The sequence below is a fragment of the Colius striatus genome, chromosome 1, assembly GCF_028858725.1.
Source record: "Colius striatus isolate bColStr4 chromosome 1, bColStr4.1.hap1, whole genome shotgun sequence".
Lineage (NCBI taxonomy): Eukaryota > Metazoa > Chordata > Aves > Coliiformes > Coliidae > Colius > Colius striatus.
In genome coordinates this window covers 738,945-805,378 of record NC_084759.1, presented here as the reverse complement: position 1 = coordinate 805,378, position 66,434 = coordinate 738,945, and the positions used below count along the sequence as shown (strand labels likewise).

The following is a 66,434-nucleotide window of genomic DNA, read 5'->3' as shown; positions in this document are numbered from 1 at the left end:
GATGCTGTGCAGGTTGGGGGTGTGCAGGGTGGGGGTGTGCAGGGTGGGGGTCTGCAGGGTGATGCTGTGCAGGGTGATGCTGTGCAGGGTGGGGGTGTGCAGGGAGATGCTGTGCAGGGTGATGCTGTGCAGGCCGGGGCTGTGCAGGCTGGGGGGGAGGGCTGTGCAGGGTGATGCTGTGCAGGGTGATGCTGTGCAGGGTGATGCTGTGCAGGCCGGGGCTGTGCAGGCCGGGGGGTGATGCTGTACAAGCCAAGGCTGTGCAGGGTGGGGGTGTGCAGGGTGATGCTGTGCAGGGTGATGCTGTGCAGGCCGGGGCTGTGCAGGCTGGGGGGTGAGGGGTGTGCAGGGTGATGCTGTGCAGGGTGATGCTGTGCAGGGTGGGGCTGTGCAGGCTGGGGGGGAGGGCTGTGCAGGGTGATGCTGTGCAGGGTGATGCTGTGCAGGCCGGGGCTGTGCAGGCTGGGGGGGAGGGCTGTGCAGGGTGATGCTGTGCAGGGTGATGCTGTGCAGGGTGGGGGGGAGGGCTGTGCAGGGTGATGCTGTGCAGGGTGATGCTGTGCAGGGTGGGGGTGTGCAGGGAGATGCTGTGCAGGGTGATGCTGTGCAGGGTGGGGGTGTGCAGGGAGATGCTGTGCAGGGTGATGCTGTGCAGGGTGATGCTGTGCAGGTTGGGGGTGTGCAGGCTGGGGCTGTGCAGGGTGGGGGTGTGCAGGGTGGGGCTGTGCAGGGTGATGCTGTGCAGGGTGATGCTGTGCAGGGTGGGGGTGTGCAGGGAGATGCTGTGCAGGGTGATGCTGTGCAGGGTGGGGGTGTGCAGGGTGATGCTGTGCAGGGTGATGCTGTGCAGGGTGATGCTGTGCAGGGTGGGGGTGTGCAGGGAGATGCTGTGCAGGGTGATGCTGTGCAGGGTGATGCTGTGCAGGTTGGGGGTGTGCAGGCTGGGCTGTGCAGGCCGGGGGCTGGTGTGAGGGATGTGCAGGCTGGGCTGTGCAGGCCGGGGGCTGGTGTGAGGGGCCGCCGCGGCTCAGCCGTAGCCCCGCAGCTGCCGCCCGCACTGAGCCGCGTCCCGTCGTGTGTCGTTGCAGCTCCCGGCCTGGGCAGCGCGGTGCGGCAGCGCCTGGTGGAGCCCCAGCGCCTGGCGGAGCCCCAGCACGGCCCCGGCTCGCAGAGGTTGGTGGGGAGTTGCGCGGCGGGGCAGGGGGAGGGCCCGGCCGGCCCGTTCCGCGCGTCGCGGCGCCGCAGCCTCCCGTCCGGACGGGCCCGGGGCCGCTCCCGCGCCGCCGCTCCCGCTGGCCGCCCTGTCTGTCGCCGCCACGCCGCCTCCTCTCGTTCCCTGCAGACGGACGCGGTGCCCGATCTGCCCCCTCCCGAGGTCACCTCTGGAGCCCGCGCTCACAGCCTGCGGTACACTGCTCCTTCTCTTCCTCTCGCCTGCCGCGCCTCAGGCCGCTGCTCGCCGGCTGCTCGCTCCTCCTGCCCTGTGCCCTGTGCCCTGTGTCCTGTGCCCTGTGCCCTGCTCCCTGCTCCCTGTGTCCTGTGCCCTGTGTCCTGTGCCCTATGCCCTGCTCCCTGCTCCCTGTGTCCTGTGCCCTGTGTCCTGTGCCCTGTGCCCTGCTCCCTGCTCCCTGCTCCCTGCTCCCTGTGTCCTGTGCCCTGTGCCCTGTGTCCTGTGCCCTGTGCCCTGTGCCCCTTCCCTCTGGGCCTTCCCTTCAGGGTTCCCTGCGACCCCCCCATGTGCACAAACCACGGAGGGGCTGCAGCGTGGCACAGAGCAAGCCCTCAGCACTCAGCCTTCAGCCCTCAGGACTCAGCCTTCAGCCCTCAGGACTCAGCCTTCAGCCTTTCAGCCCTCAGCACTCAGCCCTCAACCTCTCAGCCCTTCAACCCTCAGCACTCAGCCTTCAGCTCTTCAGCCTTCAGCCCTCAGCCCTTCAGCCCTTCAACCCTCAGCCCTCAGCCTTCAGCTCTTCAGCCCTTCAGCCCTCAGCCTTCAGCCTTTCAGCCCTTCAGCTCTTCAGCCCTCAGCCCTTCAGCCCTTCAGCACTCAGCCCTCAGCCCTTCAACCTTCAGCCCTCAGCCCTTCAGCCCTTCAGCCTTCAACCCTCAGCACTCAGCCCTTCAGCCCTCAGCCCTCAGCCTTCAGCCCTTCAGCCCTCAGCCCCTCAGCCCTTCAGCCTTCAACCCTCAGCACTCAGCCTTCAGCACTCAGCACTCAGCCCTTCAGCTCTTCAGCCTTCAGCCTCTCAGGCCCTCAGCACTCAGCCTCTCAGCCTTTCAGCCCTCAGCCCTTCAGCCCTCAGCCCTCAGCCTTCAGCCCTTCAGCCTTCAGCCTTCAGCCCTTCAGCCCTCAGCCTTCAGCCCTTCAGCCTTCAGCCCTCAGCCTTCAGCCCTTCAGCCCTTCAGCTCTCAGCCTTCAGCCCTTCAGCCCTCAGCCTTCAGCCCTTCAGCCTTCAGCCCTCAGCCTTCAGCCCTTCAGCCCTTCAGCCCTCAGCCTTCAGCCCTTCAGCCTTCAGCCCTTCAGCCCTCAGCCCTCAGCCTTCAGCTCTTCAGCCTTTCAGCCTTTCAGCCCTTCAGCTCTTCAGCCCTCAGCTCTTCAGCACTCAGCCCTTCAGCCCTCAGCCTTCAGCCCTTCAGCCTTCAGCCCTTCAGCCCTCAGCCTTCAGCTCTTCAGCCTTTCAGCCCTTCAGCTCTTCAGCCCTCAGCTCTTCAGCACTCAGCCCTTCAGCCCTCAGCCCTCAGCACTCAGCCCTTCAGCCCTTCATCTTTCAGCCCTCAGCCCTTCAACCCTCAGCCCTCAGCCTTTCAGCCCCTCAGCCTTTCAGCCCTTAGCACTCAGCCCCTCAGCCCTTCAGCCCTCAGGCCTCAGCCCTTCAGCCCTTCAGCCCTGAATGATGAGGAGAGGGGTGAGTTGGAGCTTCTCACTGCTGGGTCACTGGTGTCAGCTCAGTCCCTGTGAGTAGTGACACCCAGAGAGCAACAGCTCTGTGGTGATGATGCACCCAGGGGACTTGTCATCCATATCCCTCAGTCCCTGACCAGCATCAGGCCAAGGGCTGGTCTGCCTGGGCACTGCAAGGGACCTCAGCACCCAGCCAGGGCAGCCCAGGGGGGTCAGGGATGTGCCCAGCTCCAGAGCCCCCTTTGAGGTGCTGGATTTAACCCCTCCCAGCTTGGGGTGGGGCTGAGGTTTGTGTAGTCTCTGGTTCAGGGGTGCTGAAGGGGCTGTGAAGGGCTGAGATGGGCCGTGGAAGGGCTGAGATGGGCTGTGAAGGGCTGAGATGGGCTGTGAAGGGCTGAGATGGGCTGTCCCATCCTCCCACCCTGCCAGGAGCTGCCTGTGGCTGAGGCCTTGCACCTCTCTGCTCTGTGCCCTCTCCTTGCTGGCATTCCAAACTGTCTCCTTGTCCCCCACATTGGGGAAGAGCTCTGAGAGTGGAGCAGGAGCAGAGCTGAGCTCTGAGAATGGAGCAGGAGAAGAGCTGAGCTGTGGGAGTGAAGCAGGAGCAGAGCTGAGCTGTGGGAGTGAAGCAGGAGCAGAGCTGAGTTCCAGGAGCGAAGCAGGAGCAGAGCTGAGCTGAGCTGAGGGAGTGATGCGGGAGCAGAAGACCTGAGCTCTGAGAATGGAGCAGGAGCTGGAGCAGAGCTGAGCTCTAGGAGCAGAGCAGGAGTAGAACCAGGAGCAGAGCTGTGGGAGTGAAGCAGGAGCAGAGCTGAGCTCTGAGAATGGAGGAGGAGCAGAGCAGGAGCTCCTGAAGCAGAGCTGAGCTCTGGGAGCAGAGCAGGAGCAGAGAGCAAAGGCAGGAGGTGGAGAGGGACAGTGTCCTTCCAGGTTGGTTTCTGCAGGCAGGAGGACAGCCCAGCTCAGCACATCTCCACCCTACACTGTGCCATGGCTGCTGTGGCTGTGGGTAGCTCAGGCAAAGCCTCTGCCCTGCCATCCCTTGTCCCTGTCCTGGATCCCCCTCCTTGCCACCCCCCTGTCCCCCAGCAGGCTGCCTGCAGGCCCAGAGCATCCCAGGGCAGGGAGGGATCCTGAGCCACCTGCTCCACAACAGGCACTGGGAGCACCATCACTCGGGGGGGTTTGGTCTGGGATGAGGAGAAGCAGCCTAATTAACGTGGAGGTTAATTGCTGCTGGTCTGAGTGGGGTCACAGCCCTTGTGCTTGGGCTGGGAATGCTCCTGGTAGCGTTTGCCCTCCACCTGCCTGGGGCCTCAGGGGCTGAGGCAGCACTTCCAAAAGAGCTGAGTAGCACAGGGACGGGGCTTCTGCAGCTGAGGGCTGCTGGGCAGGTTACAGCCTGAGTGCTCAGAGAGGCCCAGGGTCCCAGGGAGGAAAGGCAGAGGGGCCCAGGGGTCCCTGGGAGAGAAGAACCGAGGCCCCCTCGTTCCCCACAGGCAATTAGTGGCTTCTCAGAGCAAGCCTGGGGCAGGCAGGACCCTTCTCTCCCCATTCCCAGGGCAGGACAGTCGATGCAGTGTTGGAGTTCTGCAGAGGGGGAACCTTTCACCTAAGGATTTGCTTCAGCTGTGCAAGAGCAGAGACAGCTCCTAGATCCATGCTCATCCATCCCCTGTTCATTTCAGAACACAGAAGTGAGGAACTGGCTGCCCAAACCTGCCTGTATTTCGTTGCTTCTCATTTTTTCTCCTTTGGAACTGCATTGCTGGCAGATCCTGCTCAGCTGCATCTCCTTATCCCCTGCTCAGTTGCATCTCCTTATCCCCTGCTCAGCTGCATCTCCTTATCCCCTGCTCAGCTGCATCTCCTTACCCACTGCTCAGCTGCATCTCCTTATCCCCTGCTCAGTTGCATCTCCTTATCCACTGCTCAGCTGCATCTCCTTATCCCCTGCTCAGCTGCATCTCCTTACCCACTGCTCAGCTGCATCTCCTTATCCACTGCTCAGCTGCATGTCCTTACCCCCTCCAGGGAGGCTGCAGCACCAGGCAGTGCCTTGCTCTTTTCTCTTCTGCATGAGCAGTCTCAGAGGCCTTTCCCTGCATCCCTCCAGCTCTGCAGCCTCCCAGAGAGGGGAGCAGGACAGGTGGGGAAGGGAGGCTGAGAGTCACTGCCAAGGATGAAAGCAGAACCCCCAGAGTCCCTGTGTGCTTTGGTAGGAGAGTGTTCAGCCCCTGGAGCCCTGCAGCCTCTCCTGCTGCTGGCAACACGTGGCAGGAGGAATGATCCCTGGGGGGGTCCCAGGAGGGCCCCTCTCTGCAGGCAGCCCCAGGGCTCTGCTGGCCTGAGCTCCTCACTCTTTGCTTCTTCTTTTGCAATTGGCTTCAGAGGATCCAGTGCAAATAAGGTCAGAGCTGCTGTGGTTTGGGAGGCTGATGTGTGTCTCTTCATGTGGCTGCAGGGGAGAGGGGCTGCAGGGTGCTGCCTGCACAGAGGTTTCTGCTGCCACTGCCTGCTTCCAGTGGGGCTGGGCATGAGTCCCATGGAGATGGGAGCAGGACCAAAGCCCCCCCTTCCTCCTCAGCCCTTACCCAGGGGAGGTGGCAGCCCAGAGCATGTGTGGTGTGGGTAATGCAGGGAGCAGAGGCATCCACAGCTCCTGCAGAAGGGGGAGGGAAGGGACGACCAAGGGATTAGTGTTACACAGGCTCTTTGGGAGATCCAGGCTGAGCACAGTGGGATAACTGGGCAAATCTGGTTCTCCCTTAAGGGAAGGGTTGTCCAGCCCCTGTGCCAGGCTGCCCAGGGAGCTGGGGCAGTGCCCAGCCCTGGAGGGATCCCAAAGCCCTGGGGTGAGGTGCTGAGGGCTGTGGCTCAGTGCTGGCTGTGGCAGGGTGAGCTCAGGGCTGGGCTCCAGCAGCTTCAGGTGCTTCTCCAACCAAAACAAGTCTCTGATTGTGTGATCCTAAAGCCTTTGCTGCCCTGGTGCCAGGTGTATAACCTGACAGCCCTGCAGCTACAGTGCTGAGGGGGGCAGGCAGTGGTAGAGGCAGCGAGGCCGGTGTGGGGCTGCAGACTGAGCCCTGCGTCAGACACCCTGGAGCCACCCCAGAGCTTCCCCGTGGCCTGGCCTGTGCAGGCAGCAGGTTGTGCAGCCCCCAAGAGATGAGTTGGAGCTGCCTTCTGTCAGTCCATCATCCTCCTGCCCTCTCCCCTTTCCCCACCCCTCCCAGGCTTTCTTTACCCCAGGCTTTTTGCTCTGTGCTGCTCTGGTTTGCAAAGCCAGCCCCTTGCCACTGCCTCAGCCCCTTGCCACTGCCTCAGCCCCTTTGCCATTCCCTCAGCCCCTTGCCACTGCCTCAGCCCCTTGCCATTGCCTCAGCCCCTTGCCACTGCCTCAGCCCACCCTGTGCTGGGTTTGGTGTCTCAGGGCAGCACCAGGGGCGAGCACAGGGAGCAGCTCATGGGGGGGAAGGTGAGGGCTGCAGGTGACCCCCAAAGCAGCCCCACTGCAGGGTAAGTGACCCCCAAACCAACCCCACTGCAGGGGGAGGTGCCCCCCAAACCAGCCTCACTGCAGAGGGAGATGACCCCCAAAGCAGCCCCACTGCAGGGAGAGGTGACCCCCAAACCAGCCTCACTCCAGGGGGAGATGACCCCCAAAGCAGCCCCACTGCAGGGTAAGTGACCCCCAAAGCAGCCCCACTGCAGGGAGAGGTGACCCTCCAAACCAGCCTCACTCCAGGGGGAGATGACCCCCAAAGCAGCCCCACTGCAGGGAGAGGTGACCCCCAAAGCAGCCCCACTGCAGGGTAAGTGACCCCCAAAGCAGCCCCTGACACACAGGGACTGTCAGTGGCAGTGGGGTCCCAGCAGGCAGCCCCAGGGGCCTGTGCTGAAGCAGCCAGGGCAGTGTCCTGGGATCAGGTTCCTGCGGGGGAAGAGAGAGCCCAGAACCCTCCTGCTGGGCCAGGGGACGTTTCTGCATCTGCTGGGGTGGTTTTGTGCCCAGGCTGCTGCAGCCAGGGCTTTGCTTCGGCCTCTTGCAGATGCAGAAGCTGGGGAGGGCGAGCAGGGAGCCAGCTCCTCTTCCTCACCAAGCAGGTGGCTGCGCAGCCAGCTCCACATCCACAGCCTTTCCCTAGCTCTGCTCATATCTCAGGGTTGTTTTGCAAAGGATTTCTTCTCCCTGGCCCTCAGCCACGCAGCTGGGTGGTGCTGGCAGCCCGTGGGAGGCTGCCTTGGCTCTCCTGCAGGAGATTCCTCCCTGCAGTTGCAGGGCTGGGCCTGAAGCTGTGCAGGAGCCTCGTTGGGTGAGCTGAGCAGCCAGAGCTCTGCCCCTGCAGCGTGGGCATGTGAGAGCTTGGGCAGGAGCTGCTCCAGCCTCCCCACAGTGGCACAGCAGCCTGAGGGGCACAGCCTGCAACGAGGCCAGAGGGGAGCTGCCAGGAGCTGCTTGCCCAGAGCCCAGGGCTTTCCCTGCTGCCTTCCTGTGACTGCCCCCACACTGAGGGGTCAAGATGAGGGTCTCTGGTGGAGCCTTTTCACCTGGGACTTAACTCTGGAGGCAGCACTGAGTGGCATCTGCATGGGCAGCAGGATGGGCAGTTGAGAGGATGCAGCTTCAGCAGCAGCATCGCTCCCTCTCCTCCCTGCACCAGGGCTGAGCCCCAGCCAGCACCTCCCAGACCCACCAGTGCTGGGGCTGGCAGAGCCCTGCAGAGCTGCTTCAGCCCCAGCCCCTGCTCCTGCAGCTGCCCCTGGCTCAGGGGGCACAGGAACGTGTCCAGCTGGGGTTGGAAACCTCCTGAGCAGGAGCCTCCACACCCTCCCTGGGCAGCCTGGGCCAGGGCTCCCTCCCCTCAGCACCAAAGCACTTGCTCCTCCTGGGCCAGGGGCACTTGCTGTGTTCCAGCCTCTGCCCCTTCCCCCTTGTCCTGCCACTGGCCACCACACACCCAAGTGGCACCTCCTGAGCCTTTCAGCACCTTGCAGGAGCCTTTAGGTGCTTGTGAGTGTTGCTGAGGTGCCCCTGAGCTCAGGCTTCTGTTCCCCAGGCTGAGCAGCCCCAGGGCTGCAGCCTTTCCTCCTCACACACATGTTGCAGCCCCTCAGCACCTTGGCAGCCCTGCACTGGCCTCTCTGCAGCACTTCCCTGTCTCTCTGCAGCTGGGCAGCCCAGCCCTGGCCACAGCACTGCAGATGTGGCCTCCCCACTGCAGCTGGGGCAGAGCACAGGGGCAGCACAACCTCCTTGACCTGCTGCCCACACTCTCTTCATGCCCCCAGGCTGCCCATGGCCCAGTTACCCCAGTGCCCCCAGTTTGGCTGCTGGATCTCCCTGCTGGCTCAGGGGGGTTCACACCATCCAGGTCCCAGTTCCCCTCACCTCGAGGAGGGGGCTGGGGCTGGGGCTGGCTCTGTGACAGCCTCAGCAGTGCTGCAGAGGGCAGGGGGCTGAGGCTGGGTCCCTGCAGCCCCTGAGCCAGCCCAGGGCCGCTGGCTGGGGCGTCTCTTGCTGCACTCGCTGTCCCTGAGCATCCCCCTGGGCCATCCCCCCAGCAGCTGCCCCGGCCTTGCCTCTCTGTTACTGGTCATGGAGGAGGAACTGGGGGCTTTTCCCAGGCAGTGCTGGGCAGGATTGGTGCTGAGTGGCACTGGCCAGTGACCCACAGTGCTGTGGGGGGTCTCACAGACAGCTTGGGGGTGGCTGGGGCTGAGGAACTGCTGAGCACCTCCTGCCTCCTCTCAGCCCCTTCACTCCTCTCACTCTGCTTCTCCTCTCCCTTTGCTTCTCCTGCTCTCACCTCTTCCCTTCCCTTCCCTTCCCTTCCCTTCCCTTCCCTTCCCTTCCCTTCCCTTCCCTTCCCTTCCCTTCCCTTCCCTTCCCTTCCCTCCCCTCCCCTCCCCTCCCCTCCCCTCCCCTCTCCCTTTCCCCCCCTTCTCTCACCCCCTCCACCTCTCCTCTCCCTTGGCTTCTCACCCCCTTCACTTCTCTCTTTGCTTTTGCTCCTCTCACCCCGTTCCTCCCCTGCTCCTCACTCCTGGCTGTCGTTCACCGTCCCCACGCTGTGCTCCTGGGCAGGGGCAGGCCTGGCCCCTGCAGCCCCCGTGGGGCACTCTGGGGGCAGCGGGAGCAGCTCAGCTCTCAGGCAGCCTCGGGGGGCTCGGCAGGGCCCGAGGGGGCCCGGCTGCAGGGGCTCAGCTGTGGCTCCCCTTTGCTCCCTCCCCTCCTGCCTCCCACTCTCCAGAAGGGGATGTGGGGGTTTGCCTCGTGCTGGGGGCACAACAAGCTGTGCAGCAGCGTGGGGCTGGCGCGGGAGCTCGGGCATGGCTTGGGGGCACAGCCCCAGCTCGGCCGCTCCCGGCAGCAGCGCGAGGGGATGGGGTGGGGTGGGATGGGGTGGGATGGGATGGGATGGGATGGGGTGGGATGGGGTGGGATGGGATGGGATGGGGTGGGATGGGGTGGGATGGGATGGGGCCAGGTGGGAGCAGAGCATGTGCAGGGAACCCACTGAAACCGCCCCAAGGGCATCGGCTCCCCAGGCCCTGCGCTGCTCCCTCGGGGGTCCCTGGGGCAGGTTTGGGCTGGCAGGGAGCAGGATGGGGATGCTGGTCCTGAGCTCCCTCCTGCTTCCTCTTGTTCCTTCTTGCTCCCTTCTTGGCCCTCCTACTCCCTCCTGTTCCCTCCAGCTCCCTCCTGATCCCTCCTTTTCCCTTCTGCTCTCTCCTGCTCCCTCTTGTTCTCTACTGCTCCCTTCCACTCTCTCCTGCTCCCTTCCACTCCTTGCTCCCTCCTTCTCCCTTCTGTTCCCTCTTGCTCTCTCTTGCTCCCTCTTGTTCCCTTCCACTCCCTCCTGCTGCCTCCAGCTTCCTCCTGCTCCCTCCTTTTCCCTTCTGCTCTCTGTTGCTCCTTCTTGCTCCCTTATCCCTCCTGCTCCCTCCTGCTCCCTTCCACTCCCTCCAGCTCCCTTTCACTCCTTCTTGCTCCCTCCTTTTTCCCTTCTGCTCTCTCCTGCTCCCTCTTGTTCTCACCTGTTCCCTTCCACTCTCTCCTGCTCCCTTCCACTCCTTGCTCCCTCCTTCTCCCTTCTGTTCCCTCTTGCTCTCTCTTGCTCCCTCTTGTTCCCTTCCACTCCCTCCTGCTGCCTCCAGCTCCCTCTTGCTCCCTCCTGCTCCCTCCTTTTCCCTTCTGCTCTCTCCTGCTCCTTCTTGCTCCCTTTTCCCTTCTGCTCCCTCTTGCTCCCTCCTGCTCCCTTCCACTCTCTCCTGCTCCCTTTCACTCCTTCTTGCTCCCTCCTGTTCCCTCTTGCTCTCTCTTGCTCCCATTTGTTCCCTTCCACTCCCTCCTGCTCCCTCCTTTTCCCTTCTGCTCTCTGTTGCTCCTTCTTGCTCCCTTATCCTTCCTGCTCCCTCCTGCTCCCTTCCACTCCCTCTTGCTCCCTCCTGCTCCTTTCCACTCCTTGATCTGTTCCCTGCTGCTCCCTTCTCGCTCCCTCCAGCTCCCTCCTGTTCCCTCCTGCTCCCTCCTTTTCCCTTCTACTCTCTCCTGCTCCTTCTTGCTCCCTCCTTCTCCCTCCGTTTCCCTTCTGCTCCCTCCTGCTCCCTCCTGCTCCCTTCCACTCTCTCCTGCTCCCTTCCACTCTTTGCTCCCTCCTTCTCCCTTCTGTTCCCTCTTGCTCCCTCTTGTTCCCTTCCACTCCCTCCTGCTGCCTCTTGCCCTCTCCCGTTCCTGCTCCCTCCCGCTGCTTGGGGCTCCCGGGCAGGGGCTGGTGCATCCAGAGGGCTCCCTCTCCCTGCTGTGCCGCCGCTGCCTCGTGTCCCGGGTGCCCTCGGGCACTAACCGCCTCCCTCTGTCTGTCGCTCCCACCGCAGAGACCTGACCCGCTGCGACTCCGACGCGTCCATCCCGCACCTGAGCGACCACCAGCGCGTGCCCAGCGCCGTGCCCAAGCTGCTGGCGGCCCGGCCCGCCCTGCTGACCCGATCCATGGAGGAGGCCGTGCCCGGGCTCCCCGTCCCGGGGGCCGCCACCCCCAACGGCGGCAGCCGCCACCCCCGACGGCGCGGCCGCGGCCGAGAGGCCGCCCGAGAGCCCCGCGGCGGCCAAGAAGCCGGCGAACCACGGCGCGGAGAAGGGCTGCGGCCCGGGGGAGGCGAGCCAGGCCGCCAGGCACAGCCACTCGGATTCGTCCCGCTCGCACAGCCCCAGCTCCACCGAGCCCGACACCCCCTCCCCTACCTCTGACTGCCGCCCCGGCAGCTCCAGGAGCACCCGCATCCCGCAGCTGGCTCCCAAGAAGAGCCCCGGGGACGAGGACAGCAGCCTGACGGGAGACGAGGTTGACCTCGGCCAGAGCAAGAAGAAGTTCCCGCTAAAGATCTTCAAGAAGCCCAAGAAGTAGAGAAGGGGGAGGGAGGGGGAGGAGAGGGAAGGCAGCCGGGAGCGGAGCAGGGCCGGGGCGGCCATGCCTCAGCCCCGCCGCCCTCCCCCCGTCACCCACCGGCAGCGGGGGAAGAGCCTTTCGACTTATTTATTTCCCCATGTCTGAGAAGATAAACCCACCCCCACACACACACCCCACACACCCCCCTTCCCCACACACCCCCAAAAGCCGAGGCCGGGCTGCCGCCCCCTCCCCTCGCTGTGCATGGCTTCAGCTGCCCCCGCCTGCGCTCGGCCCCGCGGCTCCGGGCTTGGCCCTGGGCCTGGCCTTGGTTTCAATGTGCTTTTAGGAGGGTTTGGGGGGTTTTTAAGTTCGTTTTTGTATTGTTTTGGGGTTTTTTTTCCCCCCCCACACCCCGATTCTTGTGCCTCTCCCAACTTTGGCCATGGGGGAGGTGGCGGTGCCGGGAGCCGGCCGGGGAGCGCGGGGCTGGGCTGGGGCTGGGGCTGGGGCTGGGGCTGGGGGAGCTGCTCCTCCTCACCCCCCTGGGCCACTTTACCCCACTTTAGGCCCTGGCTGCCAGGGGAGATCCGTCCCTGCGGGCCGCTGGGCTCTGCCCTGGCCGGTACTTGTGTGCCGGGGCACGGGGCGGCTGCGGCAGCGCGGGGCCCCACACGGGGGGTTTGGGTCCGGGGAGCCCCCGTCGCCATCACCTTTGTCCCCTGGCTGTGCCCGGGGTTGGAGGCAGCTCCTCGGAACCCGGCGGGGTGAGGAGCAGCAGGGAGGGAAAGGCCCGGCCCCACGGGCTGTGGGGCAGAGCAGGGGCAGGCCTCGGCGTGCACGTGAGGCAGAGGCACAGCGTGGGGCACAGCCGGGCTCTGTGGGGCAGGGACAGGCTTTGTGGGGCACAGCCGGGCTCTGTGGGGCACAGCCGGGCTCTGTGGGGCAGGGACAGGCCCTGTGGGGCACAGCCGGGCTCTGTGGGGCACAGCTGGGCTCTGTGGGGCAGGGACAGGCCCTGTGGGGCACAGCCGGGCTCTGTGGGGCACAGCCGGGCTCTGTGGGGCACAGCCGGGCTCTGTGGGGCAGGGACAGGCCCTGTGGGGCACAGCTGCGCTCTATGGGGCAGGGACAGGCTCTGTGGGGCACAGCCGGGCTCTGTGGGGCACAGCTGGGCTCTGTGGGGCAGGGATAGGCTCTGTGGGGCACAGCCGGGCTCTGTGGGGCAGGGACAGGCTCTGTGGGGCACAGGCGGGCTCTGTGGGGCAGGGGCAGGCTCTGTGGGGCAGGGACAGGCTCTGTGGGGCACAGGCGGGCTCTGTGGGGCAGGGGCAGGCTCTGTGGGGCAGGGACAGGCTCTGTGGGGCACAGCCGGGCTCTGTGGGGCACAGCCGGGCCCTGTGGGGCAGGGACAGACTCTGTGGGGCACAGCTGGGCTCTGTGGGGCACAGCCGGGCTCTGTGGGGCAGGGACAGGCTCTGTGGGGCACAGCCGGGCTCTGTGGGGCACAGATAAGCTCTGTGGGGCAGGGACAGGCTCTGTGGGGCACAGCTGGGATCTGTGGGGCACAGATAAGCTCTGTGGGGCACAGCCGGGCTCTGTGGGGCAGGGACAGGCTCTGTGGGGCACAGCCGGGCTCTGTGGGGCAGGGACAGGCTCTGTGGGGCACAGCCGGGCTCTGTGGGGCACACCAGGCTCTGTAGGGCACAGGTGGGCTGTGTGGGGCACAGATAAGCTCTGTGGGGCACAGCCAGGCTCTGTAGGGCACAGGTGGGCTATGTGGGGCACAGATAAGCTCTGTGGGGCACAGGAACACTGTGTGGGGCACAGGCGAGCTTTGTGGGGTACAGCTGGTCTCTGTGGGGCACAGACAGGCTGTGTGGGGCATAGTCAGGCTGTGTGGGGCAGGGGCAGGCTTTGTAGGACACAAGATAAGCTCTGTGGGGCACAGCCAAGCTCTGTGGGACATACACAGAGGCTGTGTGGGGCACAGGAACACTGTGTGGGGCACAACCAGGCTCTGTGGGGCACAGACAGGCTGTGTGGGGCACAGGAACACTGTGTGGGGCACAACCAGGCTCTGTGGGGCATAGTCAGACTGTGTGGGGCACAGGAACACTGTGTGGGGCACAACCAGGCTCTGTGGGGCACGGGAAGGCTCTGTGGGGCACAGACAGGCTGTGTGGGGCAGGGGCAGGCTGCGTGGGGCACAGGAACACTGTGTGGGGCACAACCAGGCTCTGTGGGGCACAGACAGGCTGTGTGGGGCAGGGGCAAGCTGTGTGGGGCACAGACAGGCTCTGTGGGGCACAGCCAAGGCCGTGCCCCGGTGGCAGGAGCCTGAAGGTGCCGTCGCCCTGCCCTGGCTGCGTCACCCTGCAGCGGGGGCTCTGCCCTCGGGCTGGGTGGTGCTGGGGGGTCTGCACCCTCCCAGGGGGTGCAGGCGGGGCTGGGGGATGAAGGCGCTGTGGTCTCGCTGCTCCCTGTCCCCCCTCACGGGCTGTGGGTCCCATCCTGCTGCTCAGAGCCCCTCGTCTCACTGAGCCTCCCTCCACCCCAGGCTGAGCCGCGCTCACCCATTGCCCACATCACCCAGCACCAGGCAGAGCAGCCCCCAGACCCCTCCCAGCTACTTCCTTGGCTCCATGTGACCCCCCCAGAGCTCTGCCCTGGGCAGGGGTCCTTGCCCAGCCCCCTGAGGCCCCCATCCTGCCATTATCCCCCCCCATAGCTCTGCCCTGGGCAGGGTCCTTGCCCAGCCCCCCTGAGCCCCCCATCCTGCCATTATCCCCCCCCAGAGCTCTGCCCTGGGCAGGGGTCCTTGCCCAGCCCCCTGAGGCCCCCATCCTGCCATTATCCCCCCCCAGAGCTCTGCCCTGGGCAGGGGTCCTTGCCCAGCCCCCTGAGCCCCCCATCCTGCCATTATCCCCCCCCCCAGAGCTCTGCCCTGGGCAGGGGTCCTTGCCCAGCCCCCCGCGCCCCCATCCCGCCGTTCCCAGCCCACCCGGCTGCTGCGGAGCTGGGGCAGGGGAGCACTGTGTGGGATGCTGAGCCCTCCCCCAGCCGCTGCCCCTCCCCGGGCCGTCGCTTGCTGCCAGAGTATCGTGTCAGTGTACGTGGACAAGGGCTACAAGGGGGGTTTGTTTCCTAGGTGGTAGTTAGACAATGCCGCTGTTGCTTTCAGGGGAGTGAAGAGACTCCTCTCAATGCCTAAGTGCCTGCATTTCCCCGGGGGAGGGAGGACGAGGCTCGGGGACCCCGGGAGCGGGGCCGGGGTGGGGGCTGCTTGTGGTGGCAGAGAGCTGGGAGTGCTGCTGGAGAAGGGGTTGGGACCCCCGAAGGGCGCCTGGGGACGCAGCTGCCGACTCTTGATTCTGGTTTATTTTTGGGGGGGGAGGGGGGTCATTTCATAAAACTTTGGAGTCCAATAAAGCATGTAGTCTATTTTAGCAGCCAGCCTCTGCTGCCTTCCTCCTGACCAGCGTGGGGTCCCATCGCAGGGCTCTGGGCGCCTGGTCCCATTGAAGGGGCTGGATCAGGCCCTGCTGCTCAGCACCAAAACACAGCTGAGTGCTGGGGGCTGGCAGAGCCCTGCAGAGCTGCTGCAGCCCAGCCCCTGCTCCAGCAGGTTCCCCTGGCTCAGGGGGCACAGGAACGTGTCCAGCTGGGGTTGGGAACCTCAGAGAAGGAGCCTCCACACCCTCCCTGGGCAGCCTGGGCCAGGGCTCCCTCCCCTCAGCACCAAAGGACTTGCTCCTCCTGGGCCAGGGGCACTTGCTGTGTCCCAGCCTCTGCCCCTTCCCCCTTGTCCTGCCACTGGCCACCACACACCCAAGTGGCACCTCCTGAGCCTTTCAGCACCTTGCAGGAGCCTTTAGGTGCTTGTGAGTGTTGCTGAGGTGCCCCTGAGCTCAGGCTTCTGTTCCCCAGGCTGAGCAGCCCCAGGGCTGCAGCCTTTCCTCCTCACACACATGCTGCAGCCCCTCAGCACCTTGGCAGCCCTGCACTGGCCTCTCTGCAGCACTTGGGCAGTTGCTGCCCCCCAGCAGTGCCAGGTCCCTGTCCCAGAGCTGCTCTCCAGCAGCTCACCCCCAGCTTGTGCTGCTGCAGGGGCTGGTTCCTCCCCAGCTGCAGGACTCTGCCCTTGCCCTTGGGGAACCTCAGCACCTTCCTCTGTGCCCAACTCTCACAGCTGCCCACAGCTCCCTCACTGGCAGCTCAGCCTCTGGGCCATCAGCCAGTGCTCCCAGTGTGGTGCCAGCAGGGAACTTGCTGAGGGGACACCCAATAACAGACTCAGAGGTGCTGAGGGGACACAACCCCACGCCCTGGCTCCGTTTCTGCTCTTGGGGACAGCTTCATCCTTCCAAGTCACTGCAGAGCCAGCAGCAGCACGGGCTGAGCGCAGCTGCCGCGGTGCTGGGCTGGGAACGTGCAGGATGGACAGAGAGGGGTTAAAAACCCTTCCCTAGGGGACAGTGGCACAGTGCCAGGGTGCCTGGCAGCAGGGGCACATCCCCAGCCTGGGCAGCAGCACACGGTGACCTGGCTCTGGAAAACGGAGCTTTATTGCAGCAGCAGCACCACGAGGCATCTGCAGCCAGGGGCCACTGGGCCAGCCCAGGGCCATGGTGGCCCCAGAGGGGTGTGAGGGGTCCTGCCCGGGGCTGGGGGCTGCTGCAGGGCAGGAGGAGTGGGAGAGGTGCCAGGGTCAGGGCTGGCAGCGGGGCACAGCCCTGGGGCAGCCTCAGATCCGGCTGTGGCCGCAGGGCTCGGCGCCGCAGTCGCTGCCCGCCAGGCTGATGGTGAAGGGCACATCGATGGCAGCGGCCACGTCCTGTGCTGAGGGGGCTCCCCACGAGCCCTGGGGCTGGGTGGCTTTCTGGAAACGCTGCAGGGAGGGGTGAGCACCCTGAGCCCCCTGGGACAGAGGGCACTGAGGGGCAGGGGCTCAGAGCCCACCCCTACCCACTGCCCCACGGCTCCAGCCTCTCAGGGCAGCATCACCTGCACCCCACTGCTGTCAGGGCAGCACCACCTCCAGCCCCATCCACAGAGAATCACTGAGCCTGGAGAAGCCCCTGGAGCTGCTGGAGCCCAGCCCTGAGCTCACCCTGCCACAGCCAGCACTGAGCCACAGCCCTCAGCACCTCACCCCAGGGCTTTGGGATCCCTCCAGGGCTGGGCACTGCCCCAGCTCCCTGGGCAGCCTGGCACAGGGGCTCACACCCCTCTCAGGGAAACAGTTCTGCCTCAGCTCCAGCCTCAGCCTCCCCTGGGACAACTCCAGCCCCTTCCCTCTTGTCCTGGGGAGAAGATAGCAAACCCCAGCTCCCTGCAGGCTGCTGTGAGGGAGTGTCAGAGAGTGCTGCTGTGTCCCCTCAGGCTCCTCTTCTCCAGGCTCAGCACCCCCATTCCCTCAGCCCCTCCCCAGCCCCTTGTGCTCCAGCCCCTTCCCCAGCTCTGTGCCCGGCTCTGGCCACGCTGCAGCCCCTCAGTGTCCCTGTGGCAGTGAGTGAGGGGCCCAGCACTGACACAGCCCTGGAGCTGCAGCCCCTCAGTGTCCCTGTGGCAGTGGGTGAGGGGCCCAGCACTGACACAGCCCTGGAGCTGCAGCCCCTCAGTGTCCCTGTGGCAGTGGGTGAGGGTCCCAGCACTGACACAGCCCTGGAGCTGCAGCCCCTCAGTGTCCCTGTGGCAGTGAGTGAGGGGCCCAGCACTGACACAGCCCTGGAGCTGCAGCCTCCCCAGGGCCCAGCACAGGGGGACAATCCCTGCCCTGCTCCTGCTGCCCCCCAGGGCTGATCCCAGCCGGGCTGCCCTGGCTGCTGCCCCCTTGCCCGTCCCACCCTCACTCACGTCTCTCAGCGTCCCCGACTGGCGGCTCAGCGCCAGCGCAGCCCCGAGCGGGACGTGCAGGCAGACGAGCAGCCCCATGCAGATGCCCAGGCTGGTGCCCCAGGCCGGGTACCGGTAGGTGCCGTAGCTCAGGGGCTCTCGCCACATCTCCAGGCACGTGTAGATGAGCGTGAACTGAAGGGCAGAGCGGCGGCGTGAGGCTGCAGCGCCGGAGGGTCGCTCACACCCGCAGGGAACCCCCTGGGACCACCCAGGAGCTCAGAGCGGCGGCAGGAGCCCTCAGGGGGGGAGCAGAGAGGGGGGCTGGGGGCTCACCAGCAGCAGGCAGGGCGTGAGGAAGGCCCAGCACAGCCTGAAGCCGCCCAGCACGCGGCTGCACCAGCGCGGGCACCCGCACAGCGTGGCCACCACGTCCTGGCACAGCCGGTTCAGGCCTGTGGGGACCCGAGGGGAGGGTCAGCCGGACCCCTGCCCACAGCACGGCCCCAAGGCAGGCACACAGCCCTGCTGTGAGCACCCTGGGCAGTGCCCTGGGGCTGCCTGGGGCTGTGAGCACCCTGGGGCAGTGCCCTGGGGCTGTGAGCACCCTGATACAGTGCCCTGGGGCTGCCTGGGGCTGTGAGCACCCTGGGGCAGTGCCCTGGGGCTGCCTGGGGCTGTGAGCACCCTGGGGCAGTGCCCTGGGGCTGTGAGCACCCTGATACAGTGCCCTGGGGCTGTCTGGGGCTGTGAGCACCCTGGGGCAGTGCCCTGGGGCTGCCTGGGGCTGTGAGCACCCTGGGGCAGTGCCCTGGGGCTGTGAGCACCCTGATACAGTGCCCTGGGGCTGCCTGGGGCTGTGAGCACCCTGGGGCAGTGCCCTGGGGCTGCCTGGGGCTGTGAGCACCCTGGGGCAGTGCCCTGGGGCTGTGAGCACCCTGATACAGTGCCCTGGGGCTGCCTGGGGCTGTGAGCACCCTGGGGCAGTGCCCTGGGGCTGCCTGGGGCTGTGAGCACCCTGGGGCAGTGCCCTGGGGCTGTGAGCACCCTGATACAGTGCCCTGGGGCTGCCTGGGGCTGTGAGCACTCTGGAGCAGTGTCCCTGGGGCTGCCCATTGCTGTGAACACCTGGGGCAGTGCCCTGGGGCTGTCTGGGGCTGTGAGCACCCTGGGGCAGTGTCCTGGGGCTGTGAGCACCCTGGGGCAGTGCCCTGGGGCTGCCTGGGGCTGTGAGCACCCTGAGACAGTGTCCTGGGGCTGTAAGCACCCTGGGGCAGTGCCCTGGGGCTGCCTGGGGCTGTGAGCACCCTGGGGCAGTGTCCTGGGGCTGCCCAGTGCTGTGAACACCCTGGGGCAGTGCCCTGGGGCTGTGAGCACCCTGATACAGTGCCCTGGGGCTGCCTGGGGCTGTGAGCGCCCTGGGGCAGTGTCCTGGAGCTGCCTGGGGTTGTGAACACCCTGTGGCAGTGTCCCTGGGGCTGCCCATTGCTGTGAGCACCCTGGGGCAGTGCCCTGGGGCTGCCCATTGCTGTGAACACCCCGGGGCAGTGTCCTGGGGCTGTCTGGGGCTGTGAGCACCCTGGGGCAGTGTCCTGGGGCTGTGAGCACCCTGTGGCAGTGTCCCTGGGGCTGTGAACACCCTGTGGCAGTGTCCCCAGGGCTGCCTGGAGCTGTGAACACCCTGGGGCAGTGTCCCTGAGGCTGTGAACACCCTGGGGCAGTGTCCCTGGGGCTGTGAACACCCTGTGGCAGTGTCCCCAGGGCCACCCACTCCCCTCACCGTAGCAGAAGGCGATGCCGAGGCACATGAAGAGGGCGACGATGACCAGCCCAAAGCCGGTGCTGTAGGTGTCGATGAGGGTGACCCAGAAGATCCCTCCCTGCCAGGGGGTGAGGGACAGGCTGGGTGGGCACAGGACACAGCCCTCTGCCCTCCCTCCTGGGGGCTGGTGCAGTGATGGGGGGAGGAGGCTGCTCCCCATCCTGCTCCCCAGTCGCCTGGGGGGTGGGCACAGGGTGTTACCTGGGTGACCAGCAGCAGCCCCAGCAGGTAGAAGCAGATGCAGAGGGCACCCAGCAAGGCTGTCTTCTTCCTCCAGCCACACAGGGCCGGGAACTCATCCAGGATGGCTGTGGTGATGCCCTCCACGTTCCTGAACTGGGGGCGGGGGGATGTGAGAGTGGGAGGCCCTTGGGTGCAGCCCCCCATGCGTGGGGCTGGGCAGCCCCCACCCAGGCACCCCCTCACCCTCCTGCCCCATGCACCCCACGCACCCCAAGGGCAGGCACAGGGGCTGACACTCACCATGGTGTCCACTCCCAGCACCAAGAGCATCAGGAAGAAGAGGATGGACCAGAACGGGGAGCCTGGCAGCAGGGCCAGGGCCGCAGGGTACGCCACGAACACCAGCCCAGGGCCTGCACACGGAGGCCAGGCTGGGGCAGGGGGCTTGGCTGCAGCCCTGAGCCCCCAGCCTGGGGCAGGGCACAGCTCCTGGCACTCCATGGCACGAGTGGCCCCTCCCCAAGCCCGGACCTGAGCGGACGACGCTGCCCACGGGGACGCGTTTGCTGTGAGCCACGTGCCCCAGCGCCGAGAACGTGGCAAAGCCGGCGAGGAGGCTGCTGCAGCTGCTGCCAACGGCCATGAGCAGCGTGGCCCTGGCCACAGAACCACAGAGTCACCGTGTTAAAGGCTGGAAGGGACCTGCAGAGCTCAGCCAGTGCAGCCCCTGCCAGAGCAGCAGCACCTAGAGCAGCACACAGGGACTCATCCAGCTGGGTTGGGATGGCTGCAGAGAAGGAGCCTCCACAGCCCATCTGGGCAGCCCCTGCCAGGGCTCCCTCACCTCAGCAGGGAAGGAGTTTGTCCTTGTGTTGCTCTGGAACCTCTTCTGTTCCAGCTTGTTGCCCCTTGTCCTGTCACTGCCCATCCCTGAGCACAGCCTGGCTCCAGCCTCCTCACACCCACCTTGATGTGTCTGTACCATGACTGAGCTCAGCCCTCAGGCTGCTCCAAGCTGCAGAGCCCCAGCTCCCTCAGCCTCTCATCACAAGATGCTCCACTCCAGCATCTCTGTGTCCCTGCACTGAGCTCTCTCCAGCAGCTCCTGTCCTTCTGCAAATGAGGGGCCAGAACTGGACACAACATCCCAGCTGTGGGCTCACAGGGCAGAGCAGAGGGGGAGCAGAACCTCTCTGACCTCCTGCCCACAGCCCTTCTAACCCAGCCCAGGATGCCACTGGCCTCTTGCCCACGAGGACACGTTGCTGGCTCATCTCATCCTGCTGCCCACCAGCACCCCCAGCTCCCTTTCCCCTGTGCTCCTCTCAGCTCACTCCCCAGCCTGTGCTGGTCCATGGGGCTGTTCCTGACGGGGAGGGAGGGGGTGGCAGCCCCATGGGTGGCCACAGGGTCATCCCATCACCCACCTGCCCCTTGCAGGCTGCAGCCCCCTCAGCCCACCCCCCCTGAGCCCCCCCAGCCCCCGCCCCAGCCCCTCTCACCGCACCACGTTGTTGTCAAACTTTTTGCAGGAGGCCGTGGAGAGCAGCCCCCCAAAGCCAATGCCCAGGGAGAAGAAGACCTGTGAGGCTGCATCACTCCACACCTGGGGCAGGAGGGAGCAGGGGGAGCTGCAGGGCCAGGGGGATGCCAGCCATGGGGACCCCCAGCCCCAGCCCAGGGCTACCTGTGCGCTCTGCAGCCGGCCCCAGTCCGAGGTCAGGAAGAAGCGGACGCCGGGCAGGGACCCGTCCAGCGTGGCCCCCTCGGATGAGGAGGATGAGGAGCAGCAGGTAGGGGAAGGTGGCTGTGACGTACATCACCTGCACAGGGCATGGCTCAGCTCAGCCCTGCAGCCCCTGCAGCCCCCCATAGCCCCTGCAGCCCCCACAGCCCCCCACAGCCTCCCATAGCTCCTCAGAGACCACATAGCACCTGCAGCTCCTGCAGCCCCCACAGCCCCTGCAGCCCCCCATGGCCCCTCCACAGCCCCTGCAGCCCCCCACAGCCCCTGCAGCCCCCCATGGCCCCTCCACAGCCCCTGCAGCCCCCCACAGCCTCCCATAGCCCCTCAGAGACCACATAGCACCTGCAGCCCCTGCAGCCCCCGCAGTCCCTGCAGCACCTCGTGGCCCCTCCACAGCCCCTGCAGCCCCCCACAGCCCCTTGCAGCCCCCCACAGCCCCTTGCAGCCCCCCACAGCCCCTGCAGCCCCCCACAGCCTCCTATAGCCCCTCAGAGACCACATAGCACCTGCAGCCCCTGCAGCCCCCACAGTCCCTGCAGCACCTCATGGCACTTCCACAGCTCCTGCAGCCCCCCCACAGGCCATGCAGCTCCCACAGCCCCTGCAGCTGCCACACAGCCCCCTACAGCTCACACAGCCCCTGCAGCCCCCCATAGCCCTCACAGCCCCCCACAGCTGACACAATGCTTGCAGTCTCCACAGCCCCCACAGCCCCTGCAGCCCCCCACAACCCCACGTAGCTCCAGCAGCCCCTGTAGCCCCCACCACCCCCCACAGGCCCTTTCAGCTTCCTGCAGTCCCCCGGCTCCCACAGCCTCTGCAGCTCCTTGCAGCCCCCATAGCCCCATGTAGCCCTCCTAACCTCCTGCAGCTCCTTGCAGCCTCCATAGCCCCATGTAGTCTTCCTAGCTTCCTACAGCTTCTTGCAGCCCCCTGCAGCTTATTGCAGCTCCCCACGACCCCCTGCAGCTCCTTGCAGCCCCCATAGCCCCATGCAGCCTCCTTAGCCTCCTTCAGCTCCTTGCAGTCCCCTGCAGCCTCCTGCAGCTTCTTGCAGTCCCCCACAGCCCCCTGCAGCTCCTTGCAGCTCCTTGCAGTCCCCATGGCTCCATGCAGCCTCCTTAGCCCCTTGCAGCCCCCTGCAGCCCCCCCATAGCTCCCTGCAGCTCCTTGCAGCCCCCATAGCCCCATGTAGCCTTCCCAGCCTCCTGCAGCCCCCTGCAGCCCCCTGCAGTGCCCATAGCCCCATGCAGCCCCCTGCATCTTCCCACAGCCTCCTGCAGCCCCCCAGTGCCCCTCACCTTGCCTGAGCTGTGGATGCCCTTCAGCACACAGAGGAAGACGAGGGTCCAGGCCGCCAGCAGGCAGAGGGCGAGGGGCCACTGCACCCGGCCAGGGTCCCCGAGGCCGGAGCTGTGCGTCACCCCCAGCACCTGCTCGCTGCAGGGACGTGTGTGAGCGGGGCAGGGAAACTGAGGCACCTCCATCACCTGCACAGTGCCCTCACCCACCCCCCCAACCAAATGCAGCCCCCCCAGGGCAGCTGGAGCCAGGCCAAGGGCCACACAGCCCACAGCCACAGGAACCCCGGGCACTCACGTCCAGAAAAGCTCGCTGGCGCTGGCGCTGACCTGGCTGATGTTCCCTGCAGGGTCCTGCAACACATGGCCCTGGCACATCACTGCCACCAGCATCACCATCATCACCAGCACCAGGGCCCAGGGCAGGGATTGTCCCCTGTGCTGGGCTCTGGGGAGGCTGCAGCTGCAGGGCTGTGTCAGTGCTGGGCCCCTCACTCACTGCCACAGGGACACTGAGGGGCTGCAGCGTGGCCAGAGCCGGGCACAGAGCTGGGGAAGGGGCTGGAGCACAAGGGGCTGGGGAGGGGCTGAGGGAATGGGGGTGTTGAGCCTGGAGAAGAGGAGCCTGAGGGGACACAGCAGCACTCTCTGACACTCCCTCACAGCAGCCTGTGGCCAGGAGGCTCAGGCTCTGCTCCCCAGTAACAAGAGGGAAGGGGCTCAAGTTGCCCCAGGGGAGGTTGAGATTGGAGATTAGGGGGTCAGTCTCTGCTTCTGAGCTACAAAACATGAGGAAAGGGGCTGGAGCTGCCCCAGGGGAGGTTGAGGCTGGAGCTGAGGCAGAACTGTTTCCCTGAGAGGGGTGTCAGCCCTGTGCCAGGCTGCCCAGGGAGCTGGGGCAGTGCCCAGCCCTGCAGGGATCCCAAAGCCCTGGGGTGAGGTGCTGAGGGCTGTGGCTCAGTGCTGGCTGTGGCAAGGTGAGGGCTGAGCTGGGCTCCAGCAGCTTCAGGAGCTTTTCCAACCCAAGTGATTCAGTGATCCTGTCACCATCCCCCATGTCCCTGCTGCCCTGCCCCAGCCTGACCCCCCTGCTGCAGGCAGAGCTGCTCCCAGGAGGAACCTCCTGCCCAGTCCTCGCTGGTGTCTGTCTCTGCAGTGTCCCACCCCAGGACCAGCCCTGCAGCGCTGCCCAGCCGGTGCCCACCGACCTGGCAGAGGTCCTTGTTCCAGGGGGCATCACAGGACCAGGGCAGGGGGCTCTGGAAGGAGGAGCCCAGGTAGAAGAGAGCCCAGGCAACGATGAGGTTGTAGTAGAGGGACACGAGGCAGCACACGGTGAGCATCGCCACGCCGATGCCTGCGCCAGGAGACGGGCTGAGGGCAGAGCCCCCACGGGCCCCCAGCACCAGGGCCCAGGCAGGGGCAAGGACACATGCCCAGGGTTGCACGTGGACTCTGGCCAAGGCGGTGTCCAGGCTCCTGTGCCCACCCCTCAGCCCTCCCTGGAGCCCTGGTCCCACCTCTCAGCAGCGGGAAGCACTTCCAGACAGCGATGGGCCCTGCAGCCCCAAACTGCCCCAGGCTCAGCTCCATCAGGAACAGGGGCAGCCCCATGACCAGCAGCATGATGAAGTAGGGGATGAGGAACACACCTGTGAAGAGAGGGGAAGCTGGCCAGGGGGATGCTCAGGGCTGGGGATGCTCAGGGATGGGGTATGCTCAGAGCTGGGGATGCTCAGGGCTGGGGATGCTCAGGGATGGGGTATGCTCAGGACTGGGGATGCTCAGGACTGGGGATGCTCAGGGATGGGGTATGCTCAGAGCTGGGGATGCTCAGGACTGGGGATGCTCAGGACTGGGGATGCTCAGAGCTGGGGATGCTCAGGGCTGGGGATGCTCAGGACTGGGGATGCTCAGGACTGGGGATGCTCAGGGATGGGGTATGCTCAGAGCTGGGGATGCTCAGGACTGGGGATGCTCAGGGATGGGGTATGCTCAGAGCTGGGGATGCTCAGGGCTGGGGATGCTCAGGGATGGGGTATGCTCAGAGCTGGGGATGCTCAGGGCTGGGGATGCTCAGGGCTGGGGATGCTCAGGGATGGGGTATGCTCAGAGCTGGGGAGGCTCAGGGCTGGGGATGCTCAGGGCTGGGGATGCTCAGAGCTGGGGATGCTCAGGGCTGGGGATGCTCAGAGCTGGGGATGCTCAGGGCTGGGGAATGCTCAGGGCTGGGGGATGCTCAGAGCTGGGGGATGCTCAGAGCTGGGGGATGCTCAGGGCTGGGGATGCTCAGAGCTGGGGATGCTCAGGGCTGGGGAATGCTCAGGGCTGGGGGATGCTCAGGGCTGGGGGATGCTCAGGGCTCTGGATGCTCAGGGCTGGGGGATACTCAGGGCTCTGGATGCTCAAGGCTCTGGATGCTCAGGGCTGGGGATGCTCAGGGATGGGGTATACTCACAGCTGGGGATGCTCAGGGCTGTGGGATGCTCAGTGATGGGGGATGCTCAGGGCTGGGGGATGCTCAGGGCTGGGGATGCTCAGTGATGGGGGATGCTCAGGGCTGGGGGATGCTCAATGATGGGGGATGCTCAGGGCTGGGGGATGCTCAGGGCTGGGGGATGCTCAGGGCTGGGGGATGCTCAGAGCTCTGGATGCTCAGGGCTGGGGGATACTCAGGGCTCTGGATGCTCAAGGCTCTGGATGCTCAGGGCTGGGGATGCTCAGGGATGGGGTATACTCACAGCTGGGGATGCTCAGGGCTGTGGGATGCTCAGTGATGGGGGATGCTCAGGGCTGGGGGATGCTCAGGGCTGGGGGATGCTCAGTGATGGGGGATGCTCAGTGATGGGGGATGCTCAGGGCTCTGGATGCTCAGGGCTGGGGATGCTCAGGGCTGGGGGATGCTCAGGGCTGGGGGATGCTCAGGGCTGGGGATGCTCAGGGCCCATGCTCAGGGATGAGGATGCCCAGGGCTGGGGGATGTCATCCTGCTGGGACAAGGGGTCTGTGGGGCCTGTGAGGTGATGCACCCCTCAGGGCTCCCACACACAACCTGCCTCCTGCCCTTCCTGGCCCCAAGGAACGGCCTTACCTGGGCACACGTGGCTCTGTGTAGTGCTGGCAGCCCCTGCCTGCCCCAGCAGAGGGTCTGGGGAGTGTGATGGGTGGTGGGAGCACTGGGAGGCTGAGGGTGTCCCACATGCCCAGAGCCACCATAGGTGAGACCACAGTGGGTAGGGGTGGCTGCATCTGTGTCCTTGGAGCAGGTCACCCCTGTCCCCGTGCCCCAGGGCACACGCTGGCAGCCACAGCAGCTCCCACAGGAGCTTCCCTTGCCCCTCTGTCCCAGCCCAGCCCAGGTGGTACTGCAGGGCAGCCCCCCAGGAGGCAGGAGATGCCTCTGGGGAAGGATCCACAGCAGCACAGCCCTGTCACCTGGCAGCAAACCCTGGCCCTGGGGCCAAATTCCTCCCCAGGGTGGCGAGGTGCAAAGCTCAAGGCAGCCCAGCCCTGGCATGTCGTGCCAAGGCCCAGGGTGCTGCTGCTGTCACAGGGATGGTGCCACCCCACTGACACAGCCAGGGACATCTGTGGGGCTGGGGACAGTTGATGCATGGGGCAGAGGTTCAGGGGAGCATGAGGTGCCAGGCAGGGTGCCAGCCTCCTGCACCCCACACACTGCTGCTGCTGCCACACCAGCAAACTTCTGTCTGGCCACAGCCCAGCCACTCTTAGAATCACACAACTGGAGCTGTCAGGGCCCTGCAGAGCTGCTGCACCCCAGCCCCTGCTCCTGCAGCTGCCCCTGGCTCAGGGGGCACAGGAACGTGTCCAGCTGGGGTTGGGAACCTCAGAGAAGGAGCCTCCACACCCTCCCTGGGCAGCCTGGGCCAGGGCTCCCTCCCCTCAGCACCAAAGCACTTGCTCCTGAGCCTTTCAGCACCTTGCAGGAGCCTTTAGGTGCTTGTGAGTGTTGCTGAGGTGCCCCTGAGCTCAGGCTTCTGTTCCCCAGGCTGAGCAGCCCCAGGGCTGCAGCCTTTCCTCCTCACACACATGTTGCAGCCCCTCAGCACCTTGGCAGCCCTGCACTGGCCTCTCTGCAGCACTTCCCTGGCTCTCTGCAGCTGGGCAGCCCAGCCCTGGCCACAGCACTGCAGATGAGGCCTCCCCAGCTGGGGCAGAGCACAGGGGCAGGAGTAACTGGGCAGTTTGCAGGGAGCTGCAGCAACAGCAGCCCCATGCAGGGCTCTGGGGAGGTTCCTCCCGTCTCAGCGGCGCCGGCTCCGCTGCCGCCCTTTGCCCTGGCCCAGAAACACGGCGGGTTATTGCCCTTCCCTGGCCTCCTGCCCCGCTGCTGCGGGTGCTCCTGCGGGCTGGGACCCCTCCCCAGGGCTGGAACCCCTCCCCAGGGCTGGGACCCCTCCCCAGGGCCGGGATCCCTCCCCAGAGCCGCCCACAGCCCGTGTCCCCCCCAGCCCGGCCCCTCTGGGCTGCTGCCCCCCCAGTGGCCTGTGCTCTGCACAGAGATGCTCTGCACAGGGGCTCTGCACAGGGGCTCTGCACAGGGGCTCTGCACAGAGATGCTCTGCACAGGGGCTCTGCACAGGGGCTCTGCACAGAGATGCTCTGCACATGGGCTCTGCACAGGGGCTCTGCACAGAGATGCTCTGCACAGGGGCTCTGCACAGGGGCTCTGCCTGGAGCCAGTGCTTTTTGGCCCAAACCACCCGTGCCAGGGCAGCCCCAGCAGCAGAATCCCCAGCAGCCTCCCAGGGACCCGGTCTGAGCCCTCCAGGCATCACTCCCCGGCCACCCTCGGGGATGGGCGCTGGAGAGCACACACGGAGCCCCACCCAGCAGCAGCCCGTCCCTCCCCAGCCCCCTGCCTCCGTGCGGGGCTGCCGAGCCGGGCTGGCTGGGCAGGGACCCACCTCCTCCGTGGCGGTAGCACAGGTAGGGGAAGCGCCAGACGTGCCCCAGCCCCGCGCAGGAGCTCAGGCAGCGCAGCACCAGCTCAGACCTGAGTGCCCAGCTCTGCCGGGGCAGGCTGGGGGACAGCACCTCTGGCTGGGGCTGGGGGCCTGGCCAGAGCTGGCTGGGAGGGGCATTGGTCAGACCCTCTGTCTGGAAGATGTTGAGCTGTGAAAGGGAGCAAAGAGTCACGGGGGGAAATAAGCATCTGGTTCCCAAAGGGGTTTGGGGATGTCCCTGAAACCTGCCCGTGGTGGGCTGGGCTGTGATGTGAGAGGCTCAGCTGGCCCAGAGCTCCTCCCCAGGCTCAGGGGGAGACCCCAGCCCTAAAGCTCTGGGCACACTTGAGCCAGGACATGCTCTGGTACTGTGACTGGCACCCAGCACTGTGCCCAGCGCCTCCAGGGTGGTCAGGGGCTCACAGAGCTGGAGTGGTGCCTGAGGGGACACAGAGTGGTCTGCTCCCCCCAGCCATCACCCCTGAGGCAAATCTGCTGTCACCAGGCTCCCATTTGTCCCCTGGGCTAAGGAAAAGCTGAGCTGCAGCACAAGCAGGTAGAGAAGCCTGACAAGAGCTCTGTGAGGGACAAGAGCAAAGGGGCTGGAGCTGCCCCAGGGGAGGCTGAGGCTGGAGCTGAGGCAGAACTGTTTCCCTGAGAGGGGTGTCACCCCTGTGCCAGGCTGCCCAGGGAGCTGGGGCAGTGCCCAGCCCTGGAGGGATCCCAAAGCCCTGGGGTGAGGTGCTGAGGGCTGTGGCTCAGTGCTGGCTGTGGCAGGGTGAGCTCAGGGCTGGGCTCCAGCAGCTCCAGGGGCTTCTCCAGCCGCAGTGATTCTGTGATTCAAACCTGTCTGAGGAGTGTCAGGGAGGAGAGGCAGCACAGGGCTGAGGGACAGCAGTGCTTCAGCACAGCCAGGCTCTGCAGGGCACGGCCACGCTGCTCCCTCCCGCGGCTGCGGGACACGGGGGCTGCAGCTCAGCTCCCCTCAGCCCAGAGCACCCAGCACAGCCACTGTCCCCTGCCCTGTCCCATGCACTGCAGCAGGAGCAGGGGGCTGAGGGCTGGAAGGCAGCCCACAGCCCCCCAGGCCAGCCCACAGCCCCCCAGGTCAGCCCACAGCCCCCCGAGCCAGCCCACAGCCCCCCAGGTCAGCCCACAGCCCCCCCAGGTCAGCCCACAGCCCCCCGGGTCAGCCCACAGCCCCCCAGGTCAGCCCACAGCCCCCCCAGGTCAGCCCACAGCCCCCCAGGTCAGCCCACAGCCCCCCCAGGTCAGCCCACAGCCCCCCGGGCCAGCCCACAGCCCCCCCAGGTCAGCCCACAGCCCCCCAGGCCAGCCCACAGCCCCCCAGGCCAGCCCACAGCCCCCCAGGTCAGCCCACAGCCCCCCGGGCCAGCCCACAGGGGCTACACGTGGCCCCATCGGGGTGCCCTGGCAGCTGCCACCCCCCCCCCTTTCCCTGTCCCCGGCTCTTTGTCCCCCTGAAGGAACTTTGCCCCTGGCAGAAGGGCGAGCCGGGGGGATCCTTCAGCCTTTACACAGAGGCTCAGCCTCTGAAGAGCATCATCCCCCCTGCCCTCGGGAGCTGAGCCCCCCCAGCCCAGCCCGGGCGGGTGGGCGACCTGCCCCGTGCCTTGGGACCGCCGGGGCTGCGGGGGGACGATGCTGAGCACGGGGCGACCTGCCAGGGCAAGGGGTGCCCAGCCCACGGGGCATCGCCCCCCGAGCCGCGACCACGCCGGTGGGACCCAGGGACGGGGCTGCGGGGGTTCGCAGCAGGACGGGCTGCGGAGGGGCTGCGGAGGGACCTGCAGCCCCGGGACCCTCCCCCCAGCCCGGCTCGGAGCTCCCGCAGCCCGGCGGCGGCCGCGAGCCGTGGGGGTCCTACCGTGGGCTCGGTGGGCGCGGCGGGGGCCGGGGCTGGCGGCGGGGACGGGCGGCGGGGACGCGGCATCCCCGCTGAGCCGAGGCGGCACGGACCGGGCGGCGCAGCCACGGGCAGGCTCCGCTCCCAGCGCCGGGCACAGCTCCGCCCCGGGGCGCTGCGGCGGCACCGGCTGCTCCCCGGGACGTCCCGAGCCCCCCGCAAACGGCTCAGCCCCAGGGAGCGCCCGCAGCAGCGCGGGGCTGGCTGAGGGCATGGGGCACACCCGCAGCGGGGTGCGTGTTGCAGCGGCCGCTCTCACCCCAAACCTCCGCTGGGACGTGGCTCCTGCTCCGGCCCTGTCCCAGCACGGCCCCGGGGCTGCGGCACGGCCGGGACAGCGATGCCCTGCGGGGCTCTGAGAGGAGCAGAGAGCAGGGACAGCGATGCCCTGCAGGGCTCTGAGAGGAGCAGAGAGCAGGGACAGCGATGCCCCGCGGGGCTCTGAGAGGAGCAGAGAGCAGGGACAGCGATGCCCTGCAGGGCTCTGAGCAGGGAGCAGAGAGCAGGGACAGCGATGCCCTGCAGGGCTCTGAGCAGGGAGCAGAGAGCAGGGACAGCGATGCCCTGCAGGGCTCTGAGAGGAGCAGAGAGCAGGGACAGCGATGCCCTGCAGGGCTCTGAGAGGAGCAGAGAGCAGGGACAGCGATGCCCTGCAGGGCTCTGAGAGGAGCAGAGAGCAGGGACAGCGATGCCCTGCAGAGCTCTGAGAGGAGCAGAGAGCAGGGACAGCGATGCCCTGCAGGGCTCTGAGAGGAGCAGAGAGCAGGGACAGCGATGCCCTGCAGAGCTCTGAGAGGAGCAGAGAGCAGGGACAGCGATGCCCTGCAGGGCTCTGAGAGGAGCAGAGAGCAGGGATAGCGATGCCCTGCGGGGCTCTGAGAGGAGCAGAGAGCAGGGATAGCGATGCCCAGCGCCCTGCAGGGCTCTGAGAGGAGCAGAGAGCAGGGACAGCGATGCCCTGCAGGGCTCTGAGCAGGGAGCAGAGAGCAGGGACAGCGATGCCCTGCAGGGCTCTGAGCAGGGAGCAGAGAGCAGGGACAGCGATGCCCTGCGGGGCTCTGAGAGGAGCAGAGAGCAGGGACAGCGATGCCCAGCGCCCCGCAGGGCTCTGTGAGGAGCAGGGACAGCGATGCCCAGCGCCCTGCAGAGCTCTGAGAGGAGCATTGCTGAGGTGCCCCTGAGCTCAGGCTTCTGTTCCCCAGGCTGAGCAGCCCCAGGGCTGCAGCCTTTCCTCCTCACACACATGTTGCAGCCCCTCAGCACCTTGGCAGCCCTGCACTGGCCTCTCTGCAGCACTTGGGCAGCTGCTGCCCCCCAGCAGTGCCAGGTCCCTGTCCCAGAGCTCTCCAGCAGCTCACCCCCAGCCTGTGCTGGGACAGGGGCTGGTTCTCCCCAGCTGCAGGACTCTGCCCTTGCCCTTGGGGAACCTCAGGAGGGTTTAACAAAGGCAAATGAGTGACCCTTTGAACCAGGACTGTTCCCCTCTCCTGCAGCAGGGAAGGGAGGGTGTAGAAGGGACAGATTTCAAACAGAGGTTCAGCAGAATCAGCTCTTTTCAGCCAAGATCACTTTTGGAGGATGGGAGGGGGCTGTGAATTGCCCAGTGACCCACTAAGCCGATGGGACCCTCTGAAAGGCTCTCTGAGGTCTCTGCAGGGTGACTGCAATCCAATCCAGTGAGCAGCAGAGGGGAAGCTCATGGTGAGAGGAAACCAAAGGCAGAGGGATTCTGCTGGGTGGCTGCAGGGCCATCTCATGCCATCTGCCAGGGCTTGCCAGAGAAACAGTTGAGGTGAGGAGTGTCTGTGAATGATCAGCCTTTCCACAGAGCCCTCTGGGTCAAAGGAATTAACTGCAGCCCCCCTCCCAAAGAGGGAGATGGAAGAGGTGTTTTTAACTTGGGCCATTGGGTGGGTTTGCTTCTGTCCAGCCTTGCAAACAGTTGTCCCAGGGTGAGAGATCAGTAAGCAGAGCTGGGAAACGAGCACAGCCTGCTGTGATGCACAAAGCAGCCAGGAGGTGCAGGATTAGACTCTCCCACCTGTGTTTTCTCCTCACAGGCTGGTTCTCATAAGAACCCCCCGAGGCACAAGTTCCACTGTAGCCCAGGGTCCCCCAGAGCCACTCACAGACAGCCCAGCCTTCGTCCCTGGCAGGGGTAAGATGCCTCTGAGCAGCTCAGTCTGTGGCTCAAAGCCTCCACCTCCTTCTCTCCTGCTTTGGCCACAATGGGGCTTCCTCCAGCCCCACAGCCCTGTGCTTTCCTCAGGAGTGCTGCCAGCTGGGCAGCCAGCACCTCAGCACTGTGCAGAGCCTCAGGGTGCCTTCCCAGGGCCCTGCACCAGTACAAGCACACTGCACAAGCCAGCAGGACTGGGACAAGCTGGAGATGTTCCTCAGGAGAACCAGAGAGAGCCTCCTTTGCTGAGAAGAGCTGAAGCCCATGGGGATGGTGCTCCCTGGGTGATGGGGAGCACAAATGTCAGTCCCCTCCTCCAAAGGGAAGATGTGAACTGCAGACCTGCCCAGCTGGGAACAGTCAGATATGTACCCAGCAGCAGCAGTGGCTGCTTTGGAAGAGGGGCCTGAACCCTTGTTCTCTCCTGAAAGTGAGACTGGACCTCCCTTGCTGTGGAAGAGGGGTCAGCACCAGGACCCCACATGGTGTGTTGGCTCTGGAGGGAGATAAGATGCAGATCCCTGCAGCTCTCTGCTGGCCCAGCATCCCAGGGTCCCTGAGAGCACGTGGGGCAGGGGGCTCTCACACAGGCCCCCAGCTCCCTTCACACCAAGTGTGAGTTGGGGGAGAGGTGGGGGCCCCCCTTTCCTTGCTATCTCCATCCCCTTGATGCACAGCAGGATCAGATCCTTGTTCTGTGGCTTCACACCGTGTGAATACAAGGCCCTGAGCACCCCCTGAGTGCTGTCCCAGCTCAGGGCTTGTCCTCCAGCTGGGGAAAGCCCAAGAGTTTGTGGCTCTGATAGTCTGAATCATAGAACCATTTGGGTTGGAGAAGCCCCTGAAGCTGCTGCAGTCCCAGCCCTGAGCTCCCCCTGCCACAGCCAGCACTGAGCCACAGCCCTCAGCACCTCAGCCCAGGGCTTTGGGATCCCTCCAGGGCTGGGCACTGCCCCAGCTCCCTGGGCAGCCTGGCACAGGGGCTGACACCCCTCTCAGGGAAACAGTTCTGCCTCAGCTCCAGCCTCAACCTCCCCTGGGGCAGCTCCAGCCCCTTTGCTCTGGGCCTGTCACTCATAGTTGGAGAGCAGAGACCGACCCCAGGTCCCCACATCCTCCTGTCAGGGAGCTGCAGAGTGAATCAGGCTGTTTAGCCAGGGGAAATGTCACTGTTAGCACAGATGCTCCCCTCCAGCAGCCCTTGTCTGGGAGCTGGGTGGAGGTAAAGCATTGCACAGCCTCAGGAAGTTTGTTTCTGTTGCCACATTTCCTTCCAGCACTCACCTAAAGGGCTGTGCTCGTGCTGGTGGTTGTGATCTGGAGCAGGCTGGGTTTCCTCTGCTGCACTTTAACCCCAGACATGACAGTCACATCCTCAAGACACCAAACAACCCTTCCACCCACTGCTGGTTTGCCAAGAGAGGGAGGGAATAAACCTGAGGGCAAAGATCCATGGGCACAGTTCAGGCTTCAAAGGGCTCAACGTGCCACGTTGGTCCCTTCTGGAGGCCTTTTCCCCATCAAACTGGGGAGCAGCCCCAGATTTAGTCCCATTGCCTGATGAGTTCCAGAGAGGTGAGAGCTCTTTGTGCTGCCAGGCTGTGTGCAGACCTCCTGCCTGGCTCCCCAGGCTGAGTGGGATCAGGCTGACCCTTCCAGAGCTCCAAACACACCTTGGTGCTGAGGGATCAGTACCTGGAGCTTTTGCTCCGAGCCTGAATGGAGCCAACACCCTCATGTGCTCAGCAGCAACTGAATCTCAAGCTGCTTTGTGGCACCAAAGCTCCTGGGGTCTCAGTGTGAGGCTCCCAGGATGAGCCTCAGCCACAGGTACGTGGGGTGATGGTGCTCTCAGGGTGCTGTGCTCACCTCAGCTTCCCATTCCCCCCTTCAGAGGCTCTGGCTGCCCAGCACCATCCCCTGCAGGAGGCTGGGCTGAGGGGAAGAGGCAGTGCACTGGCTCTGTGCAGGAGAGGGAGATGCTGTCAGGGATAAACGTGAGGTATTGTCACCCTGCTCCAGGCTGGCAGCTGCTGGTGGGCAGAGGAACTGCTGGTCCTGTGGGTTGGGCTGTGCACATAAACCTCAGTGGTGCTGTGGGTGCTGCTGCTCACGAGCCCTGTGCCAGGACTGCCAGATGTTACATGGGATCACAGACTCATGGAGAGCTGGGGGCTGGCAGGGCCCTGCAGAGCTGCTGCACCCCAGCCCCTGCTCCAGCAGCTGCCCCTGGCTCAGGGGGCACAGGAACGTGTCCAGGGGGGGTTGGGAACCTCAGAGAAGGAGCCTCCACACCCTCCCTGGGCAGCCTGGGCCAGGGCTCCCTCCCCTCAGCACCAAAGCACTTGCTCCTCCTGGGCCAGGGGCACTTGCTGTGTGCCAGCCTCTGCCCCTTCCCCCTTGTCCTGCCACTGGCCACCACACACCCAAGTGGCACCTCCTGAGCCTTTCAGCACCTTGCAGGAGCCTTTAGGTGCTTGTGAGTGTTGCTGAGGTGCCCCTGAGCTCAGGCTTCTGTTCCCCAGGCTGAGCAGCCCCAGGGCTGCAGCCTTTCCTCCTCACACACACGTTGCAGCCCCTCAGCACCTTGGCAGCCCTGCACTGGCCTCTCTGCAGCACTTGGGCAGCTGCTGCCCCCCAGCAGTGCCAGCTCCCTGTCCCAGAGCTGCTCTCCAGCAGCTCACCCCCAGCCTGTGCTGCTGCAGGGGCTGGTTCCTCCCCAGCTGCAGGACTCTGCCCTTGCCCTTGGGGACCCTCAGCACCTTCCTCTGTGCCCAACTCTCAGCCTGCCCACAGCTCCCTCACTGGCAGCTCAGCCTGTGCCAGGAGCAAGTGCTGCAGAAGGTGTTTGCCATGGCTCAGCCTCCCGAAGAGCAGCATGGGGGTGTCCCCTTGTCAGCACTGCCCGTCCTGATGGTGTTAGGGCTGAATGCAAGGCCTGTGAGCTCCCAAATCGTCTCCATGGTGCCATGTGCACCTTTCATGGCACCTTTGGCTGGGGCACTCCCTGCTCCTGGCCTCCCCGAGCCCTCCAGGGCTGTGTGTGTGTCACCATCACATCACAGGGAGCTCGGTGGCCTCCCCGAGCCCTCCAGGGCTGTGTGTCCCCGTCCCGTCCCGTCCCGGGCAGCTCCGCTGCCTCCTCCCGGCCGCCCACATCCCTCACGGGAGCGTTGTCCCGGGTGCCGTGGGCTGGCTGCCGCACAGGCCACCGCGCCCCTACGGGCTTCTGCGCCAGGGGAGTGGCGTCCCGCGTCGGCCAGGGGCCATCAGAGAGCCGTGAGACCCGCCTCGCCGTGCCGCTCGAAGCGCAGTCTCTGGGCGTTGCGGTTACAGTCGCCGCCATCGTCGTCGCGTCGCTCACGGCACGACGAGCGCGTTTTGTCCCTCCGCGCGCTCCGTACGCCGCGCCTTGGTGCCGGCGCCGACCGCCCGTTCCCGCCCCGCCGCCATCTTGGAAGCGGGCAAGCGGCCCGCTCGGCGCCGGCGGCGCGCGGGGACGGGCGTTCCCCGAGGGGACGCGGGGGAGACGTGGCGGTGGGAGAAGGGACGAGCCTTCCCTAACGGCGGACGGCAGCGCCGGAGGGAGTGGCGGTGGGGGGAAAAGAGGGCAGAGAAGCGCCGGTGGCCGGAGGCAAAATGGCGGGCGCGGGCTCAGGCGGAGGGGCGGCGCGGTACGGCGGCGCGGAGGGGTCAGCGCGCTTGGCGGGAGCGGGAGGCGCTCAGACCGCGCGTTGCGCGCCCAGGAGCCGTTGGCACAGCCGGGACGCCGAGCGCCGCCATGCACGTCGTCAAGAGGGGTGAGGGGGGTCCTCGGCGCCGGCCCGGGCGCGGCGGGCTCGGCTCTTGCCTCGGGACGGGGCTCCCTCTCCTCTGGCTGCGCTCCCCTCATGGCGCCGCGCGGGAGGGGACGGGGTCCCTTTGCTGCAGGAGGGGACCCGCTCGTGGCGGTGGATGGGAGGGGACGGGGTCCCTTTGCTTTGGGGGAGAGCCTCTTATGGCATCGGGTATGAGGGAACGGGACCCCCCTTTGCTTTGGGAGGGGGAACCCTCTCATGGCAGCTGGTATGAGGGAGCAAAACCCCCTTATGGCAGCTGATATGAGGGGACACCCCCCTTCTGCTTTGGGGGGTCCTCTCATGGCACCTGGGTTGAGGGGATAAAACCCCTTATGGCAGCTGATATGAGGGGACAAACCTCTTCTGCTTTGGGGAACTCTCTCATGGCAGCTGGTGTGAGGGAACAGAACCCCCTTATGGCAGCTGATGTGAGGGGATAAAACCCCCTTTTGCTTTGGGGGGTCCTCTCATGGCACCTGGGTTGAGGGGATAAAACCCCTTATGGCAGCTGGTGTGAGGGAACAGAACCCCCTTCTGCTTTGGGGAACCCTCTCATGGCAGCTGATGTGAGGGGATAAAACCCCTTATGGCACCTGCTATGAGGGGGTAAAACCCCCCTCTGCTTTGGGGAATCCTCTCATGGCACCTGGGTTGAGGGGATAAAACCCCTTATGGCAGCTGATATGAGGGGACAAACCCCTTCTGCTTTGGGGTTCGTCTCATGGCAGCTGGTGTGAGGGAAAAGAACCCCCTTATGGCAGCTGGTGTGAGGAGACAAAACCCTTCTGCTTTGGGGGTCCTCTCATGGCAACTGGTGTGAGGGGATGGGACCCCCTTATGGCACCTGATATGAGGGGACAAACCCCCCTCTGCCTTGGGGTTCATCTCATGGCACCTTGTGTGAGGGAACAGAACCCTCTTATGGCACCTGATATGAGGGGATAAAACCCCTTCTGCTTTGGGGTTCCTCTCATGGCAGCTGGTGTGAGGGGATGGGACCCCCTTTCCTTTGGGGGACCCTCTCGTGGGGTGTGAGGGGAGGAGATCCCCCTCAGTTCGCTTTGGGGGACCCCTGCAGACACTGTGACAATGAACTCAGGGCTTGGTCCCCTCAGCCTGGACGGAAGGAGAGCGCTTGGCTCTCAGAGGAGGGCTCACCAGCCTTGGTGTGGCAGCAAGGGCTGTCCCTCAGGTGTCGTGGGCTGGGAATTTCTTGCCCCTGTCACCAGCACTTGGTGTGAGCTCCCTGGTTGCCTTTGCTGTGCTGCCACCTGCACCTTGGAGTGAGGGACCCCATCGACCCTCTGCAGTGGGGCCATTGTCCTTGGTGCCTCCCACCCCGAGCCCTGCCACAGAGGGCTGGCTCCTGGCCTGAGGCAGGGGCCAGGGGGATGCTGTGCTGCCCTGCTGCTCTCAGCTGAGGGGAGCTGCAGGGACAGGCTCCTGTTCCCCGACAGATGGGCGCCAGGAGCGTGTCATGTTCGACAAGATCACGTCGCGCATCCAGAAGCTCTGCTACGGCCTCAACGCCGACTTCGTCGACCCCGTGAGTCCGGCCTTTGCCCTGCTCCCTGCCCCCTGCCCCCTGCTAAAGGCAAGCAGGCACTGCCCAGTTATTCCAGGCAGGGAGTCTGGCCTTTGTCCTGCTGCCCTGCTCTCTCCCCCCTGCTAAAGGCGAGCAGGCACTGCCCAGTTGCTCCCCTTGGCCAAAGCCAAGCGTGGTGGCCTGTGCAGGAGCTCTTGGCAGGTGTGTTCATGATGAGCTGCTTCTAATTGGTTTGTGTTCTGGGGGGTTCTTTTTTGCCTCACAGGGACTCTGAGGCTTTGGTGGGGGAAAACAACCCGTTCACCAGCTGTAAATTGCTTTTACCTCGACCTTTGTTGGAGCTTCTTGTGGTTAGAAAAGAGTTGTTGCTGCAGTTCAGATGGTTTTGGTTGGGTTGGTTGCTCTCAGTTTCAATCTGCAAAGCTGGAATCCCACAGAGAGAGGAATTCTGACCTTCTCTAAACTAACCACAGTGTGCTTGCTGTCCCCTGGGACTGTAACTCCCCAGCTTTGTCTGTGCTGATCCCTCTCATGTGAGATTCTCCTTCCAAGGGCCGTGCAGAGGGTGGCTCCCCCGTGGGTGCACCGACCTCTGTGAGGTTTTGATGCAGATGTGCAGACCCAGGGTGTTGGTTTGGAGTTGCCAAGCTGGGCTCTTCCTGTCCCAAACACCCAATGATCTGTTTTCAGGTCTTGACTTGCCCCTGGACGACGCTGGGTGGTCGTTCTGTACCAAAAGCAGTGTCCTTCAGCCATAGGTGGAGAGCAGGAGCATCAGGGACTTGCTTACTGAAACACAGAGTGTACTGACCTCATCTCTGTGTTGTAGGGAGCTGCTGGTGAGGGCAGAAGCAAGATTCCCTGTCCTCCAGACTCTCAATACCCCTGTCTTGATAAGGAAGCAAATCTTACACGAGGCACTATTCAGCAGTGCTGTGTCACCTCTCTCTGCCCTGAGCTGGGTTTCTCCTTCTGGGCCTGGATAGACTCAGAATCATTTCAGCTGGGAGAGACCTTCAGGATCATCAAGTCCAGCCTTTGTCCTTTGATCTTCTTGTGCCAGATGCTGTACAAGGCAGCATTAAAGCTCCCTAACCTGGTGTGCTTGCCTTCAGTAAGGTTTGAACACCACAGCTCCTGGTCTTGTGATGCTGTTGGCACTTGGAATCACAGAGTCACAGCATGGTGGGGGCTGGAAGGGACCTTTAGAGCTCATCCAGCCCAACCCTTGCAGAAGCAGCTCCCACCTAGGTCAGGTCACACAGGACAGTTACCAAACCTGTCCCCTCCTGTGTGGGATGTGCTCTCACAGTGATCAGCATTAGATGCCTCACAGGATAGTTTCAGCTGGAATAGACCTTTCAGCCCATGGGGTGCAGCCTCTGTCCCAGCCCCATCACCCACCAGCCCATTGCCCTCAGTGCAACACCCACCCAGCTCTGAAACCCCTCCAGGGACAGTGACTCCAGCAGCTCCCTGGGCAGCCCCATCCAATGCCTGACAGCCCTGGCAGCAAAGCAATTCCTCCTCACATCCAGCCTGAACCTCCCCTGGGGCAACTTGAGGCTGGTTCCTCTTGTTCTGTTGCTTGTCACTAGGGGAACAGACCCACCCCCACCTGGCTGCAGCTGCCTTTCAGGTAGTTGTAGAGAGTGAGAGGGTCTCCCCTGAGCCTTCTTTTCTCCAGGCTCAACAGCCCCAGATCTCTCAGCCCTTCCTCAGCTGAGACATGCTTCAGATCCTTTCCCAGCTTAGCAGCCCCTCTGGGTCCTCTGCAGCACCTCAGAGTCCTTGTAGAGAGGGGCCCAGAGCTGGACACAATGCTGGAGGTGCAGCCTCACCCAAGCTGAGTCCAGGGCAATGATCAGCTCCCTGCTCCTGCTGATCCAACACTGTTCTGATCCAGGCCAGGATGCCCCTGGCCTTCTTGCCCACCTGGGCACGCTGCTGGCTCCTGTTCAGCCACCACCCCCTGGTCCCTCTGTGCCTGGCAGCCTCCTGCAGCCCTGCTGGGGGTTGTTGTGGCCCAAGGGCAGGACCCAGCAGTTGGCCTTGTTGGAACCCATGGCACTGGCCTTGTCCCAGCCATCCAGCCTGTCTGGATCTCTCTGTAGAGCCTCCCTACCCTCAGATCCACACTTCCACCCAGCTGGGTGTCATCTGCAAACTTCTCAGGGTGCCCTGGATCCTCCCACCCAGATGATGACAGAGACATTGAGCAGGAGTGGCCCTGGGGGACTGCACCACCAGCTGGGTTTCACCCCGTTGGCCTGACCCTCTCACCAGTTCTCCCCCAGTGCCAGGGAGCTAACCTCCAGCCCTCTCTCCTCAGGCCCAGATCACCATGAAGGTGATCCAGGGGCTGTACAGCGGCGTCACGACGGTGGAGCTGGACACGCTGGCGGCTGAGACGGCCGCCACCCTCACCACCAAACACCCCGACTACGCCATCCTGGCCGCCAGGATCGCCGTGTCCAACCTGCACAAGGAGACCAAGAAGGTGTTCAGTGGTAAGGGCAGCACCTAGAGAGGGGCTGGGAGTTGCAGGGGATGTGGATAGGGGCTTGTCTTCAGCAGGAGTGAGCGAGTGCCCAGGCTGGGGCAGGGAGGTGAAAGCCACCAGCTTGAACGTGTCACAGAGGAAGCAAAGCTGCCCCTGTTGTGTCAAGTGTCTGTACAGATGGATTGAGGGAAGATGGAGTTGGTTAAGGCAGGTGGCACCCACTTGCTTTCCCATCCATTGTGCCTTACAGTGGGGTTGATTTAGTGCAAGTGCTCAGGTGCATTGTGAGGTTAACAGGTTAGTACCAGGGCTGGGCAGGGGGAGCTGTGTGTGTCTGCTGAGCTGGAGGGGGTGAGTTTAGAGGAAGGATGATCCTGCCTCTTAAATCCTTAGAAAACAGAATTATCAGGGGACTCAACACAGGTTCATCAAGGGGAAATCCTGTCTGACCAACCTGATGCCATCTGAGAGTAGAACTGGCTGGGGAGATGAGGGGAGAGCAGCAGATGGCATCTGCCTTGGCTTCAGCAAGGCTTTGGGCACTGTCTCCCACAACACCCTCATCAGAGAGCTCAGGCAGTGTGGCTGGATGAGTGGAGGTGAGGTGGATGGAGAGCTGCTGAGTGACAGAGCCCAGAGGGTGGGATCAATGGCACAGAGTGGAGCTGGAGGCCTGTGGCCAGGGGAGTTGCACAGGGATGGGTTCTGGGGCCAGTCTGGTTCAACATCTTCATCATTGACCTGGGTGAGGGCACAGAGGGACCCTCAGCAAGTGCCCTGCTGGCACCACACTGGGAGCACTGGCTGATTGCCCAGAGGCTGAGCTGCCAGTGAGGGAGCTGTGGGCAGGCTGAGAGTTGGGCACAGAGGAAGGTGCTGAGGTTCCCCAAGGGCAAGGGCAGAGTCCTGCAGCTGGGGAGGAACCAGCCCCTGCAGCAGCACAGGCTGGGGGTGAGCTGCTGGAGAGCAGCTCTGGGACAGGGAGCTGGCACTGCTGGGGGGCAGCAGCTGCCCAAGTGCTGCAGAGAGGCCAGTGCAGGGCTGCCAAGGTGCTGAGGGGCTGCAGCATGTGTGTGAGGAGGAAAGGCTGCAGCTCTGGGGCTGCTCAGCCTGGGGAACAGAAGCCTGAGCTCAGGGGCACCTCAGCAACACTCACAAGCACCTAAAGGCTCCTGCAAGGTGCTGAAAGGCTCAGGAGCAAGTGCTTTGGTGCTGAGGGGAGGGAGCCCTGGCCCAGGCTGCCCAGGGAGGGTGTGGAGGCTCCTTCTCTGAGGTTCCCAACCCCCCCTGGACATGTTCCTGTGCCCCCTGAGCCAGGGGCAGCTGCTGGAGCAGGGGCTGGAGAGTTCCCTTCCAACCCCCAGCACTGTGATTCTGTGGGGTGATCCATAGCCCTGTGGATGTCCTTTTCCCCTGCCTCTGTGTTGCAGATGTGATGGATGATCTCTACAACTACATCAACCCTCACAACGGGAAGCACTCGCCAATGATCTCCAAAGAAACTCTGGACATAGTTTTGGCCAACAAGGATGTATGTAGCTGACTTTTTCCCTTCCAGGTTGTGAGAATTCCTTGAACTAGCTCAGAGAGTGAATGTGTCTCACTTCCAAATGAGCCATGTGTGCTGGGAGGCCAAGAGCCAATGCAGAGTGGTGCAGCCAGGAGCTGCTGGGGAGTTTCAAGCAAGGGTGTGGGACTGTCCTTCATGTAAAGATGCCTCTGTAGTAGAACCTGTTGTCATGGGTGTGCTCATGATCAGCACAGCTGAGGGTCTGAGGGAAAGCCTTGGTGTCACAATCTTCTTGTAGCAGCAAGAAGAGCTTTGTGTGTGCAGAAGGAAGAGGGGAGGGAGGTTTGGTCTCTTGGTTTCCAGGCCTGTGTCCTGCTGGGGAAGCCACATCCCTGTTTTGATTGAGTCTTGTGTTTCTCAGTGCCTGGTTAGGCCTCAGTGACTTGCAGCCAGTGGCTGGGCATTGTGCTTGACAGGGAAGGTTCACTTGTTGCAGGGTGGGTCTGTAAATGTAACTTTTCCTCTGTCTGATTTGCCCCCAGCGCCTGAATTCTGCCATTATCTACGACAGAGACTTCTCCTACAACTACTTTGGGTTTAAGGTAAAGAGCACATTGATGGTGATAACAGTGATGGCTGCTGCTTTGTTCTTGTCTGGAGCTGAGGCTTCTGGGAAGGGTGGGAGCACCCACAGGGTCAGGATGGGCACCGGAGTGGGTGGGACACGAGTGGGTTTGCAGAAAGCAAAGAGCATCTCCACAAAGCAGTTGCCTGACTGGGAGAGCTGGGCAGAGAGGAAGGTGCTGAGGGTCCCCAAGGGCAGAGTCCTGCAGCTGGGGAGGAACCAGCTCCTGTCCCAGCACAGGCTGGGGGTGAGCTGCTGGAGAGCAGCTCTGGGACAGGGAGCTGGCACTGCTGGGGGGCAGCAACTGCCCATGAGCAGCAGCGTGGGCTGGTGGGCAAGAAGCCAATGGCAGCCTGGGGGCATGAAGAGAGTGTGGGCAGCAGGGCCAGGGAGGTTGTGCTGCCCCTGTGCTCTGCCCCAGCTGCAGTGGGGAGGCCACATCTGCAGTGCTGTGTCCAGCTCTGGGCTGCCCAGCTCCAGAGGGACAGGGAACTGCTGCAGAGAGGCCAGTGCAGGGACACCAAGATGATCAGGGCACTGGAGCATCTTCCTTGTGAGGAAAGGCTGCGGGACCTGGGGCTGTTCAGTCTGGAGAAGAGGAGACTGAGCTCAGGGGCAGCTCATTAACAGTGACAAACATCTCACTGGTGGGTGTCAGGAGCTTGGGGCAGCACTTGTTGTATCCAGCAACAGGACAAGGGGTGATGGAATGAAGCTGGAACACAAACAGTTCCATTGAAACACAAGGACAAACTGTTTCCCCGTTGATCTGATGGAGCCCTGGCCCAGGCTGCCCAGAGAGGGTGTGGAGGCTCCTTCCTGGGAGGTTTCCAACCCCCTGGACACGTTCCTGTGTGACCTGATCTAGGTGGGAGCTGCCTTGGCAGGGGATTGGATTAGATGATCTCCCAAGGCCCCTTCCAACCAATGCTGGGATTCCATGAACTGAGTGAATCATGTACTCAGATTTGTCTTCCATGCTACTGGAACATCTCCCCCCCAGCCAGGCCAGTGCTGTGCCCTCCCCTGTGCTCCTGCTCCCCCCTTACACACTGTTCTCTGTGAGTTGTTTCAGGGTGTGAGGCAGTAGCTGTTCAGAGCATTTGGCTGTTCCCTGGTGCTGGGAGCTTCAGGTGGTTCATGTGAGCCTGACAGACTATCACTCTGTGTGTTTGGCACCCAGCACTGCAGCGTGGGATGCAGCTGCTCTGGGAAGTGTTCCTGTGCTATAGCTGACAGTGCTTTCAGGAGGGCTGGGGTTGTGGAGAACAAGCACTGCCACATCTGCCAGCCTGAGGTAGCATCAAACCCCCTGGCTGCAGGTCCCACCATCACTGTGTCTGTGAGAGGAGTGTTGATCTGCCTGAGGGCAGGAAGGGGCTGCAGGGGGCCCTGGGCAGGCTGGAGCCATGGGCTGAGGGCAATGGCATGAGGATGAACAAGGGCAAGGGCCAAATCCTGCCCTTGGGCCACCTCAAGCCCAGGCAGCTCCAGGCTGGGGCAGAGGGGCTGGGAAGCTGCTGCAGGGAAAGGGCCTGGGGGGGTTGGTGCCAGGGGCTGAGCAGGAGGCAGCAGCGTGCCCAGGGGGGCAAGAAGCAAAGGGCAGCCTGGCTGGGATCAGCCCTGGGGTGGCAGCAGCGTGAAGGGATTGATGATGGCCTGTGCTCAGTGCTGGGGAGGCCTCACTTCAAAGCCTGTGCTCAGTTCTGGGCCCCTCAGTGCAAGACACACAGAGGCAGCAGCAGAGCTGGGGAAGGGGCTGGAGCACAAGGGGCTGGGGAGGGGCTGAGGGAATGGGGGTGTTGAGGCTGGAGAAGAGGAGCCTGAGGGGACACAGCAGCACTCTCTGACACTCCCTGACAGCAGCCTGCTGGGGGTTGGTCTCTACTCCCCAGGACAAGAGGGAAGGGGCTGGAGTTGCCCCAGGGGAGGTTGAGGCTGGAAATGAGGCAGAACTGTTTCCCTGAGAGGGGTGTCAGCCCTGTGCCAGGCTGCCCAGGGAGCTGGGGCAGTGCCCAGCCCTGGAGGGATCCCAAAGCCCTGGGGTGAGGTGCTGAGGGCTGTGGCTCAGTGCTGGCTGTGGCAGGGTGAGCTCAGGGCTGGGCTCCAGCAGCTCCAGGGGCTTACAGGAGACTTGTGAGCTTTTTGTTTCCAATCGTTAGTTAGGTCCCAGGGACAGGGATGGTGCTTCCACTGAAGCCTGGGTCAGACAGCAGTGTGGAGTAAGCAGGGTTTCTCATCAGGAGATGGTACTTGCCTGCCTGCTAAACTGCATTCTCTCTCTCTCTTTCTCTCTCTCTCTCTTTTAAAGACTCTGGAACGTTCCTACTTGCTGAAAATCAACTCCAAAGGTAAGAACTGTCTGTATCAACATCAAGTGTTACTGCAAAGCCCTGGCTGTGGCTCAGAGCAGGGGCTGAGCAGGTCAGCAGGCTGCCTCAGAGCTTCCCATGCAGCCTCCCAGGCAGTGCAGTGTGCACAGAAGTGTCTGCAGCAGCAGTTCTCTGGGCATGTGCCACTTCTCCTCCATGTCCTGTGTGCCTCTGTGCCTGAGCAGCGGTTGGTCGCTGTCCCAAGTGTGGGTGGCTGTTGCTAACAGTGGCAATGTGCTTCACCCATGTTTTAAGGACCTTAATGCTCTAAAAGCAGCCTGGTTGGGATCTAGGAGGTGAAGCAGGTCCTGTCCAGCTGGTAACTGTAATCACAGAGTCACAAGGGCTGGAAGGGACCTGGGAAGCTCACCCAGTGCAACCCCCTGCCAGAGCAGCAGCACCTAGAGCAGCACACAGGGACTCATCCAGTTTGGTGTCCCCAGAGGAGCCTCCACAGCCCATCTGGGCAGCACTTTTTCATTGCTGTAACCTGAAAGAGCTGCTGTGCTCGTTTAGATCCCTGGCTGTTCCTGCAGGCTCTCAGCATGAAAATCCTGGGACACCAGGAGGGTGAGAGGTTGACTTCAATGCAGGAAACCCTGGGGGCAGCTGCACTGGGTTTTGGGCAGCTGGCTGGATTTTAACTGTTGATACAGGTGTGTAGTGTTCCTTCTGTTTTCAAGGGAAGGCTGAGGGGGGAGCTCATGAACACTCACACACACTTCAAGGGTGGGAGTGAGGAGGCTGGAGCCAGGCTGTGCTTGGGGATGGCCAGTGACAGGACAAGGGAGCTGGCAGGGTGCAGCAGCCACGGGGCATCAGCAAAGGGAATGAGGGACTCCACAGTTAAGGGACCTCAAAAAGCAGCTGCCAGAAGCTTCACCACAAAAAGCTGCTGTTTCTGCAGCAGTGCCACAGGGGCTGCCTGTCCCTCTGCTGAGAGGCTGAGGGAGCTGGGGCTCTGCAGCTTGGAGCAACCTGAGGGCTGAGCTCAGTCATGCTACAGGCACATCAAGGTGGGTGTGAGGAGGCTGGAGCCAGGCTGTGCTCAGGGATGGGCAGTGACAGGACAAGGGGCACAAGCTGGAACAGAAGAGGTTCCAAAGCAACACAAGGACAAACTCCTTCCCTGCTGAGGTGAGGGAGCCCTGGCAGGGGCTGCCCAGATGGGCTGTGGAGGCTCCTTCTCTGCAGCCATCCCAACCCAGCTGGATGAGTCCCTGTGTGCTGCTCTAGGTGCTGCTGCTCTGGCAGGGGCTGCACTGGCTGAGCTCTGCAGGTCCCTTCCAGCCCTTAACAGCTTGTGTCTGTGTGAGTTACCCTGTGGCATGACTCAACCCATCTCCCCCCTGTGCTCACACCGTGTCCCCTCCCTTGCCCTTGGTGTGTAGTGGCCGAGCGCCCCCAGCACATGCTCATGAGGGTGTCTGTGGGGATCCACAAGGGCGACATCGAGGCGGCCATCGAGACGTACAACCTGCTGTCGGAGCGCTGGTTCACTCACGCCTCGCCCACGCTCTTCAACGCCGGCACCTGCCGCCCACAGCTCTCCAGGTACCTGTGGCTGGGCTCTCGGGGTGCTGAGGGCAGGGGCTGTGTGTCTGCTCTTGCTTTGGCAGCTCCTCAGGGTCTGATGTGGTGTCTTTAACGTGGGCTCTGGGCAGAAATCGCAGTCATGCAACACAGCTACGTGATGGGCTGGGGCGGGATCCCTGCTCCCCAGTGATGAGTGGCAGGACAAGAGGGAAGGGGCTGGAGCTGAGGCAGAACTGTTTCCCTGAGAGGGGTGTCAGCCCTGTGCCAGGCTGCCCAGGGAGCTGGGGCAGTGCCCAGCCCTGGAGGGATCCCAAAGCCCTGGGCTGAGGTGCTGAGGCTGTGGCTCAGTGCTGGCTGTGGCAGGGGGAGCTCAGGGCTGGGCTCCAGCAGCTTCAGGGGCTTCTCCAGCCCAAATGATTCTGTGATTCAGACTATCAGAGCCACAAACTCTCTGCCCAGCCCTGGAGGGATCCCAAAGCCCTGGGGCTGAGGTGCTGAGGGCTGTGGCTCAGTGGTGGCCATGTTGGACTCCAGCAGCTTTCCCAACCCAAAGCACTCTGTGATTCCATGCTTGGAACCTCCTGGGACAAGGTCCCACAGCCCCCAGTCAGAGCCCAGTCACACACACAGCTCCTTCATCTCATGAGCCCCTCAGCAGCATTGTGCCCACTGCCTGCAGCTGGTGGCCTCTGGTTGGCTCAGGGCAGGGGTGGGATGCAGGGGGTGAGGGATGGGCACTGCCCCAGCACAGGGGGCTCAGGGGTGGGATGCAGGGGGTGAGGGATGGGCACATCGCCAGCACAAGTGACAGGACAAGAGGAAACAGCCTTAAGTTTCCCCAGGGGAGGTTGCTGTGGCTCAGGGATGGATAGAGCTGTGGCTCAGGGGTGGATAGAGCTGTGGCTCAGGGATGGATAGAGCTGTGGCTCAGGGATGGATAGAGCTGTGGCTCAGGGGTAGAGCTGTGGCTCAGGGATGGATAGAGCTGTGGCTCAGGGGTGGATAGAGCTGTGGCTCAGGGGTAGAGCTGTGGCTCAGGGATGGATAGAGCTGTGGCTCAGGGGTGGATAGAGCTGTGGCTCAGGGGTAGAGCTGTGGCTCAGGGATGGATAGAGCTGTGGCTCAGGGATGGATAGAGCTGTGGCTCAGGGGTAGAGCTGTGGCTCAGGGATGGATAGAGCTGTGGCTCAGGGGTGGATAGAGCTGTGGCTCAGGGGTAGAGCTGTGGCTCAGGGATGGATAGAGCTGTGGCTCAGGGATGGATAGAGCTGTGGCTCAGGGGTGGATAGAGCTGTGGCTCAGGGGTAGAGCTGTGGCTCAGGGGTAGAGCTGTGGCTCAGGGGTAGATAGAGCTGTGGCTCAGGGATGGATAGAGCTGTGGCTCAGGGGTGGATAGAGCTGTGGCTCAGGGATGGATAGAGCTGTGGCTCAGGGGTAGATAGAGCTGTGGCTCAGGGGTGGATAGAGCTGTGGCTCAGGGGTGGATAGAGCTGTGGCTCAGGGGTAGAGCTGTGGCTCAGGATGCCTGCTGGGAGTGTCCTTTATTCCTTTGCTTTTGCTTCAGTTACTTGCTTTGTGTAGCACGTTGGAGCTTCAGCTTTCAGTCTTGTTCCTCTGCACAGTCACAGACTCTCAAGGGCTGGAAGGGACCTGGGAAGCTCACCCAGTGCAACCCCCTGCCAGAGCAGCAGCACCTAGAGCAGGGCACACAGGAACTCACCCAGCTGGGTTGGGATGTCTGTAGAGAAGGAGCCTCCACAGCCCATCTGCCAGGGCTCCCTCACCTCACACTGAAGTTGTTCCTCATTGTTCCTTTGGAGCCAGTTTCTGTGTGTTAGTGTGTTCTAACCTTGGCCTGCTGCCACTGTTTCCCTCAGTTGTTTCCTGCTGTGCATGAAGGACGACAGCATTGAAGGCATCTATGACACCCTCAAGCAGTGTGCCCTCATCTCCAAGTCTGCTGGGGGCATCGGCCTCGCCGTCAGCTGCATCCGCGCCACGGGCAGCTACATTGCTGGGGTGAGTGAGCTGCTGCCAGCACAGAGCAGCCTCTGGAGCCCTTGTTGCCAAATCCCTGCTGCTTCTACCAAGTCAGTTTGAACACAAGCAGCCAGCCTGGCTCAGTGGTCCCTCCCCTTGCAGGCAGAAAGGCTGGTTTTGCTGGGTGTCTGGTGTTCCTCACAGAGGTCTTTCCAAGGAGAGGATCTTATTCCACCAGCAGTCCCAGCTTATGTCTGCATGGGCAGCCCAGGAGTGTGCTCCCTCAGCAGTTACCCCTCTCCTTTTTGTGTCTGACTGCCCCAGGTCACCTGTGGCTCTGTAAGCTCTGCAAGCCTCCAGGCTACCCAGGGCAGAGGAAGGAAGGCAGCAGATGCACTGTCTCAGCTCTGGGACCAGGGTCTGACCTGCTGCTCCCCTGCTTAAAATAAAGGCAGGGGAAGGGGCTACAGAGTAACTGCTTGTGGTCAGTACAGAGCTTTCAGCACACAGCCTTCAGCCTCAGTGTTGCAGGCTGCTGGAAGGCAGGCAGGAGGTGCAGCCCCATCTCCTGAGGAGGCTGCTGTTGAGTGTGGATGGTTTTCCTGTGCCTCTGCAGACAAACGGGAACTCCAACGGGCTCGTCCCGATGCTGAGGGTCTACAACAACACTGCCCGCTACGTGGACCAGGGTGGAAACAAGGTACTGGCTGTCAGCTGGAGGGGAAGCCACAGTGCCAGGGTGTGGGGGCTGGGAAGGGCCTGGAGAGATCATCCAGTGCACCCCCCCTGCTCCAGCAGGGTCACAGGGAGAGGTAACGGGCCTGGGGTCACAGGGAGAGGTTCCACCTCTGAAGGATTGGCCCAGTGACATCAGTGAGCTCGAGGAATTCGTTGTAGGTGACAAGGGCTCAGAACAGGGCGCTTCCCCCACACTGCTTGTTGCTACCCTGCTGCTGCCCTGGCCCTCTGCACTGCATCTTGCAGGAGTCCTGTGTGTGCTGAGTGACGTGCAGAGCCTCTGGCACTGCTTATTAGGCACTCCTTGAATGCCCTCTAGTGACTGTGGAAGCCCTCATTGCTCCTTCACACCCACCCAGTCCGTGGAGGCAGGACAAAATCAGTCCATCTGAGACCTGCCAAGCTCCTGCTTGCACAGAGATGGCTTTTTGGTACTCAGTGATTTGTTGCTGGGGATCTGTTGCCCAGTTCCAAGAGGCAGATTGCAGTTCCCTTGAGGAGACTATAACTCAGCTCTGGTTAGTGTAGGGTGCTGTGCACACTCAGGAGCGCTGCAGGAGGCCTTCAAGGGCAATTTGTTCTGACTTTGGCTTATCTTTTATGTATCAGAGACCTGGGGCTTTTGCCATCTACCTGGAGCCGTGGCATTTGGACATCTTTGAGTTCCTTGACTTAAAGAAGAACACAGGCAAGGAGGAGCAGAGAGCCAGAGACCTTTTCTTTGCCCTCTGGATTCCTGACCTCTTCATGAAGCGAGTTGAAACCAACCAGGTAAGAGGCTGAGCTGGTGCAGAAGAGGTCTGCTGATGGAGAAAGGGAGTGACCAGCCCTGGGATGGAGCTGGTGAGGGGTCACAGAGCTGCTCTCCAGCAGCACAGGGGCTCCCTGAGTGAGCTGCTGCCCCTTCTTTGAGAGCTGTGCAGGTAGAGAATGGAGAACTGCAGTGGGATACCTCAGTGCTTAATGTTGCAGCCCATGACTGTTGTGCTAAACTTTCCCCCTGGAGCTTCCTTCAGAGCATCAGGATCTCTGCAGTGAGCTGACCTTTGTATGGCTGCTTGGATTTGCTTCGAAACAGGTTCTGTCTTGGGAACCAGTCTCATTTGGGGACTGAGATCATGCAGCTTGGCCATCAGTATTGACATGGTGACACAGTTTGGAAGGCACAGCTGGCCCCTGGTGTTTGGGGAGGTGGCACCTTGCTGTGTACAGCAGGCTCTGCTGGGGAGGCTGGATGCTTTTCCTTGCCAGCCTGCCTCAAAATGCTCCCTGAATCTTCTCTTTCCTTCCTACAGGACTGGTCCTTAATGTGTCCAAACGAGTGTCCTGGCCTAGATGATGTTTGGGGAGAGGACTTTGAGAAGCTATATGAGAGGTATGGAGAGTGAACAGACCTTTAAAGTGCTCCCAGAACTGGCCTCGGGGTGTCTGGGAGCCAGGCACAGCTTTGTGGTGTTGGCTTCCAAGTGGTCAGTGACTTCTGCTCTCAGGCTGATGAAAGGACAAAGATGAGCAATGTCAGGTTACTGTTTGTTTGCTTCAAGCTGTGGCCTGCTCAGGATGGGGCTGTGCATGAACAATCAGCCAAGAAGGCCAAGGGCAGCCTGGCTGGGCTCAGCACTGGGGTGGCAGCAGGAGCAGGGCAGGGATTGTGCCCCTGCAGCTCCAGGGCTGTGTCAGTGCTGGGCCCCTCACTCACTGCCACAGGGACACTGAGGGGCTGCAGCTCCAGGGCTGTGTCAGTGCTGGGCCCCTCACTCACTGCCACAGGGACACTGAGGGGCTGCAGCTCCAGGGCTGTGTCAGTGCTGGGTCCCTCACTCACTGCCACAGGGACACTGAGGGGCTGCAGCGTGGCCAGAGCCGGGCACAGAGCTGGGGAAGGGGCTGGAGCACAAGGGGCTGGGGAGGGGCTGAGGGAATGGGGGTGTTGAGCCTGGAGAAGAGGAGCCTGAGGGGACACAGCAGCACTCTCTGACACTCCCTCACAGCAGCCTGCAGGGAGCTGGGTGTGAGCTCAATCTCTGCTCCTGAGCTACAAGTGACAGGACAAGAGGGAATGGCTTTAAGCTGCCCCAGGGGAGGTTGAGAATCCCCTTGAGATGGGGTTTGAAGGGCCCTGCAGAGCTGCTGCAGCCCCAGCCCCTGCTCCAGCAGCTTCCCCTGGCTCAGGAGGCACAGGAACACAGCCTGGGCCAGGGCTCCCTCACCCTTACAGATTAGATTGAAGATTGGAAGCAACTTCTTTAGGGAGAGGGGTGTCAGCCCTGTGCCAGGCTGCCCAGGGAGCTGGGGCAGTGCCCAGCCCTGCAGGGATCCCAAAGCCCTGGGGTGAGGTGCTGAGGGCTCAGTGGTGGCTGTGGCAGGGTGAGCTCAGGGCTGGGCTCCAGCAGCTCCAGGGGCTTTGCCAGCCTCAGCAGCTCTGGGATTCTGATCCTATGATGGCTGTAGCTTGTTAAAGGGAGGTTCTGCAGTGGTCCCTGCTTAAAGCAGTCGATGGCTTTGTTTGGAGCTCCCTGTGGGACGTTCTGGGGAGAGCTTTCCACTCCCTTTGAGCAAGGACAGTTTTGGCAGCCTGTGTCCAGCCTCTCTGTGCTAGCTCAGGGCTCACACTGTGGGGCAGTGAATGGGGCCTGGGCTGCCTGGGAGCCTGCTGCTTGGCACAGGTGATTGTCCCCCCTGCTGCCCGTGGGGAGCCCGGGAATCGCTCAGCACCTCGTGCCCTGTTGCAGTTACGAGCGGCAGGGCCGTGCCCGCCGGGTGGTGAAGGCCCAGCAGCTCTGGTACGCCATCATCGAGTCCCAGACCGAGACTGGCACCCCCTACATGCTCTACAAAGACTCCTGCAACAGGAAGAGCAACCAGCAGAACCTGGGGACCATCAAATGCAGCAACCTGTGCACGGAGATCGTGGAGTACACCAGCAAGGATGAGGTGGGTGCAGGCTGCCAGTGCTCCCTGGCAGCGTCTGGGACGGGCCTGGCTGCTGCTTGGGAAGGGGAACAGGGAGCTGAGAGGATTCTGGGCATGTTGAGAGCACTTGCAGCTCATCTGCTGACCCTGTGTGTGGGTTTCCCCTCCCTCCCAACTGCCATGGAGGATGCAGTGTAAGACAAGATCCCCATCGAAGGGGAGCTCTGAGAGCTTTGGCTGGCTGGAAGCTGATGTCAGCCCCTCCTCAGCTCAGGGTTTAGTGAACCCATGTCCCTCGTACAGCCACAGTTGCACTTCAGTAACAGATCCACCTGAGCCCCCTGTGTGCTCTCCCTGACTCCCCTGTGTGCCGCTTCTCCCTGAGCCCCCTGTGTGCTTCTCCCTGAGCCCCCTGTGTGCTGCTTCTCCCTGAGCCCCCTGTGTGCTCTCCCTGACTCCCCTGTGTGCTGCTTCTCCCTCAGCCCCCCGTGTGCTGCTTCTCCCTGAGCCCCCTGTGTGCTGCTTCTCCCTGAGCCCCCTGTGTGCTGCTTCCCCCTGAGCCCCCTGTGTGCTGCTTCTCCCTGAGCCCCCTGTGTGCTCTCCCTGAGCCCCCCATGTGCTGCTTCCCCCTGAGCCCCTTGTGTGCTGCTTCCCCCTGAGCCCCTTGTGTGCTGCTGCCCCTGAGCCCCCTGTGTGCTCTCCCTGAGCCCCCTGTGTGCTCTCCCTGAGCCCCCTGTGTTCCTCCAGCACACCCTGGCAAGGCAGAAATGGTTAGGCCTGGCTGGTGTGGGGCTGCCTTGCAGTCAGCAGTGCTGAGCAGGTCAGGGAGAGGAGCTCTCATGCTGCTACTGATGTCTGTAAAGCTTTTTGGGTTGTTGTTCCCTGTTTTACAACCTGTGAGGGAGGAGGGAAATGAGAAGTGCCCGTGTGCAGCCCTGGAGGGGGCTTGTTTCTTTCTTCTCCTGTGCAGTTTGCATTCAGTGGGTGTGTTTTGCCCCTTTTGACTGTGTGCTCCCCACTGCAGGTTGCAGTCTGTAATCTGGCCTCCATAGCCCTCAACATGTACGTCACTGCAGAGCACACCTACGACTTCCAGAAGCTGGCTGCAGTCACCAAAGTCATCGTCAGGAACCTCAACAAGATCATTGATATCAACTACTACCCTGTGCCAGAGGTGAGGGCTGGGCTGGGCTGGGCTGAGTTGAGTTGAGCTGGGCTGAGTTGACTTGAGTTGAGTTGAGTTGAGCTGGGCTGAGTTGAGTTGAGCTGGGCTGAGTTGAGTTGAGTTGAGCTGGGCTGAGTTGAGTTGAGCTGAGCTGGGCTGGGCTGAGCTGAGCTGGGCTGTGCTGAGCTGAGCTGGGCTGTGCTGAGCTGAGCTGGGCTGTGCTGAGTTGAGCTATGCTGTGCTGGACTGTGCTGGGCTGTGCTGAGTTGAGTTGAGCTGAGCTGGGCTGTGCTGGACGGAGCTGGGCTGTGCTGGACTGAGCTGAGCTGTACTGAATTGAGCTGGACTGTGCTGGACTGTGCTGAGCTGGACTGAGCTGAGCTGGACTGAGCTGTGCTGATTTGTGCTGTGCTGAGTTGAGCTGGGCTGTGCTGAGCTGGGCTGGGCTGTGCTGTGCTGGACTGTGCTGGACCAGGCTGGGCTGAGCTGAGCTGGGCTGTGCTGGGCTGAGCTGAGCTGAGTTGGACTGTGCTGGGATGGGCTGGGCAGTGCTGAGTTGGATTGTGCTGGGCTGGACTGTGCTGCTGACAAAGGCCCCTGGTGCAGCCATCCCTGGGCAGAAGGAATCAGTGAGGGGTTTTGCAGGCCTGTTGTGGCACACACAGGGAGCTCTGCTGGCTGCTGCTGTGCAAGTGGGACTCGTGGTTAGGGGTGTCTTCAGCTCCAACCCAGAACAGTTGCTCAGGGGAGCAGCTGGGGTTGGTGTCAGTGCAGCACAGAACTGCAGGGGAACGGAGGGAAGAGTCCTGCAAAGCTCCCAAAGAGATCACCAAGGGTGCTGCAGGGTGCTTGGGCTGCTTGCAGCAGGGACAGTGGGGAGGAGGCTGGGGAGGAATGAGAGCAGCAGGGATTGCTGCAGTGCAGGAGCAAGGGCAGGCAGCAGGGCTGGGGGAGGAGGGAGTGAGCAAGGAGCCCAGGTGTGACGCCAGGGCTGACAGGGACCAGTCTGCAATGACTTCATGCACCTGCCCTGCTTCTGGTGTGTGTTTATCCCTGAGTGCTGGGTGCTCCCTTTCCCATCCTGGCTCCCTCTGTGTGTCAGGGGGAGCAGCTGCAGTCAGTGCTTGCTGCTGGCAGGCTGCCCTGGCTCCTCAGATCCCTGCCCTGCCACGGAGGGCTTGTGGCTGCAGCATGGACAGACCATCACACGAAGGCCATGGCAGGGATGAGACGGCCTCAGAGGCGCTTCCAGCCCTGCTCTGGGATTCTGTGCAGCTCTGCTGAGGGTCACTGTTCCATCTGGGCAGGCTGTTTGCTGAGGCTGACTGTTGTCTGCGAGGCTGACTGGTGTCCCTGAGGCTGACTGGTGTGGTGTCCCTGAGGCTGACTGGTGTCTCTCTGCAGCCTGTTCTCTGAGGCTGACTGTTGTCTGTGCAGGCTGACTGTTGTCTCCGTGCAGGCTGCTGTGTGTGGGGCTGACTGTTGTCTCCGTGCAGGCTGTTCTGACTGTTGTCTGTGTGCAGGCTGCTGTGTGCAGGCTGTTCTGACTGTTGTTTCCGTGCAGGCTGCTGTGTGTGGGGCCGACTGTTGTCTCCGTGCAGGCTGTTCTGACTGTTGTCTCTGCAGGCTGTTGTCTGTGAGGCTGACTGTTGCCTGTGTGCAGGCTGTTGTCTGTGAGGCTGACTGTTGTCTCTGCAGGCTGTTCTGACTGTTGTCTCTGCAGGCTGTTGTCTGTGAGGCTGACTGTTGTCTCTGCAGGCTGTTCTGACTGTTGTCTCTGCAGGCTGTTGTGTGTGAGGCTGACTGTTGTCTCTGCAGGCTGTTGTGTGTGAGGCTGGCTGTTGTCTCTGCAGGCTGTTGTGTGTGAGGCTGGCTGTTGTCTCTGCAGGCTGTTCTGACTGTTGTCTCTGCAGGCTGTTGTGTGTGAGGCTGACTGTTGTCTCTGCAGGCTGTTGTGTGTGAGGCTGACTGTTGTCTCTGCAGGCTGTTGTCTGTGAGGCTGACTGTTGTCTCTGCAGGCTGTTCTGACTGTTGTCTCTGCAGGCTGTTGTCTGTGAGGCTGACTGTTGTCTCTGCAGGCTGTTGTGTGTGAGGCTGACTGTTGTCTCTGCAGGCTGTTCTGACTGTTGTCTCTGCAGGCTGTTGTGTGTGAGGCTGACTGTTGTCTCTGCAGGCTGTTGTGTGTGAGGCTGGCTGTTGTCTCTGCAGGCTGTTGTGTGTGAGGCTGGCTGTTGTCTCTGCAGGCTGTTCTGACTGTTGTCTCTGCAGGCTGTTGTGTGTGAGGCTGACTGTTGTCTCTGCAGGCTGTTGTGTGTGAGGCTGACTGTTGTCTCTGCAGGCTGTTCTGACTGTTGTCTCTGCAGGCTGTTGTGTGTGAGGCTGGCTGTTGTCTCTGCAGGCTGTTCTGACTGTTGTCTCTGCAGGCTGTTGTGTGTGAGGCTGGCTGTTGTCTCTGCAGGCTGTTGTGTGTGAGGCTGGCTGTTGTCTCTGCAGGCTGTTCTGACTGTTGTCTCTGCAGGCTGTTGTGTGTGAGGCTGGCTGTTGTCTCTGCAGGCTGTTGTGTGTGAGGCTGGCTGTTGTCTCTGCAGGCTGTTGTGTGTGAGGCTGACTGTTGTCTCTGCAGGCTGTTGTGTGTGAGGCTGGCTGTTGTCTCTGCAGGCTGTTGTGTGTGAGGCTGGCTGTTGTCTCTGCAGGCTGTTGTGTGTGAGGCTGACTGTTGTCTCTGCAGGCTGTTGTCTGTGAGGCTGACTGTTGTCTCTGCAGGCTGTTGTCTGTGAGGCTGACTGTTGTCTCTGCAGGCTGTTCTGACTGTTGTCTCTGCAGGCTGTTGTGTGTGAGGCTGACTGTTGTCTCTGCAGGCTGTTGTCTGTGAGGCTGACTGTTGTCTCTGCAGGCTGTTCTGACTGTTGTCTCTGCAGGCTGTTGTCTGTGAGGCTGGCTGTTGTCTCTGCAGGCTGTTCTGACTGTTGTCTCTGCAGGCTGTTGTGTGTGAGGCTGACTGTTGTCTCTGCAGGCTGTTCTGACTGTTGTCTCTGCAGGCTGTTGTGTGTGAGGCTGACTGTTGTCTCTGCAGGCTGTTGTGTGTGAGGCTGGCTGTTGTCTCTGCAGGCTGTTGTGTGTGAGGCTGGCTGTTGTCTCTGCAGGCTGTTCTGACTGTTGTCTCTGCAGGCTGTTGTGTGTGAGGCTGACTGTTGTCTCTGCAGGCTGTTGTGTGTGAGGCTGACTGTTGTCTCTGCAGGCTGTTCTGACTGTTGTCTCTGCAGGCTGTTGTGTGTGAGGCTGACTGTTGTCTCTGCAGGCTGTTGTGTGTGAGGCTGACTGTTGTCTCTGCAGGCTGTTCTGACTGTTGTCTCTGCAGGCTGTTGTGTGTGAGGCTGACTGTTGTCTCTGCAGGCTGTTGTGTGTGAGGCTGACTGTTGTCTCTGCAGGCTGTTCTGACTGTTGTCTCTGCAGGCTGTTGTGTGTGAGGCTGGCTGTTGTCTCTGCAGGCTGTTGTGTGTGAGGCTGGCTGTTGTCTCTGCAGGCTGTTGTGTGTGAGGCTGGCTGTTGTCTCTGCAGGCTGTTGTGTGTGAGGCTGGCTGTTGTCTCTGCAGGCTGTTGTGTGTGAGGCTGGCTGTTGTCTCTGCAGGCTGTTCTGACTGTTGTCTCTGCAGGCTGTTGTGTGTGAGGCTGACTGTTGTCTCTGCAGGCTGTTCTGACTGTTGTCTCTGCAGGCTGTTGTGTGTGAGGCTGACTGTTGTCTCTGCAGGCTGTTGTGTGAGGCTGACTGTTGTCTCTGCAGGCTGTTGTCTGTGAGGCTGACTGTTGTCTCTGCAGGCTGTTCTGACTGTTGTCTCTGCAGGCTGTTGTGTGTGAGGCTGACTGTTGTCTCTGCAGGCTGTTGTGTGTGAGGCTGACTGTTGTCTCTGCAGGCTGTTCTGACTGTTGTCTCTGCAGGCTGTTGTGTGTGAGGCTGGCTGTTGTCTCTGCAGGCTGTTCTGACTGTTGTCTCTGCAGGCTGTTGTGTGTGAGGCTGACTGTTGTCTCTGCAGGCTGTTGTGTGTGAGGCTGGCTGTTGTCTCTGCAGGCTGTTCTGACTGTTGTCTCTGCAGGCTGTTGTGTGTGAGGCTGGCTGTTGTCTCTGCAGGCTGTTGTGTGTGAGGCTGACTGTTGTCTCTGCAGGCTGTTCTGACTGTTGTCTCTGCAGGCTGTTGTGTGTGAGGCTGACTGTTGTCTCTGCAGGCTGTTCTGACTGTTGTCTCTGCAGGCTGTTGTGTGTGAGGCTGACTGTTGTCTCTGCAGGCTGTTGTGTGTGAGGCTGGCTGTTGTCTCTGCAGGCTGTTGTGTGTGAGGCTGGCTGTTGTCTCTGCAGGCTGTTCTGACTGTTGTCTCTGCAGGCTGTTGTGTGTGAGGCTGACTGTTGTCTCTGCAGGCTGTTGTGTGTGAGGCTGACTGTTGTCTCTGCAGGCTGTTGTCTGTGAGGCTGACTGTTGTCTCTGCAGGCTGTTCTGACTGTTGTCTCTGCAGGCTGTTGTGTGTGAGGCTGACTGTTGTCTCTGCAGGCTGTTCTGACTGTTGTCTCTGCAGGCTGTTGTGTGTGAGGCTGGCTGTTGTCTCTGCAGGCTGTTCTGACTGTTGTCTCTGCAGGCTGTTGTGTGTGAGGCTGGCTGTTGTCTCTGCAGGCTGTTCTGACTGTTGTCTCTGCAGGCTGTTGTGTGTGAGGCTGACTGTTGTCTCTGCAGGCTGTTGTGTGTGAGGCTGGCTGTTGTCTCTGCAGGCTGTTCTGACTGTTGTCTCTGCAGGCTGTTGTGTGTGAGGCTGACTGTTGTCTCTGCAGGCTGTTGTCTGTGAGGCTGACTGTTGTCTCTGCAGGCTGTTCTGACTGTTGTCTCTGCAGGCTGTTGTGTGTGAGGCTGACTGTTGTCTCTGCAGGCTGTTCTGACTGTTGTCTCTGCAGGCTGTTGTGTGTGAGGCTGGCTGTTGTCTCTGCAGGCTGTTCTGACTGTTGTCTCTGCAGGCTGTTGTGTGTGAGGCTGACTGTTGTCTCTGCAGGCTGTTGTGTGTGAGGCTGGCTGTTGTCTCTGCAGGCTGTTCTGACTGTTGTCTCTGCAGGCTGTTGTGTGTGAGGCTGACTGTTGTCTCTGCAGGCTGTTGTGTGTGAGGCTGGCTGTTGTCTCTGCAGGCTGTTGTGTGTGAGGCTGACTGTTGTCTCTGCAGGCTGTTGTGTGTGAGGCTGGCTGTTGTCTCTGCAGGCTGTTGTGTGTGAGGCTGACTGTTGTCTCTGCAGGCTGTTGTGTGTGAGGCTGACTGTTGTCTCTGCAGGCTGTTCTGACTGTTGTCTCTGCAGGCTGTTGTGTGTGAGGCTGGCTGTTGTCTCTGCAGGCTGTTGTGTGTGAGGCTGGCTGTTGTCTCTGCAGGCTGTTCTGACTGTTGTCTCTGCAGGCTGTTGTGTGTGAGGCTGGCTGTTGTCTCTGCAGGCTGTTCTGACTGTTGTCTCTGCAGGCTGTTGTGTGTGAGGCTGACTGTTGTCTCTGCAGGCTGTTGTGTGTGAGGCTGGCTGTTGTCTCTGCAGGCTGAGCGCTCCAACAGGCGGCACCGGCCCATCGGCATCGGCGTGCAGGGCCTGGCCGACGCCTTCATCCTGCTGCGCCTCCCGTTCGAGAGCCCCCAGGCCCAGCGCCTCAACCAGCAGATCTTCGAGACCATCTACTACGGGGCTCTGGAAGCCAGCTGCGAGCTGGCCCGCGAGCAGGGCCCCTACGACAGCTACCAGGGCTCTCCCGTCAGCCGGGGGGTGAGTGGCAGCGCCTGCCCCGGGCTCTGAGCGGCTCACTGCTGCCAGCGCCCTGTGCCGAGGGTCCTGCAGCGCAGCCGGGGCCGCCCCAGCCCTCCCCTCCACTGGGCTGCTGAGCTGAGCTGCTGAGCTGGGCTGCTGAGCTGAGCTGGGTGGCTGAGAGCAGTAGGAGGAAAAGGCTCAGGCTGTGCTGGCCCTGGCCTGGCCTCTGGTGCAGCTGCAGCACGGAGCCCGTGTTGGGGTGACAGGAGCTTTGCTGGGGAAGGGCTGCGGGGAGGAGAAACAGGTCGGTTTGCAGGGTGGAGGAAAGGGGGGTTGGCAGCTGCCTCAACAGGAGGCAGCAGCGTGCCCAGGGGGGCAAGAAGCAAAGGGCAGCCTGGCTGGGATCAGCTCTGGGGTGGCAGCAGGGTGAAGGGATTGATGATGCCCTGTGCTCAGTGCTGGGGAGGCCTCACTTCAAAGCCTGTGCTCAGGGCTGGGCCCCTCAGTGCAAGACACACAGAGCCGGGCACAGAGCTGGGGAAGGGGCTGGAGCACAAGGGGCTGGGGAGGGGCTGAGGGAATGGGGGTGTTGAGCCTGGAGAAGAGGAGCCTGAGGGGACACAGCAGCACTCTCTGACACTCCCTCACAAGAGGCTGTGGATCAAGGTCTCCTCTCCCCAGTAATGAACAGGACAAGAGGAAAGGGGCTGGAGCTGCCCCAGGGGAGGCTGAGGCTGGAGCTGAGGCAGAACTGTTTCCCTGAGAGGGGTGTGAGCCCCTGTGCCAGGCTGCCCAGGGAGCTGGGGCAGTGCCCAGCCCTGGAGGGATCCCAAAGCCCTGGGGTGAGGTGCTGAGGGCTGTGGCTCAGTGCTGGCTGTGGCAGGGTGAGCTCAGGGCTGGGCTCCAGCAGCTCCAGGGGCTTTTCCCCCTTGTGTGCCTGTGTGATTGCAAGTGCCTGTGTGACCTGACCCATCCCTGTGCTGTTCAGATCCTTCAGTACGACATGTGGAACGTCACCCCGTCTGATCTGTGGGACTGGAAGGCTCTGAAGGAGAAGATTGCCAAGTGAGCAGCTTTGCACAGTTTGTATTCCCTGCAGAGCACGTTTGGTGTGTTCTGGCTGCACAGACCCACAGACAGGCTGCAGGTGCACAGCTGGTGCTGTGGGACTGTCCCCAGCCCTTGCCCTGGCAGAGCTTTCAGGCTGTTCTGTGGATCCTTTTCCCTCTCTGCTCTCCTCATGGCAAGAGGTTGAACTGGATGATCTCTAACCTCCAACTCCTACCATTCTATGGTTCCTTTCCCTCCCCCCTTCCTTTCCCTTCTCTTTTCCCTCCTACAAGGCAGAGCCCCCCCCAGACCCTGCTGAGCTGAGCTGCTCCTAGCCCTGGTGCCTCAGCAGAGTGGATGGTGCTCCTGCTCAGCAGATGCAGTGCTGAGGCAGTGTCAGCAGGGCTGGGGAAGGCTTTCCCTGCTGACAGGGAGAGGCAGCTGGGCCTTGGCAGGCAGGAGCTGGGTAGTGACTGTGCTGAGGCCACTCAGTGTGTGCCTCTGGTTCTTCAACTCCTTTCTGCCTCGTGTGGAGAGGTCTCAGGCTCCTCATGGGCTGCTCCTGCTTTTGCCTGAGTGCTGTGGAGCTCTGGAGTTCCTGGCAGACAGTTGTTCATCTGTTCACCCTTCCTCATGGCTGGATTTGGGACAGCCTCTGGTTAAAGACTGAAACAGCAAAGGCTTCAGTCGTGGAGCCACATTGGCCCCAGCACAGGTTCAGGGAACCCTGGGAGCTGAGAGCTCCTCCCACTGGCCCTCTCTGCAGACACTGTATGAACCCTGCTGCTCTTGGGGTGTTTTCTGTGTCTTGTCTGCCCCAGCTGCAGCTTTGTGACTCCTGTTGTTGCAGGTATGGTGTGAGGAACAGCCTCCTCCTGTCTCCCATGCCAACGGCTTCCACTGCTCAGATCCTGGGCAACAACGAGTCCATCGAGCCCTACACCAGCAACATCTACACACGCAGAGTCCTCTCAGGGGAGTTCCAGGTAGGTGAGGCAGCTCTGGGAAACAGCTTTGCTCTTTGCATGCCTTTGGTGGCTTCCACTGCTCAGGCAGCCAGGAGGGAGGCTGCCCCCAGCTTACTGAGCTGCTGCTGTCGAAGGCTGGAGGAGCTGAAGGGGACACCTGACCAAACAACGGCCTTGTGTGTCCCACCAGTCATCTTGGAATGGCCACAGTTGTAAACAAGTGCTGCTTTTGGCTGCCAGAAAGCTTTGTGGAGGCCTCAGGGTGGCCTGCAGCAGTGACTGCTGAAGGAGTGGTAGTGAGGGGAGTTACTGAGGGGCTGAGAGCATGGTGCTGCTGCTTGGCACAGGCCTGAGGAGAGAGCTGCCAGGGGAGCACCCAGCTGAGCTGAGGGGCCATGGAGAAGCTTCACAGATGCAGGTAGAAAAGACTGTGGGACAGTTTGAGTTCTGGAGGCTGGACTTGGCAAGGAGACCCTTAGGTGAGACAAGGGGAAAGTGTGACTGTTAGGGAGGTCTTGTCCCCTCAGCACTGCTGGGGGAAGCACCTCACCCCCTCCTGCCTGCAGGACCTGATGGGCACACGTGGGGAGGCCAGGACAGCAGCTTTATTAACCTACAGGGCCCCCAGCCCCAGCAAGCAAAACATCACTGTTGTTTATTCCCACATTAACACTCTGCACCTATTTTGCTCTTTCCCCTTCTGCCCTTGGTCTTGGTGATTGTTTGCACCATTATTTTATACCTCAGGTCATGGTCTGTGGTAAACCAAGTCCCTCCTCTCTCACACCCTTGTGCAAGGGGGTTCCACACACTCCTGTGTCTCATCTGTAGCAGCCCAGAACTCCTGCTCCTGTGGCTGTGCTGCCTGTGGAGCCCCTGGTTGGTGTCAGCCACCTCCAAACCTGTGTGTGCCCCCTGTGAGAGGGGGCTGTGTGCCCCCAGGCAGCTCAGAGAGTGGCTGGGCCCTTCATTCCTTGGCCTTTGCCCCTTACAGGTTGTGAATCCTCATTTGTTGAAAGATCTCACAGAGAGGGGCCTGTGGAACGAGGAGATGAAAAACCAGATCATTGCCCACAATGGCTCCATCCAGGTAGGTGTGAGAGGGCAGGGGGGTGGTGTGAGAGGGCAGGGGGTGGTGTGAGAGGGCAGGGGGTGGTGTGGGGGCTCCTGCCAGCCTGGGGGCACAGCACACTGTGCCCTCCAGGTCTGTTTCACAGCACACTGTGCCCTCCAGCTCTGCTGCACAGCACACTGTGCCCTCCAGCTCTGCTGCACAGCACACTGTGCCCTCCAGCTCTGCTGCACAGCATGGTCTCAGCCTGGGGAGGAGCAGCTCTGATGTGTGGCCCTTCCATCCCAATCACGAGGGGCTGTGGCTGATCTGGGTGGTGATTTGCTCCTGCTGGAGCCTGCCCCTGCAAGACACAAAAGCCCAAAAGCTCCTGATTGTCCCTGCAGCAACCCCCCAGCCAGGCTGCTCAGCTGTGGGTTCCCTTTTATCATCAGGCTTATAAAGGGTGATGTAGCAGGAAGCAGGCTTGAGGCAGGAGCTGAGCACATGCCACCCTGCTCCAGAGAGAGCTGTAGGAGAGTGTGTGTGTGAGGACTCAGTGATGCTGAGGAGCTTGGGAGGCTGCTGTGGCTGTTGTGCTGGGGGTCAGGAGTGCTCAGGGAGCTGGGAGGGGGATGAGCTGCTGGGTTGCTTGGAGACCTCTCAGCTGTTCAGGGCAAGGCAGCAACTGTGTGTCTGCAAACAGCTTTTCCTCTCAAACTCCCCAGAAGAAGCTGTGCTGGGGCAGCAAGTTCAGCTTCTGTGCCCCTGGGTGCTTTTGCTGCTGGGACTCAGTGAGGGGGCTCAGCTGAAGTCTTGCTTCTGGTCAGGGTTGCTGAGGCCTCAGGGGTTGCTGGAGGATTTGGCTGTGAATAGGAGCATTTGAGCAGCCACTGGTTACACCACATTGTTCCTTCTAGAACATCCCTGAGATTCCTGAGGACTTGAAGCAGCTCTACAAGACAGTGTGGGAGATCTCCCAGAAAACTGTCCTGAAGATGGCAGCAGACAGAGGAGCTTTCATCGACCAGAGCCAGTCTCTCAACATCCACATCGCTGAACCCAACTATGGCAAACTCACCAGCATGCACTTCTATGGCTGGAAGCAGGTACAGGGGGCTCAGCAGGGCAGGGGACGTGGGGCTGAGCACTCCCTGCAAGGAGAAGCTGCTCTGGATGAGTCTCAGCAGGGTGAAGGGTGGTACAAGGGGAGTTCAGTGATAAAGCTGCAGCTGCTGTAGTGCTGCTCCCTGTAACCCTGGCTGCTACCAGATGTGACCAGGGCAGGGATTGTGCCCCTGTGCTGGGCCCTGGGGAGGCTGCAGCTCCAGGGCTGCTGCAGCTCCAGGGCTGTGTCAGTGCTGGGCCCTCACTCACTGCCACAGGGACACTGAGGGGCTGCAGCTGCAGGGCTGTGTCAGTGCTGGGCCCCTCACTCACTGCCACAGGGACACTGAGGGGCTGCAGCGTGGCCAGAGCCGGGCACAGAGCTGGGGAAGGGGCTGGAGCACAAGGGGCTGGGGAGGGGCTGAGGCAATGGGGGTGTTGAGGCTGGAGAAGAGGAGGCTGAGGGGACACAGCAGCACTCTCTGACACTCCCTCACAGCAGCCTGTGGCCAGGAGGCTCAGGCTCTGCTCCCCAGTAACAAGAGGGAAGGGGCTCAAGTTGTCCCAGGGGAGGTTGAGATTGGAGATTAGGGGGTCAGTCTCTGCTTCTGAGCTACAAAACAAGAGCAAAGGGGCTGGAGTTGGCCCAGGGGAGGTTGAGGCTGGAGCTGAGGCAGAACTGTTTCCCTCAGAGGGGTGTCAGCCCTGTGCCAGGCTGCCCAGGGAGCTGGGGTAGTGCCCAGCCCTGGAGGGATCCCAAAGCCCTGGGCTGAGGTGCTGAGGGCTGTGGGTCAGTGCTGGCTGTGGCAGGGTGAGCTCAGGGCTGGGCTCCAGCAGCTTCAGGGGCTTTCCCAGCCTCTGTGTCTCTGTGCTCATGAGGCTGGTGCCAGGGGTGTGGGATGAGGGAGTTTGTGTGTCACTCAGCAGACCCCCAGCTGCTCCCAGCTCTCAGACTGCTGCCTGTGCTTGCAGGGACTGAAGACTGGCATGTACTACCTGAGGACAAAGCCAGCTGCAAACCCCATCCAGTTCACCCTCAACAAGGAGAAGCTCCGGGAGCGGGAGAAGCCCTCCAAGGAGGAGGAAGAGAAGGAGAGGAACAAAGCAGCCATGGTGTGCTCCCTGGAGAACAGGGATGAGTGCATGATGTGTGGCTCCTAACAGGCCCCTCCTGCAGTGCCAGCAAAGCCATTCCACCTGGCACAGCCCTCCCAGGCAGCAGCTGGGGGAAGTGCAGGGTGCAGAGGCTGGCTGGGAGCGTGGCAGGAGGGCTGAGGGCAGTAGTGTAGTGTAGCTTCCCCATCCCCTGGGGGCTGCTGCAAAAGGCATGGATAGAAGTTTGTATCTTGCTTTAGTAGCTGGGCTTTCTGAAAACTGGGGTGCTCTTGCCTGGTCTGGCACACTGAGCCCCACAGGCAGGAGCTCTTGTGGCAGGCAGGGCGAGTGCTGGCACGGGCTGGCCTTCAGAGCACCCAGCTCTCCCGTGCTCATCCCTGCAGAGACAGCAGCAGTGCTGGCTCCTTTCTTTGCTGGGAGCTGTGCTGTGCCCTTGCTGTGTCTGCCATGGCACAGGAGCAGCTGAGGTTAACTTGGGAGAGCCAGGGGAGACCCTTCACCCCCTGTTTCCTGCCTTCCTCGTGCCCTCTGCCCTCTGCAAGGCTCCTCCAGGGAGCAGAGTGGTGCAGGGTGTGTTGCAACCTGGAGAGTTCCTCTGTCCACCCAGCCTGAGCCTTCCCCTCAGCCCCTGCTGGTCCCCTGCAGCTCTGAGCAGGGCCTGGTACAACTGCATTTCATTCTCTGCTTACCCACCAGCTCTGACTGATGGGTTTTCTGGGCCCAAGAGCCCTGCACTGCAGGTCCCAGCAAAGGTGACCACACATGGGGAGCTGCATCTTCCTAGGCCAGGCAGGTGGCTCCTCTCTGAGGAATGAGGCATCCTCCCTTCTCCATGTGCTTCCCTCCCCTCCCACACACCAGGGCTCCCCCAGCCAGCTCTGCAGTATTTATTGAACTGTACCACACAGCTGCCCCTCCAACCCCTCCTGACTCAATAAAGCCTGGCCTGTGGCAGCAGGGAGCCAGAGGAGCTCAGCAGCACTTGTGGCTCTGGCTTACACGTGGATGGCAGGAGCTGGAGGCCGGGGCCTTGTCTGTGAGCCCTGTGGCTCCTGCACACCCTGATCCCTCCCCAGAGCTGTCCCAGGGCTCTTGCTGTGCCTCAGGCTCCTCCACAGAGCCTGGAGCCTCCTGGGCCAGCCCTGCTCAGCTCTGCAGGGGTCTGTGCTGGTTTGAAGAGCTGGGCTCAAGGTGAACATGAGGAAGGGCTGAGGCAGTGCCTGGAGGGTGAGGAGGAGGAATGCTGAGCTCAGGGGCACGTGGGGCTGTCCCACAGGAGAGGCTGTGCCCTGGCCTCTTGCTTTTCAGTCCAGTGCTTGCTGTTTGCTCTGCTTCTGGTCTCATTTCTAAGGCATCACCCTGGGAAGGGGCTCCCTGCTGGAAGGGAAGAGCCTTGTGTCTAATCCCCACTCCTGGCAGCTGTGCAGTGCCACCAGAAAGATTCTGAGGGCACAGAAATCCTCGTTGAGTGAGCTGTGGGAAGCTGCTGCTGGGGGAGCAGAATCCCTCCTGTAGAAGCTGCTGCCCTCAGGGGCTGTGCTGTGGGATGGGGCAGAGTTCAGTGAGAACTGACTGTTGGGTATGTGGAGAGGCAGGGGCTGACCATGGCCCTGGGGAGCTGCTGAGACAGGGACAGAGCTGACTCCTGCCTCTGGCTGAGCAGCAGCAGCCACACACACACACTGGGAGTGTTGAGCTGTGCTGGGAGCTGAGGGGTCTGAGCCCAGTCCCACAGCAGGGCTGCCTCACACAGAGGTGGAAGCAAGCCCTGGGCAGCAGGTGAATGAGAAACTAATGGCATGTGAAGAGAGGAGAGTGTGTGTGTGTTGTACTGAGCAGAGAAGTGGGGAGGGGAGAGCACAGAGCTGGTGCCAGAGGGCAAAAGGTGTTTGTGAAGAGAGGCTTTGCTGGTCTCTGTGACTCCTGAAGGAAGGGTGAGGAGCTCAGCTGGCAGCATCCATAACTCACAGAGGGACTGGAAGAACTCAGGGGCACCTCAGCAACACTCACAAGCACCTAAAGGCTCCTGCAAGGTGCTGAAAGGCTCAGGAGCAAGTGCTTTGGTGCTGAGGGGAGGGAGCCCTGGCCCAGGCTGCCCAGGGAGGGTGTGGAGGCTCCTGCTCAGGAGGTTCCCAACCCCAGCTGGACACGTTCCTGTGCCCCCTGAGCCAGGGGCAGCTGCTGGAGCAGGGGCTGGGGCTGCAGCAGCTCTGCAGGGCCCTGCCAGCCCCAGCACTGGGGGACTCTGAGCACACACAACTGAGCAGGGCACGAGGCAGGGGGCAGCAGGGGGAAGCTGTGAAAGGAGGATGAGAACACCTCAGGGAAAGGCATCTGTGATGCACAAGCCATGGCCAGGGAGCACATCAGTGCTGTGTCCCAGTGCCTGCAGGGATGGGGCCTGTTCCCCAGATACACCACAGCAGCTGCATCTTCTGCATCACCAGACCCCCAGTGAGCAGCTCCTGCTGCTGGACCCACAGAGCAGAGACATCCCCTGGAGCTTGTGCCATGGGACAAGGCAGGAGAACACAGCCACCACTGAGCCACAGCCCTCAGCACCTCACCCCAGGGCTCTGGGATCCCTCCAGGGCTGGGCACTGCCCCAGCTCCCTGGGCAGCCTGGCACAGGGGCTGACACCCCTCTCAGGGACACAGTTCTGCCCCAACTCCAGCCTCAACCTCCCCTGGGACAACCTGAGCCTGTTTCCTCTGGCCACCCCAGGGCTGATCCCAGCCAGGCTGCTCTTGGCCTTCTTGCCCCCCTGGGCACGCTGCTGCCTCCTGCTCAGCCCCTGGCACCAACCCCCCCAGGCCCTTTCCCTGCAGCAGTTCCCAGCCCCTCTGCCCCAGCCTGGAGCTGCCTGGCCTTGGGGTGGCCCAAGGGCAGGATTTGGCCCTTGCCCTTGTCCAGCCTCATGCCATTGCCCTCAGCCCATGGCTCCAGCCTGCCCAGGGCCCTGTGCAGCCCCTCCTGCCCTCACACACACCCTCACACCCACCCAGCTGCAGCCTGGCTGCTGCCCTCCATCCCTCACCCAGCTCCCTGCTTGGCTGCTCAGGGCCACGTTGTGCCCCAGCTCTGCTCTGCAGGGGCTGCCCTGTCACCTGCAGTCCCTGGGGTCTGCTCCTTCTTGGCCCTGGGTTTAACTCTGTGCCTTGTTTCGTGCTCAGCTCAGCTGTGGGAGCTGTAAGAGCTCTGGCTCTGCAGCCTCTCCCCTTTGCCTCCGGGTGCCTGGGAGCCGATGCCTGTTGGTGTGCAGCCCTGTGTGGGGAGCTCCCGAGCTGCAGCAGCACAGGAGGCAGCACAGGAGGCAGCACACTCCTCTTGCCCCCCTCAAGCTTCTCTCATCTCCCCAGTCACAGGTTTCCCTGTCTGGTTCCTTGCTGCAGGGACT

General features: G+C 62.5%; 3 protein-coding genes across 3 annotated transcripts in view; 2 read left to right on the top strand and 1 right to left on the bottom strand.

Moving 5' to 3' along the window:
- STIM1 (stromal interaction molecule 1) overlaps positions 1–11,783 on the top strand; it is a 120,166-nt gene extending 108,383 nt beyond the window's left edge. Inside the window, 3 exon segments of the mRNA XM_061990052.1 lie at positions 1,089–1,173; positions 10,784–10,963; positions 10,965–11,783. Coding sequence (XP_061846036.1) covers positions 1,089–1,173; positions 10,784–10,963; positions 10,965–11,313 — 614 coding nt within the window. The 3' untranslated portion in view covers positions 11,314–11,783.
- A 4,207-nt stretch (positions 11,784–15,990) lies between these two features.
- LOC133629620 (sodium-dependent proline transporter-like) lies at positions 15,991–34,608 on the bottom strand. The gene is given in 17 exon segments (XM_062020312.1): positions 15,991–16,186; positions 17,155–17,328; positions 17,470–17,588; positions 18,914–19,013; positions 19,157–19,291; positions 19,439–19,551; positions 19,670–19,794; positions 20,641–20,744; positions 20,826–20,903; positions 20,905–20,961; positions 22,187–22,325; positions 22,485–22,540; positions 23,395–23,543; positions 23,707–23,838; positions 27,118–27,325; positions 29,045–29,287; positions 34,429–34,608. Coding segments are annotated over 17 exon segments (2,256 nt in total). The 3' UTR covers positions 15,991–16,042.
- Positions 34,609–34,706: 98 nt separating this feature from the next.
- RRM1 (ribonucleotide reductase catalytic subunit M1) lies at positions 34,707–64,011 on the top strand. The gene is made up of 19 exons (XM_061990039.1): positions 34,707–35,062; positions 36,559–36,647; positions 38,980–39,157; positions 40,581–40,681; positions 41,203–41,262; positions 43,597–43,636; positions 45,049–45,211; positions 47,071–47,212; positions 47,790–47,873; positions 48,521–48,682; positions 49,207–49,286; positions 50,644–50,845; positions 51,849–51,998; positions 57,541–57,762; positions 58,733–58,809; positions 59,645–59,780; positions 60,757–60,852; positions 61,734–61,922; positions 62,893–64,011. Exons 1-19 carry the CDS (start codon positions 35,044–35,046, stop codon positions 63,079–63,081), a joined length of 2,379 nt encoding a protein of 792 aa, XP_061846023.1. The 5' UTR covers positions 34,707–35,043; the 3' UTR covers positions 63,082–64,011.
- Positions 64,012–66,434: the final 2,423 nt, after the last annotated feature.

Excerpts from the sequence above, each read along its gene's own strand:
- RRM1 (XM_061990039.1), top strand. Across the intron at positions 50,846-51,848 it reads AGTACACCAGCAAGGATGAG|GTTGCAGTCTGTAATCTGGC; the intron begins GTGGGTGCAGGC and ends TCCCCACTGCAG. Across the intron at positions 57,763-58,732 it reads GCTCTCCCGTCAGCCGGGGG|ATCCTTCAGTACGACATGTG; the intron begins GTGAGTGGCAGC and ends TGTGCTGTTCAG.